The sequence below is a fragment of the Schistocerca americana genome, chromosome 10 (assembly GCF_021461395.2).
Source record: "Schistocerca americana isolate TAMUIC-IGC-003095 chromosome 10, iqSchAmer2.1, whole genome shotgun sequence".
In the NCBI taxonomy this organism is placed as follows: Eukaryota; Metazoa; Arthropoda; class Insecta; order Orthoptera; family Acrididae; genus Schistocerca; species Schistocerca americana.
Genome location: NC_060128.1, coordinates 178,615,299 through 178,676,246, shown reverse-complemented (window position 1 = coordinate 178,676,246; position 60,948 = coordinate 178,615,299). Strand labels below are relative to the sequence as shown.

At 43.1% G+C, this 60,948-nt stretch overlaps 1 protein-coding gene across 1 annotated transcript; it reads left to right on the top strand.

Moving 5' to 3' along the window:
* Positions 1 to 271: 271 nt before the first annotated feature.
* LOC124552363 (piggyBac transposable element-derived protein 4-like) lies at positions 272 to 38,812 on the top strand. The gene is made up of 5 exons (XM_047126629.1): positions 272 to 386; positions 490 to 1,939; positions 36,221 to 36,401; positions 36,544 to 36,733; positions 38,706 to 38,812. Exons 1-5 carry the CDS (start codon positions 272 to 274, stop codon positions 38,810 to 38,812), a joined length of 2,043 nt encoding a protein of 680 aa, XP_046982585.1.
* Positions 38,813 to 60,948: the final 22,136 nt, after the last annotated feature.

Below are 60,948 nucleotides of genomic sequence, written 5' to 3'. Positions count from 1 at the left end.
GCTGATCACTAGTAACACTCTAAGCGCCAAGCCCGTAAAATTTACGGGCCTGGGATCGCGCGAAAATCACCAAGCCCGTAAAATTTACGGGCCGCTACATTTAATTTCATTCAAAACACTGCAACGTTATTTCTACGGGTTTGGCCAGCGCTATACGTTTTTCAGATGTTTATTAACAAAATGCGTCCATAGATGTCACGGCAGCGCTGTAATTCATGTTAAAACTTATCTTTGCGTTCTCAGTCTGTATATCATTCAGTTGTTTGTCATCATGTTTCGGCGCGGTTTATCAGACGCAGAAATTGCGGATTTGATCAATCATAGCGACACTCTGGATAATGTAGAGAGTGATTCAGACGATTCTGAATGCAATGGTGTGTTTGAAGGTACGTATTTCCGAATTTTCCACGTAATTGTGCAGTACGCACATATCTGTTGAACATGTGTAAACGATGTATGTAGTTACACATAATGTGATATTCTTTTTAGAAGACGAGATTGATGACAGTTTGTCTTCAGATGAAGACGAGAATGATGTTGAAGGTGTTGCTTCAAATCCAGCAGCTGTGCCGTATCCGAAAGACAGTGAGTGGACTGCAGTTGACACCTACCGACCTCTGCCTGTCAACACGACACCCAGGCAGATACTAGTGGATATTGATGAGTCGAGTTCTGTACTGGATTGCAGTAAAGTGTTCCTTACTGACAGTGACGTAAATGAACTCAAGAGACAGACAAATTTGTATGCATCACAGACAATACAGAAGAAAAGAAGAGGAAATAATCTGAAGCCCCATTCAGTTTTGAGTTCGTGGAAGCCAGTGACTATAAGTGAGATGAGGCGTTTCTTGGGTATTATTTTCCACATGTGTGTTTCGAAAAAGCCCAAAATTGCGGACCATTGGAGCACTAATCCTGTTCTTAGTTGTAACTTTTGTCCCCATGTCATGAGCCGTTTGCGTTTCACTCAGATATTGTCATGCTTGCATCTTGTTGACAATTCAAATCAGAAAAAACCAGGCGAAGATGGATTTCATCCACTTTACAAAGTTTTGCCATATTATAATAATTTGAAGGAGCGATGTATCCAGGCATATCGTCCCTCAGAAAAAGTGACAATTGATGAAGGAATTTGCCCATTTCGAGGTCGTGTGAGTTTCCGTGTTTACATGCAAAATAAGCCTCATAAGTATGGACTGAAAGTATATGCTGTTGCTGAAGCCAGTAGTGGCTATGTTGTAAATTTTGAAGTTTATGCTGGTAAGCATATTGTTGACAATTCTTCGTCTGCGGTTATTTTGCGATTGTTGTCTGACAGCAGCTTGCTGAACAAAGGCCACACTGTGTATTTAGATCGATTTTATTCCAGTCCAGAGCTATTTCAGCAACTGGCAGAGAAAGGCACTGGAGCTGTTGGTACTGTGAACAAATCCAGGAAAGGATTGCCTAAAGATTTAGTATCTGCTAAGCTGAAAAAGGGCGAAATGTCTTTTCGGCGTAAAGATAATGTATTGGCAATGAAGTGGAAAGATAAGAGAGATGTGTATACATTGTCTACAAGGCATCAAGCAACATTTGGTACGCATACTAAGAGAAATGGGTCTGTAGTATTGAAACCACTTCAGGTACTTGATTACAACCTCAATAAAATTGGAGTGGATATTGGAGACCAACGCCTGCAGTACAATCCGTTCCAGCACAGAACTGTGAAATGGTGGCGAAAATTATATTTCCATTTGCTGCTTATGGGAGTATCAAATGCATTTTGGCTGTACAATGCAGTGCACAGGAAGAAAATTACAATAACAGACTTTATAACAGTGCTTGCAGTTCAGCTTGTTGAAGACGACACACTTGAATTCATTCCAAGAAATGAAGGAACTGTAGGTCGGCTAACAAAGAGACATTTTTTGCAGCACATACCTGCAACTACTAAGAAGTATGCTGCTCGTGTGTGTCACGTGTGCAGTTCCAGGAGCAAGAAACAGAGTGGCAAGGCTTCTCGCAAAGAGACACGATACGAATGTGAACAGTGTGGCGTTGCACTCTGCCTGGAACCTTGCTTTAAAATTTTCCACACTAAAAAACAATATGATTCTGTGTGAAATTTATATGTAATACTGTATACTATCAGAAACATGTAATGTAGTGCCACAATTTTGGTTAAAAATAAATCACAATTGTATTCCCTTATTCGTATGACTTTTTCTAAATTCTTAAAACATCTAAGTGATTTCTATAACTGTACCTTAAAGCTGTGCATTGTAAAGTAGTTTCTTTCACTCAGAATTAAAGTAGAAATGTGCAGCTTCAAGATGGTACCAAATTTGCCACAATCCAAACAGTAGATTTGATGCAGTAATTTTTTTAATATTGGTAAAATTGCCCGGTTTCTAGGGACGGGTGCATAAAATAGGCCTGGTACAGAGAGTGTTTAATTAGTTTCTTTCGGTCCTGCGTCATATGACTACACTAAACCAAGCTGTAACCGCGCGAAGTCCGTGGCTTGCGGACGCGGCACTGACGCCACTGAATAGCTCGCATTACTTGTGACCAGAGACATATCAGTATCATTTCAAAAACCCTTTGGTACTTTTAGCTACATTTCATTCCCAACAATGTATGGTCTGAAACGGATCTAACAGTAAGCTACCCGCTACATAAGTTTTTCACTACAAGATTTGTATATCAAGTGAACAACATTGACAAATAGCATCATTTCACAATGACTGTTAATAAATATGGAAAGATAAATGGTCAATACGAAGCTAAGATGTTACACTACCTCGTGTACAAAAATCAGATTTTTTAGTCGCATACTTTCTTCAAAATCGGTTGGGAAGCGTTACGAAACTAAGAAATCACGCGAAACGAAAAGTAGACTTTCTTTTTTCACGACATAAGTAACGTTTTTGAGGAAAAAATAAGTTCATAAAACTATGTGGCGAAGTCTTATATACAGCTAAGAATTTTTAATTTTTAAAACATGAAAATCGGAGAAGTGGATTTTCCCCCATTTCGCCGTCCCGGCTCGGCGCGGCGCGCAATGTGAATGCACTACACGTCGGCATGAGCTGGCTAGGCACGAGCCGAGCCAGTACGCGTCATCCCGGCCAGGCCGGCAGTGTGAACGCAGCCTTTAGGCTAGGCGCAAATTGAGACGAGTATAGCGCGTGTGGCGCGATGCAGCGCAGCGCGCGTTTTTGTAACATCACAGTTTCAAATGAGACCGCGCAAATTGCGACGCGACGCGACTGGGACGTGACACGCGCCTGCGCCAGGTCGCGCGGCGTTGTGGTTGAGGCAGTTTCCCGCGCCGCACGTCGCACGTGCCTCGCTAGCACCGTGGGAAATTTGAGGCGGGGAGCGAGAAAGTAGCCCGACCATATGCTCACTTCGGCACGGCGCATATGAGCAGTGAGAACACTGCCCATACGATAAATATTGCCTTATACTCTGTACTGAATTTTAATGCCACAACAAGTCAACTCCTGTTAAGTCAGACACTGCTCTGATTGTTAAACGGCGATCTTGTCGAACAAGTTTACCGATTTTTTCAATGTTTGCATCAGTTTTTGCTGACAATGGTCTGCCAGTGCGAGTGTCATCACTGGTGTCTTCGCGGCCATCTTTAAATCGTTTAAACCACTCAAACACTTGTGTTCGCGATAAACAATCATCGCCGTACACTTGTTGTAACATTACAAACGTTTCACTTACAGATTTTCCTAGTTTGAAACAAAATTTGATGTTAACACGCTGTTCTTTCTGTACACTCAACATTTTCCGACGCACAGACAAAACGTCAACTACTTAAAACAGACGCCACGGGCAGACTGAGTGCAGGAGGCAGATGAAACTCGAGCAGTAGGCGGAGCGAGAGTCACGTGACAGGCCACGCGACTTTCAGCCTTATTGCATTCGTTTTATTGTTTCACCAGTACTAATCCGGTTTTTTTCTAGCCACACTTCGTATGTTCAAACCGTGAAGCGACTGATTTCCATGTCTGTGTTGTAGGTTCCGCTAAATACTTTGGTTGCATTTCTTTCCATACAGCGGTAGCTACTTCTTTTACAATATTAGATACAGTTCGATCTCCCAAGAGATAGTTATACGCAATACTTTTGTAGCTGTCACCGGAGGCTAAATATCTGAAACAAAACGAAAGTATATTGTTAATGTGGAACGATAAAAGTAGATTGCAAATATGTCTTTATCCAAACACTATAAGTTAATATTGCTTATCTTTAGTTTATCCATATGGGACAACATTAATGCCTTATTAGATGTTAATTATTGCAGGGAAGAGAGAAAAAATTCGTGGCTGAAGCGAGATGCACGACGACGACGACAGGTGAAATATATGAAAAGCGGAGCTGCTGCTGAGAATATCAAGCCGTGGAGATATCAAAACCAGGTGTCATTTCTTGAACCTTTATGACAGCTGGTCCATGTGATAGTAATCTAGGTGATGACAGTGATCACAGCTCACAAGCTACAACTAAAACATCAGCAAGAAGTGATACACTGGAAACCGAGGAATTAGAAGATAACAACTCACTCGACAATGAGGCGAATGAGCAAAGTCAAGATATTAATAACTACGACAGCAACGAAGTATCTAGTAGGAGCATAGGAACGGAGTGCATAGCACATCACACCGCTACTTCAACTCCAGTTATTCAAAGAAATCAATCAAGGAAAAGAAAACAGGAAGACGTTGTAATTCTGCTAAAACAATCAATGCAACAGCGTGAGGACAGAGCAAGACAAAGAGCAGAAGAAAGAAGAGCGTTGGAGTCACACTGTATCAAAGATGACCCTCTTTACAATTTTTTTTATCTCTATGTATCAGCTGACTAAAAACATGCCTCAAAGTTACCAACACAGAATCAGAGGTCAACTTTTCCAGGCTGTCACTTGCAGAAGAAGAAATAATGAACGTAAGGAGCCAGACACCTTCGATGTCATCTTCTTCAAATAATTCAGCGCCATACAGTACAGCACCTTTTTCTCACTCTTCATCGCCATATATATCGACTGATTCAGACCAACAGACAGCGTCTCACTATTCAGAACAGCAGCAGATGGAAGATTTGAAGGTCGACACAACTGAATCCGGTTTGTCTAATATCACCGATTTTGTTCACCGTTTTCAAGAAATCTGAAGGGACCATCACAATTATGTTTGCTTAAGACTTTAATTCTTTTTTGTATCAGCATTTTGTGTATTTTTCGTTTTCTTTTCTGAGTAGTTTTCGCTGCACCGATCCACATTTTCATTAATGATAAATTAACATTCTTTGTTTATGAACATGTATTATTGCAATAAAACACTAACAAGAGAAATTTGGTAAAACAATTTTAAAAACCCACTCCAGCTAGCAGAACGGTTTTTTTGTCAAGGTGAAATACGCTTAAGACCTAGCTTGTATTACACTAAGTTGCGTGAAAAGTGTACAGGGTGTTGCAATTCGTTGACAAAATTAAGTTATTTCCTGTTGCCCTCGACGAATCTGCTTTGGCAGAATTGCAAAGAAAAAAGGATTTTTAATGCTTCAATATTTAAGAACCACTTATTAGGTTTACATTTTTCTTATTCTGATCCGTAGATATATTCTGTGGCTTCTAGTACATAGTTTGTTGATTTAGATATCACACTGAGTAAGCAGTTGCGAGGAAAGTGCAAGTCCGAAAGAAATTCTCCCATCAATGCGCTCTTTTGCAGTACGCCGACTAAACCATATGAGCAACAGAACTTGATTCAGTACTGATTTGTAGACCTCAAAAAGACTACTAAATAATATACAAAAGCATATGTTTACCTTTTACAACAGTCACACTCGACATTTTTGTGTTACATAATATTGTGCGAGGCACCTTCCTAATACAAAAATGGCCATTGCATTTCAACCGTGAAAGATAAACGTATGCTCTCGACGACTTTTATTTAGACTGTTTGAGTTCTGGTACTATGTACCTTGATGTAGATCATATGCTTTAGGCATAGTATAACTAGAGAGCCTACTGATAGCAAACATTTTTAGTTTATGTGGCCGGTTAAAGGACGGCTGAGCGTAAGCATAGCTAAGATAACTCCCGATTAAACCAAATTTCAAACCAAAAGCACCATTAAAATCAATCCGTTAGTTTCGGCGCTACGATGCCCTCCCTCCTCCCCGCTCTCTCTCTCTCTCTCTCTCTCTCTCTCTCTCTCTCTCTCTCTCTCTCTCACACACACACACACACACACACACACACACACACACACACACACACACACACACACACACACGTAGGAGTCAAACTTATGTAACACCCATCGATTCTGTGTAAGGGAGCTGAAAATAAAATGCCTAGACACAAGGGTGCAACATTTTATAATTCCTTAGATAAAAAATTAATATCAGCGTTCATCACTTACCTCAAAAATACTGCCAGTTTTTGTTCAGTAGCAATCGGCTCCTGTGCATTACACCCATTTGAATCAATAGCGTGCTTTACTATTCCATGTACTTCAGAAAACTGCTTTCTGGTCATTCTGAAGTAATTCGTGAAATCAGTGTCACTCATCTTGGTCGTAGTTTGAAATTGCCCACATGTTTTTCTTTCATACAAAATATATTTATTTGTGGATTTGAATTTTTTATTTATTAATGAATAAAGCAACACTTCCTCTTCAGCGTTAGTATCCGAATCTGATTCGGAACTCAAGTCTAACAATAACATCTCTCTTACTCGCGAAACACACACCGTCAGTCTGACAAGCAGTAGGCCGGTATTCGGAGTCTGGCACGCGCGTGTCACACCGACTAGGGCACACTAGTCACATACGCGTCTCAATATGCGTAGGACCACGCGACACGTGACGAACGCGCGAGCCGCGCGGCAAAATCGTGTCACGTCACACGTGCTATATTCGTCTCAATTTGCACCTAGCCTTAAGGCTAGGCGCGCACTAGCCATTTTCCGTCGCGCGATTTATTTGTCGCAAGAATGAAACACAGTGGCTCGAATAGGAGCGCGCGCACGTGCGACAAAAAAGTAGCGGCGATTTAAAAGACGCAACCGGTCCTATTTCACGCGCAACGCGATTGTCGCAGGTGTGGAATGATTCACAGGCACTGGCATGGGCCCGTGCGCACTAGCGACGCGATTTCTGTCAGTCGCTCTCGCTCAGTGTTGCATACACACAAGTTCAGTGCGCCAGCAGCTAGTCTGATAACGGGAGTTGCGCTACGGATGACACTGTAAGTTGTGTTGTCGATTCAGAAAGACTAGTAGAAAAGCGATCAGCTCTCTACAACAGGAAATTAAAAGAATACAGTGATCGCAATTTGATAGAGAAACTATGGGGAGAATTATGCTGCAGCCTAATTCGGAACTGGACTGAAATGCCTGGACCAGACTAACAAAGGTATTTCATGGTTCACTTATTTCATTCATTCATTCATGTGTACATCACATTTACAACAATTTAACTTTTTTCATATTGCCAAGATACTGATCCTTGTGGAGTCACAAAGTAGTTTGCAAAATAATCCCTGATCTGCATGCCACACGCATCAGCTCGTATTCCTACAGGGTCACAGCCTTGCAGAAGGCATTCCTACGACTCGTCCTCAGTTTGTACACCGTCATTTCGTCTTGCGAAATTATGCAGAATACAACATGCTTTTATGATTATGTCTGAAAAACCAACATCCACAGGTCGATGAAATATTCTCCATTTGTTAGTCAAAATCTCCAAAGTACATTCCACCATTCTACAAGCACGACAATGTCTATAATTAAAAACACGCTGTTTCATTGTCAGGTTTTTCTTCAAGTACGGCCGCAGAATATGTCTGGACAGTGCAAATGCTTAATCTCCTAAAAATTGAAAGGTTGAGGCACTCCTTCCTCGTCGAGTGGTAATTTTTGAGGATTTGGAATGTTTAAGTGATTAGATTTCAGTTTTTGATAGAAGTTGGATTTCTTGAACACATTAGAATCCCCATTGGCTCCGTACGAGTCCACGTCTATCACAGTGAAACAATAGTCAGCATCCACCAAGCCCGAAAGTACTGTCGAAAAATAATTCTTGTAATTATACAACTCTGAGCCACTGTCAGCATGCTTCTTCAGTCTCATGTTTCCCGTCCACAGCACCAATGTAATTTGGAAAGTCAGTTCTGTCTAACAACTGTTTGGCAATAATCTTCCAATGATCTTCAGTTTTTTCCGCCATATGAATAGGCTGTAGACACTGCCACAACTGCTCGCATGTATCCTTCACAATTTCTCTGATTGTAATGGCTCCTAGTGGATATTCGTAGTGTAATGAGCTAAAGCTATTTCCAGTTGCAAGATATCTGGAAGAAATGATATTCAGTAACAGCATTAACATTTATTCTTAGAAGTATTAAGGTAAATACTTACAATAAATTACATACAGTGATAATTTCATTTATGACAGGTAAAGAAATTCAAAGGAAGTGGAAAAATCTGAAGGACAGCTTAGCGAGAGAACAGAAAAAATCTTCGTCTGGCGAGGCTGCAAGAAAACGGAGGAAATACCAATACTTCGATGCAACGTTATTTCTGCTCCCTCAAATGGAAGACAGACCGACCACCAGCAACATCGAAATTATGCCCAGTAGCACAGGAAACAAGGAAGCAGGCCCCCCCCCCCCCCAGTTTGTCTTCACAAAACAACAACGATATACTGCACAGAGCACAAAAGTACGACATCCTACGAAAAGAGAAGCCAAGAAGGTTACGTCCTACGAGGAATCTCTATTACATATATTATAAGACAGACAAAAAGAAGTTAGCGAGGATAAGAACATTACGCGAAAATAGAAACACTGAATGTGATGAGGAATGCCAGATATTATCAGCTTTCACGGATTTTTCCACAGCATCCGAACATTTGTTATAACACCACTCAAGCAACTTATTCCCCAGCATCTTCATTCGTTCAACCGTATTCTTCAAATGTCCTAAATGAAACGGAACCTCCACAAAATTTGTTCGTGTACCACTCTGCTGACAACCGCAACAAGACCACAGAAACCTCTATGCGCAACATGGTTTTGCAGTTTTCTCATTAAACAAGTTCGCCAGTTTCGACTTGCAGTAGTGATTTTCTTGATGCATCTGATCAGTAACGTAAAATGGCAACAACAATTGTTGAATGAAATTATTCTCTTCATGCATCTAATCAATAATGTAAAAGGTCGATAAAAACTGTTGAATGAAATAATGTGTGCTCAACTTAAAGTCACTGATAAGTGCTCCTTAGGTGGTATACACTTCCTCCATGTCTTATCTTCTTTTGTTATATTCGGTCCTACTGTCTGACGCAGTGTGTCAAAACTATTCTTACTCATTCGATAGTATTGAAAGAATTTATTTGGGTGATTTTGTAACTCTTCGTGTAATTTGTAAAACTGCCCTTTCACTGGTCTTTTGACTTACAATCGGATGCAGCCAGTAACGACATTTGCGCTGTTTTCTCACTCTTCTTCGTAGTAAAAGTGCCACCAAACAAGCTGTTTCGATTAAATACACGCTGGTACTGAGAGTAGTTGCGATTTTCCTGCCGCTTTGTGCGCACCACAATGTAGTTCCGCGACAGCGATTGATAAGTCGCGCCGACTGAAAAATCGCCTGTGCGCGCCTTGCCTAAGACCCGCCCTCAGGTCCATCGCACAGCCGGGAAGCCCCGCCTTCAGTACCTATGCAGAAACGGGCACCCCATCCGGCAGCGGCACAGCGCGGTCGCGCAGACCAATCAGCGCAAGCCGCCCCGACCACGCAGGCCCACGCCGCGGACCACTGACTGCAATTGGCGCTGGACGAGACCGGCCGCTGGGCTAGAAAATGGCGAATCACTCTTAACGAAGGGAAAACTCAAGCCATCACGATTACCCACAGATTAGGTAAATGGGCTCCCGCCCGACAGCCGCTCCTACTCAAGCGGAACGGTCAAGAACACCTGTGGCGACGAACAGCCAAATATCTTGGTGTTACCTTGAACACCAGGCACACCTGGAGGGCACACATCGAAGACCTGCACCGTAAAGCCAGTCGTAGGATGCAAATGCTGTATCCTATCCTCAATACCCACAGCACCCTATCAGCCGATATACGAGGGCTGCTTTTTTTCAACCTCCGATCGCCCATCTAAGCAAGTAAGAGGTAGGGAGGGGCCGGACCTCCCCCACAACCTCTGCCGTCTTCAGCTACAGTGTGTCTGTCGTAGCCGAGCTACGTCCCTGTAAACATAGCTGCTACGCTCGATGCTCCCGCCAAATGTGAGTTACGAAGTCTAATCCGTTTTCTGCTAGCAGAAGGATGTAGTGCTGTTGAAATCCATCGCAGAATGAGCAAAGTGTATGGTAACAACGTTATGAGTGATGGTAGTGTTCGGGAATGGTGTCGAAAATTTAAAGGAGGAGGAACAGACGTCCCTGATGAAGGTGGAAAAGGTCGCAACTCTGTCGCCACTGTAGGACGCGTTTAGCGTGTTGATCAGGCAGTGAGATGCAAACGAAGGTTTACAATTAGTGGACTGTCTGATGAATTTCCAGACATTTCAGGGTCTGCTTTGTACACAATTGTGACTCAAGACCTAGGCTATCGGAAATTGTGTGCTCGTTGGATCCCAAAAATGCTGAGTACCGACCGCAAAACGCAAAGGATGGCATCAGCATTATCGCTTCTCACACGTTATGTGAATCAGGGAAACGTTTTTTTGAAGTCGATTGTTACTGGCGATGAAACGTGGGTCCTCTATGACAATCCTCAAACATAGGAACAATCAAAGCAGTGGATACACACAGCTTCCCCAAGCAAGCCAAAAAAGTTTAAACATTCACTGACGAAAAGAAAAACAATGTCTGAAGATGGCCTTGTAAGCCGAAAACCAGTAAACAATAAAAGTAATATTGTAGAACAAAAGCAAAGTGGTGCTTTTCATTTATTAATGGCCACTGTGTTTTGGGACCATAAAGGAGTGCTGCTGGTGGACTTATGGAGCAAGCTACGACGATAACCAAGGAAGTTCATTGTGAAACTTTACATCGTCTCTGCACAGCCATTCAAAACAAACGCGGAGGAATGCTTTCGTCTGGAGGAATGCTTTCGTCTGGCGTTGTTTTGATCCATGACAACGCCCGACCACACAGTGCCAACATGACAAAAGACCTCCTCAAAAAGTTTAAATGGGAAGTTTTTGAACATCCACCGTACAGCCCGGACCTAGCACCAAGTGATTATCACCTGTTCCGAGAACTGAAGTCATGGTTAGGTGGGCAGCACTTCGCTACTAACAAAGAACTTCAGGATGCCGTCAAGACTTATAGTCTGTCTGTAAACTGAAGAGCGAGCAGCGCCTTTGGTGGGGGAAGTGGCCTTTCCCGGAAGAACGCTGCCACTGGCCTACAGGGCCACCCAAAATCAGTTGCCCTGTTACCCGTCTAGCGGTGTAGTTCAGCGTGCAGTGATATACTGATATACGTCGTTTCTGTTTGTGGAATCTTTGTTGCCAGCGTCAGTCAGTTGACTTTGTGTACTCACTGATATACTTCAGTATCCCGAAGTGATGGATAATCGCCCTGCATTGCAAGAAAATGTGCGGAATACAAAGAAGAGGAGGTATTTGCGGAGTAACGAGCGTTCGATCGTCTCTAACGTTATTACAGCGTGTGTTAAGGAGGCAACACAAAAAGAACTGTTGGTTAACATTAACAGCCCCAATCAAAGGGCTGCAGTTTATGCAAACGTCAGCCTCGCCACTATAGGACGCATAAGGAAGGAACGTGAAAACAAGCCGCATGGTTTACTGGAATCGCCGCGAAGGAAAACTGATAATTTAGGGAGGAAACCCATCGTAATAGACAGTTTCACAAAATCAGTCATTCGACAAACGATGGAGGACTTTTACATAAACCAAAAAATAGTGCCGACATTACGGAAATTGCTTAATGCCGTGAAACAAAAAATACATTTTCCTTGGCAGAAAGATGTTTTACACAAGACATTGCGTGAAATGGGATTTACCTGGAAAAGATCTGTAAGTAAACGAAAGATTCTCGTAGAAAGAACGGATATAATTGACTGGCGATGTAAGTATCTGATCCAAGTGAGGAAATTAAGGGAGCTAGGCAGAAAATTCTTTTATATTGATGAAACTTGGGTGGACAATAACATTACTTACAGAAAATGTTGGCAGGGCCCTGGCGTTGAGGGCATTATGGACAATGTTAGCGGAAGCAATAGGATTATAGTGGTGAATATTGGATCAAAAGATGGGTTCTTACCCAACGCACAGTTGGTTTATAAAGCGGGTTGTGCAACAGGAGACTACCATGGGCAAATGAACTACGAAAATTTTTCTAATTGGATATCGAATAAAGTGATTCCGAATCTGCCACCGAACTGTGTTATTGTTATGGACAACGCTTCATATCACAACAAGGAACACAACAAAGCTCCAACTAGGTCCTCGAATAAAAGCGAAATGATTGAATGGTTATTAAAAAATAAGGTGGAAGCTGAGTTGACAATGAGAAAAACAAAATTATTTGATTTAATTAAACAACATAAGCCGGAAGACAAAGTATTTGAAATTAATAAAATACTTGAAGCCCATGGACACACTGTGCTGCGACTTCCACCATACAACTGTGACTTAAATCCAATTGAAATGGCGTGGGCAAAGCTCAAGAATTTCGTCAGAGGAAGAAATATTCTTGGAGATATTTGCATGACGAAGTTGCTGCAGTTGGTGAAAGAAGGTATGTAGACATTTTCTGAGCTTCCATGTTTTATTCCGAACTAAATTTTGCCGTAACCGAAAGAGAGCGTATACAAAAACTTGTCCCAATTGTTACAGGTTTTGAAACGATAAGTCAAGATGACTGGAGTGCATACTGCCTCCATGTGGAGAAACTTGAAAGAGAATATTGGGTTAAGGATGGGGTTATGGAAGACATAATAGACGCTATAGTTATTAATTTAGAAAGTGATGACGACGAGGACGACGACGACAGTAATGATAGTGACAATGTTGATGATGACCTCTAAAATACGATGTATGTAAACAGGCAATGAATATTTTTTTGAAAAATATGTTGTGTGTTCTTTCAAGCCTGACTCTGCTCATACACTATGAAATTTCTTTTGGTAGAAATGTAGTACATGGTAGTAAAAGATTTTCCAAGATAAATACAGTCAAATGTTGTCCAAAGCAATAAATACCATTATCACTTGTTGTACAAAACCAGGAATAACTTGAGAGCTTCATGGTAAAATCAATTAACGTTTCGCTAGCAGAACGTGATTCAATCACGTAATACATTTAATGCCTAGAGAACAGCAGCATTTGAATATACTCTGTCACTAAAACTCTATCTCGGTTACTATTCACATGATTCTAAGGAATATTGCTTAAAACATGTGTGCAATAGCTAATCTAAACACTACTGAAATTTCTTTCGAGACACGTATACCGATTCTGGACTTCTATGTAAAAAGCTTGACATACAAGGTGCGTTCACATATTAATTTTTATTTTTTGGTAAGAACTTTACTTGTTAATCTACAACAATGTTATCCTATTCAAAATATTCCCCAGTACATGCTATACACTTATGCCAGTGCTTTTTCCAATTCCCAAAACACTTTAGGAATTATTTCCTCGGGATAGTTCATAGGCCTTTTGACTGCATTTTTAATCTCACCCATTCTTGTAAAACTGCTGTCCTTTAAGGCCTGCTTTGAAATGTTTATACCACTTGTGTGTTCTGGGTTTACTCATAAGAGACTCACCAAAAGCAATATTTAACATTCCTAAAAATTTGATACACTTTATTCCATTCTTATAACAAAATTTAGTACAGAAGAAGTTATATTGCAATCTTTGGCTTGTTTATAATGTGTAAATCCTGTATTCGTATCTGTGGCTAAGTGTGTTCAGCGATGTTTACGAAAAACAAGATATATGTTTCCAACAGTGCCTCATAAAAGTAATATACATCTAGTGAAAGTTTTAACTTGTGAAATTGTGAAAAACAAGACACAATGGTTTCAAAAATACGTCCTAAAAGAGATATATATACCTGCAGAAAGATTTATCTCCACAGATACTCAACCACCCACACAATGGGTACAAAAAAGCACTAAATGTATATACCATCTGATGATGAGTTGCTAGGCAGCTCGAAACCGGTCATGGTTAAATAAAATACATCTACATAAAAGGCGACTGGTTGCAGTAATTTCTGAAAACCTCTAAAATTTAGTACAGATTCTCTAATCTATTTTTATACAAAACAAATAATAGTTGATGCTACCAAAACACATATAACTTTTTTGACAACTGAGAGCCGGCCGCGGTGGTCTAGCGGTTCTGGCGCTGCAGTTCGGAACCGCGGGACTGCTACGGTCGCAGATTCGAATCCTGCCTCGGGCATGGGTGTGTGTGATGTCCTTAGGTTAGTTAGGTTTAAGTGGTTCTAAGTTCTAGGGGACTTATGACCTAAGATGTTGAGTCCCATAGTGCTCAGAGCCATTTGAACCATTTGACAACTGAGAACTGGGTAAATACCCAATATGCAAAACATTGCACAGATACTTTTCAGACATGTTTACGAAGAGAGTGGCAAAAAAAGCAGTGCAAACCGAACTAATACAAAACACGGAATTATAAATTTCTGCTTACTTTTTAAACACTCTTCGTGTTGCAAGAATTGTTAAGTTCCAATGCAGACCCTTTAAAGAAAACTTCTACATTTTAGTAAGAACAAGCCTTAAATTCTACAGGTTGATTGCACTATATCTGGTTCGTCTTACGAATAGAGGAACATACATTCACATGAAGAGGCATTCGGTTCTATGTTTGTAGTAGAATACTGACTTCCGTTCTTATGTTAATATTATTTACTCTATAATGTTTTGTTTCGAAGAAGCTATCGTCTTTTGTTTTCCTTATACTCTTAATGCATTTGTCTAAAAATAAACACAGCCGGGACGTATCTGTACGCGGCGTCGCCACAGATATGAAGCGCGCACCGCCGCAGGGCCGGTACTACGTTGTGAAACAGCCTGTAGAAGCGCCCTGTGACGTAGCAGGGTAGGCAGAGTGGGGACTCGCTTGCTCGCTCTTCAGTTTACAGACAGACTATACCTGTCCTCACTGGCGGCAACATTCTTCGAGGAAGGCATCGGAAAAATTGTGTCACGGTATGACAAGTGCCTCAATCTTTTTGGCGATTATGTAGAAAAATAAGACTTTAATGTACTTTGGTAATAAAATTATTATTTTCTGTACATTTCTCTTTTATTTACAGCCAATCGGAGGTTGAAAAAAAACAGCCCTCGTAGGAGTAAGAACTTACTGCTCCCTAATTCGATCTCTTATGGAGTATGCTTCTCCTGTCTGGGGCTATGCGGCACACTGGCACATCCGTAAACTCCAGTCAGTTCAGAATCGAGCGCTAAAAAGGGTACTACACCTACCCTTCCACTTCCCAACTGCTGACTTACACGACGCAGCCAGCATACTGACGCTCCACGAGCGTTTCAAACATCTGGCCGAAAGTTTTTATGCGAACACGGCCAGATCAGACAACCAACTTATTAAAAAACCTAGGACAATATGACACCACACGTGACAGACACAAAAGAGCAAAAAGCATCCTTGCAAACTAAGACAGCCAACATGGCCGCACAGCAATAACAAACTCACTGCACCACGTAAGCAAGACATACCACAAAGCGAAGACTGAACACACTGACAAAGAGGAGGAAATGTCTTGAAGGACAACACCCTCCACCACATATGCTCTCCTCGACAGTGAGGAGCAGTAGTCGACTTCCCAGAGCACTCGCTGAGCGGCAGTCGGGCGTTGAGCTTAAGCTGGTATTACACGACTATCCGCCGCGACCGGGAGTAACTATGACTCTCTTAAGGTCGTAGTTACTGGGCAAGTGAAGCGCAATACATGGGCCAAGCCCTCTTCTGCCTCTCCTTGCCTGCGGCTTCCCCCCTTCCCGTGGGCCCGCCGATACGCCAGTCCTTGATAGGACTGGTAAGCAGAGTGGAAGTCCGCACTTGGGGCTTTGGGGGGTTACCAGCCCTCCATCGCATAACCCTTAAAGTTGGGACAACGAGACAAGAAAACACGGGTACCGGGCCTTCCGCTGAAGGTCCCGTCCCAACAGTCCCGACTGCTAGCCTACCAACCGTCTCTGAAGTAGAAGAGGCCGTGGAGCTATGGTTCCACTGCAGCATCTGCAGCCGTGATTTCCGCAGTAAGATCGGGCTCGGGCAACACCGCCGCCGCGCCCATCGGGAAGCGGCGAATGTGGAGATTACAACTGATAGGAAGCGAGCTCGGTGGGCGGAAGAGGAGATGCGGGAGCTCGCCCTGGCGGAGGCTAGGCTTCTCTGTGCCAGTGACACCAAATTCCTTTTTGCAAATCAGGAGCTTCTACCATTGTTTCCGCACCGTACCCTGGATGCCATTAAGTGCAGGAGGAGGACGGCGGCACACAGGGCGATGGTGCGGGAGTACGTGGAGGAGCTGATGCGGGAACAACAGGCGCAGCATGGTCTGCGCCATCCACCCGCCTCGGAGTCGCTGCCGGAGGGGCCACCCTCTCCGCCGCAGCTTGAGCGCCCGCCACCTATATCTGCAGTCGACGAAGCTATATGGAGGCACCTCGCCGGCCTGCCGCGGTCAGCCGCGCGTTTCTCGGCCCTGGACGACCTTGCGTGTTTGGAGCCGGGTACGCCGTCGGCAGTGGTTGCGGCTGGGCTGCCCGAGGCCCTCCGTGCTGTCGGCTCTGAGGAAGCAGGAGTAAGGAAGAAGAAGACGCCGCGCCCGCCATCCAAGCAGCGGCCTGATGGTGGCCCTCCGCTCTCCAAGCGGAAGCGCCGCCGATGGGAGTATGGCAGATGCCAGGACGCCTTCAGGAAGAACCGCGCACGCTGCGTGCGCGGCCTCCTGGACGGCACCCTGCTCCAGCCGCCGTCGAACATCCCTGGGCTGGTGGACTTCTGGCGCAGCCTCTTCACGACGGAGCCACCCTCCACCGCAGGCTCCATTCCCGACCGGCTTCTCCCGCGCTCGGAGTCTGTTGACTTTGAGCGCCTGTGGAGGCCGATCACTGCAGAAGGGGTTGCGGCTGCCTTGCCGCCCAGAGGCTCCGTTGCCGGCCCTGACGGCCTCTCGCCGGTGCAGCTGCGCCGCCTTCCGGCGGAGGTCACCACCAAACTCTTAAACCTTTTCCTGCTTACCCGCAAGCTTCCCCCTTCCCTCCTCCGAGCCAGGACCTCCCTGCTCCCTAAGACAGCCGCCCCAGCATTCCCCGCTGGCTTTCGGCCCATCACCGTCTGCTCGGTGTTAGCCAGAACCTTCCATAAGGTTCTGGCGACTCGCCTTATGCGGATGTGTGCTGTGGACGAACGTCAGCGGGCTTTCATCCCAAGGGATGGGATGCTGGAGAATACTTTCCTCCTCGACCGGGTGCTCGTCGGCGCCGTCCGCCGCTGTCGTTCTGTGTTCATGGCATCTCTCGATGTGTCTAAGGCGTTCGATTCGTTGGACCATGCGCGGCCCTCCGCCCTGTGCTTAAAGCCCATGGTCTGCCGGACGAATTCATCGACTACGTCGAGGGCTGCTATGCGGACAGCACGACGGTAACTGCGGGGGGCGGCGACGAGTCCCCGGCCGTGCGGCCAGCGAGAGGTGTTCGGCAAGGAGATCCTTTGTCCCCTCTCCTTTTTAATTTCGCTGTCGACTGTGTTTTAGAACAGCTGCCCTCACACATTGGTGTCAAGGTGTTGGGCCGCCAGATCAACGCGGCGGCCTTCGCGGACGACATCCTGCTCTTCGCCTCCACGAGGGGGGGCCTGCAGTCCCTCATCAACGCAGCGGTGGCAGCCCTCGACCAACTAGGGCTGCGGGTCAACCCGCGGAAGTGTCTCACCCTCGCACTCGTGGCGTCCGGCCGCGAGAAGAAAATGAAGGTGGATGCTAGCGTCACCTTCACTGCCGGCGACACCACCATGCCGGCGTTGGGAGTGGGTGAGACCTTCCGCTACCTTGGACTGCAGTTCTCCTCCTCGGGGCGGTGTCTCTTCCATCCGAGGCACCACATTGAAGAGCAGCTGTCGATCATCACGCGGGCGCCGCTGAAGCCGCAGCAGCGGCTTTTTGCACTTCGTGAGGTTCTTCTCCCGGGCCTGTACCATGGCCTAGCCCTGAGTCCCACCCGCTTCGGTGCGCTCAAGGCCATGGACAACTGCGTTCGGGCTGCGGTGAGGAGATGGTTCCGCCTCCCAGCAGATACCCCCTTGGGCTACTTTCACGCTCCAATAGCCCATGGGGGCCTCGGAATTCCATCAGCCCGCTGGATGGGGCCAACCCTGAGGCGGGGCAGGCTCCTCACCCTGCTACAGCTCGAGACCTCCACCACCGACGCAGACCTGGGGGAGGCACGACACGAAGTGGCGGCGCTGGAACGACACCTCACGTGGGAGGGCCATCTGCTGCAATCGGCTGCAAAAGTTGGTGACGGGGCAGCCCTTTCGTCGTCAGCCAGAACATCGGGCCAACACAGCTGGGCCGAGGACACCAGTCGCTTCCTGTCTGGCCGTGACTACGTGGCGTGCATCCGCACGCGCATCAACGCATTACCATCCAAAGCGCGCAGGAGTCGCGGCCGGGACAGGGAGAAGATGTGTCGCGCAAGGTGCAACGCCGTCGAGACCGCGAACCACGTCGTCCAGGGCTGCGGGCTCACCAGCCGAGCCCGGGTGCGGCGTCACGACGCGGCAGTGAAATACGTCGCGCGCGGGCTGGCTCAACGAGGGTTCGACTGTCTGTCGAGCCACACCTCCGGACGCCAGAGGGAGTCCGCAAGCCAGACGTCGTAGCGTCAAAGGACGGCGTGGCGCATGCCATCGATGCGCAAATCGTCGGCGACCACCTCGACACAGACTGGTGTCACCGGCAGAAGGCGGCGAAATACGATGTCCCGTCGGTGCGGCGTGCCGTCGGCGCTCTCCGACCCGCAGCCAGCAGCATACAGTTTGAAACAGTGACCCTGAATTGGAGGGGGACTTTGGCACCTACACCAGCCCGCCAGCTCCTACAACTTGGCTTCCGCAGGCGGGAGTTAAGCACCATTAGCACGCGGGTGCTCGGTGGAACATCGTGGATCTTCGGCCTGTTTGAAAACATGACGTCGACAAGGCCGAAGTACAGGGAGGGCGTAGGCTAGTTAGTCGGTAATGCTTAGGTTAGTTTGCCCCGACTCCCGGGGCTTCAATATCGGGAGCAATTCCGCCATTTATTCTAATTCTTGTAATTTTATTGTTTATACTGTGTAATAATATTAAGGTGATAGCGGTTACACAAACATCGGTAACCGGCGCCCCTGTGAGCTCCTCTCGGGGAGCAAGGCGCAATAGCGTAAGAGTGTTTATAACCTGTATTATTCACTGTATTCCTGTGAATAAAGACGGCTTTATGGTCTAGCGCGACTACCATCTAGCGGTAGAACGGGCGAAACTACGGAAAGTAGCAGACACATTATCTGCGCCGGAATAAAGAGCAGTTCTGAATTGCCGTCAATTCGCGCACTAGGCTGCGAAACTTGCGCATGCGCAGACGCGGGTACCGCAGTGCTTTCTGTTTGTTATTTGTTTATGGTTGGGTCTCTAGAGGCAAATTACACTTTTTCGTGTTGCAGATTTTCCGCTTTTTTTTCAGAAAGTAGGTTTTCATAAATGCAGTAAAAAATAGTCAATATTTTTACCAGTATACTTTTATTCTAGCTGTTTGTGATAGCTTATTGTTCTATTTATTGCTTCATATTCTAGATATGAAATGGAACAAACAGGCTTTAAGCATCCTCATTCAGGCGTACAGTGAAGAAAAAGTATGTACAACCCGCAGGACCCGCTATATCATAATAAGGTACGCCGGCATCGTTTATTTCTGCGTGAACAGCCCAAAATAGCAGGAACTGTCAAAGCCGAACGAATGCAGTGGGCCGGCCATGTGGCCCGGATGGAGGATCACAGATGGCCTCGGAAGCTCCTGGATTTCACACCTACAGGAGAGAGACCGCCAGGGAAACCCAAGAAGCGTTGGAGGGATGGACTCCATGAAGATTTAAACCAAGTCTCAACAGATGTGAACGGATGGTGGATAGCAGCAATGGACAGAATACAGTGGAGGAAGAAACTTGTAGATGCGCGCGGTCCACTGGGCCTGATCACGTAGTAGTAGTAATATGCATATTATGTTACACGACGATTCTCGATTCGTATGTCAATGCCTTAGCTTACGAAAGTTCATGTTTGATTTTATTGCATCTCTTGCTTTAATTCAGCATGCCAGGAAAGAGAAACTGGCAGTGATAGCCACTAAAGTTCGCGCAGTTTTGCCCAACGCAATAGATGAGGACTGCAAAACTCGCTTCATGTCAACTGCGGTCGCACTTTTGTGGAGAGCTAACAAAAAAATTAGAGCCAGTGAGCATAGTGGTGCAGGGGCAAGCGAAGTTTACGAGCCTGCTGTGTGGTGGTTCAATGCTTTAAAGTTTTTAAAGGACTATGTGACACCGAGGAAAACAGTGACAAATGTCCCGAGCCGTATGGTAAGTACGAACATTTTGTAGTTTCCAACTCAAATAGTATATATGCTTATATTAGTGAACGGTATTTTGGAAAACAAATCACGCTTTAATACTACCACGTGTATTCGTATTTTTTTAGTGTCATGAGCGGTTCACAATTTGCTATAGACTAATATGGGCCTTTAATATTTCAGATACCACAGTCACTCTCATCAAATCCATGTAGCACGACCACTATCAATCACCCTTGTGTAAGTATTTACCTACATTTAAATAAAAGTTGTAAACAGTAATTGCAACAAGTGAATAACACATCAACTATTTCAGAATACTGAGGTGACCACAGTTACTGAAGAGACCATAGTAAATGAGGGATACAGTGAAGATGGCAACAGCAATGTAAATGCATAAACGGTATTCCATGTATGTCAATGACAGTTCATTAGCCATGAAGCTCTCTTGACCAAAAGAATGTAACATTTTGATTATATTGTTTATATTTGCTCGAACAAAATAGTACTTTCATACAAGTTACTTACATTAATTCTATTTTACACAGAGAACTTTAAACAGGCCACTGTAGTTTGCATAACTACTTTCATGTTAGATGTTGTAATATGTATGTAGCACCATACTGTATGTTTTCTATTTCCAGTACTCCCAAGACATATTTACTGTGGAATGGTCAGAGGGAAGTACACCTGTATCAACACCATCACCACTAAGTGAGCAGCCTTATGCTTCAGCAAGAAAGAGGCGTAGGAGGGACACTGAGGATGAATTAGCCACGTCAACGGTGTCAGTCTTAAAAGAGATTAAAGTTTCAATCAGTGGCAGCAATGAAGATGACAAATTTGGGTAGTATGTTGCTGCTGAACTGAAGAAATTGAAAAAACCAGCAATTAAGGCTGACGTGAAATTGAATGTCATGAAATTTATCATGGATGGCATACGTAAAGAAATCTGTAAATGATTTTAAAGTTAAGACATTGCACTTCATTGATGAGTTATTTTTAAATAAAAGATTGCCTGTTGTACATTATTACTGTTAAAAGTTTTACTTCTTAACAGCTTCCCACTGCCATGAAACATAACCTGTTGTACCAAAGAATTCACAAAATTTTTCGCGCACTTCCCTGGCACACAGCGACGTGCTATTTCCACTCTGCTGGGGTATGCTAGAGAGAGATCTCTCTCCTCGCCAGAAACCATTGTTTATGGTGCACAAGTCTGTTTTCTGTATCAGCAGCTGTCAGATATGGGGTGTCTGCCTCTTCAATCAAGTAGTTGTGCAGTATGCATATAGTCTGAACAATTAATTCCACTTTCTCAACAGGCAGTCGAATTGTACTGAGAAGAACTCTGAAGCGGTTGGCCAGAATTCCGAAAGTGTTTTCCACTACTCGTCTCCCTCTTGACAGTTTTAGTTAAAAACCTGTTTGGACTTCTGGTTCTGGCAGTCTCTATAGGGTTTCATGATATATGGCTCCAGGTGAAAGGCATTATCAGCAAGAATCACATATGGCACTTCAATGTTTGTGCCAGGAAGCGATTTTTACTGTGGTACTTTCAACCAGTTTTCCCGAAGTGCACTGCTGATCAGGCTGTTGGTATACACCCCACCATCACTCACTCTTATATAGCAGTACATAGACTTGCAGTGTGGGAGATAAAAAAACTGCCTACAGATGAGTCTGATGTACTTCATTAACAGAATTTTAAATACATTTCAGATAACATTTCTGATAACTGCCATGTCAAAGATCCTTCAGGTGTCATAAAGTAGTAAGTCATGATTTTTCGTGCATTATTGGCAGAAATTCCCCACGTGCATGTTCACTTCTTGTTATACTTTCTAGTCCAGTTATGGACAGAGTATCCTCTAAGTTGTAGCCTTCGTTTTTAAGAACAAAATTGTGCAAAACACATGCCTTAATGCCAAGAGCAAAATCTGGTTTTAAATTTATAGCACTGTGGAAAATCCTCCATTTATTAGTCAGTATCCCAAATGAACACAACGTACCTCTGGGCTCTTGACAGGCGATAATTGAAGACTCTTTTAGCAACTGTTAATTGGTGTCCAGAGAACGGGCGTAGAAGTTGATGCAGTCAAAACGCTTAATCAACAAAAAAATAAGGTACCTTTGGAGTTACTGTACTACGAAGGCATCTGTCTTCAGGAATTACAAGCTTATTTTCCACCAGTGATTTCAACAAAGAACATTCTTATCTGTAGAATCACCCTCTTTGCCATAACTGCCGATATGTGGGTAGATAAAATTATAGTCTGAGTCTGCCACAGCCATCAGCACTATTGATGAATATCCTCTGTAATTGTAATACATTTAGTTAGATGGATGGACGATACGAACATGCTTTCCATCTACAGCCGCCATGGACTGAGGAAAATTTGCTCTTTGCTCAAATTTTGCAGCAATGTTTTCGAAGTCTTCTTTGGTGGGTAGAGGCATATATTCACAACTTAGACACCAGATAGCTTGACACACACACATCTGACTATTTTACTGATAGTGGAAATGCCAACTCTGTAACTATAGTGAAGATTTGTGAACGTACAGCCACTGGCCAGATAGCTGAAAAGAAAGTTTCAGTATTGTAGAATGTCTGTGTAGCTTTCTGGAAAAGTAAATTGAATGTATCATGTGATGTAACGTAACCAATAAGCAATAAAATGAACTATCCTACATTAGGCCCAATCCATGCACAGTGATCTAAAATCGGAAAGTATTCCTGCATGAACATCACGGATTTTGATTAAATTTTGTATGAACACTGACACATATCCCCAATGATCAATGGCAATGTTTAACGTTAACCAATTAAATACTTCTGGAAATATTTGACCCTATCGTGCACCTTTCAACAGGCCCCTAGTTTTTGACAACGTTGAGATATATCTCTAGCTATATATTTGTGAAAGAAACAAATCTACGACAAATTGTACAGCGTTTTGGCCTTCTCACGTGAAATAACAAAAAAATTGCATGACCAATTTTCATAAAGGCGATTTGAAAAGAAGACTGACGAAAAACTAGTCATTTGAAAGAAGTGTGAGGTCAGGCTTTTCGTATGCCGAGAAGAAATTGCACGATAAACCTTAAACTTCGTGTTTAATAACTGACCACCATACGGTTTTACAATGCAAAATTTCATTCGCCTCCTGCTTTTCAATACTTTTATATTGTGGGCAACACTGGTTTCTAAAAACGTTAATTTCTAGACCACTAGACACTTAAATTTTTCCGGCTTTCATGACGCTTTTATATCAGACAGGTTGAAAACCTTTAAACTTCTTTTTGTAAGGATAGTAGTGTGATGTACCTCTTCAGCTAGCATTTTTGTTTCAGGCAAATTGGTTATGAGGAAGTGGGCGAATATTCACGATTCTTTCCAAAGAAGCGAGAGGGTGTGTAAGTCATCTCTGAAATCTGGGAGTGACAGGCAATCACCCAGAACGTACATATACAGCCAACAGCTTCAATTTTTTGAAGAAAACAACAGAAGCACATCCGACTGCCGACAGTTTCTAGCTGACTGAAAATGCGACCACGGAGAGACCAGTTTCTGATGACACTTTTTCCTTCACTTACGATACTCAGGATCCACAAACTGATTGTAATGAGACCTTCACAGAGTAAGTTAATTAATTCTGACATACCGAAATCACGCAGTAACAAGAGGAGGAAGCTTGACCCTGTAGAGGTATAGCTGATCAATGCACTGAACAGGAAATCCAATCGCCATAAGCCTTTTCTCTGCGGGATAGTTCCAATGCTGGAAACATTTGACGACGATGAGGTAGTAGAGTTTCAATTAAGAGTTATGCAGATTGTTTCTGAAATTAAACAGCGTAAAAAGTCGTTGGATAAAAATAATACTGCCACTCATCCTAGTACATCACGTGAATACACATGTTTACCCCTTTATGGGGTACAACCAATTACAAATGCAGAAGTGAGCAGGCAACGTCCCACAACCGAAACAAGCAGTGGAGCAATTTTCAGGGACATGTTCCAGATCCTCTACGCCATCACAAGCCTCTGAAAATTCATGTGCTGGGTCGTTCAATTTTTAAGCTCTGATTCAATTTTTTGATATGATTACAAAATTGTACATCCTTCAGAATAATAAACTTTTTAAAAATTTAGCTATTGTTCATCCCACTAACCTGATTGTAATTGCCAACATTTTTATAGGCTGGATACATTCTCGGAAGGACGTGTTGCGGCGCTGAATGGAACTCTTCATTCCATCATGTAGACCGTCGAAAGTTCGTAAACTTATCCGAAAATAATTAAAAATCTTATCTTCATCTCCCCTTAATTTCTCAGAAAGAACAAAGAATGCACCCACTTCGTCTCTTCTCACACTGAGTGCATGAACCAAATGCAGCCTCGTCCCCTTCAAACGTCTGTACAAGACAAGCCACGCTAATAACTGGTCGGGCTCCATTTGTCGTCTAAAAGCAACTGCTGGCGGAAGCACGGCGCGGCACGGCATGTCATGCCGTGCTACTCTCGGGTGAGTGTGAAGAGCCGCGGCGGCTCTTGTGTCGGCCCGGCAAGAATGCCGGCTTGTCGGCTGCCGGGTAGAGGTGAAGTAAGCCTTAGGGCGAATACAGACTACTCTGACGTGACGTGGAAACACGTGGGCTCACGTCATAACGCGCGTGATATAAAAACCCAACACAGGGTTTTCTGCGCCTATGTTTATATTGAGCTGACGTGACGTGGGAATGCGTGGGAAGAATGCATTCCTGCTGAAACATTGCACTCAACGTTTGCGTATGAAGTTGGCAGCGTAACAGAGTAACAAGTGAAGAACGATAGGCGCTAGGCGTACAGCGTGGGCGCCAGCCAATCACAGCGCAGTGAGCACTGCTGTTACTCACGCGCTGTGACGTCAAAGTTTCCGCGTTGCCGGCTTTGTTTAGCGAATGTGTGTACAACATGAATTGTATGTTGTTTACCGCGTGTTTTCGTTGTACTGTGGGCACTTATGCAGTTTAGCAGGTACGGAAAAAAATTTATCAATTTTTTCAAAATTTGATCGATTATAGTCAAATTTGATACGCTGATTACGAATACGATATTTATTTTCGCCCCAGTCAATTATTTACATCAAAAAAATTGTTTTAAATTTTTTAAAATTTTTTTATTTTTCAATATTTTGTCGATATAGTGGATTCTGATGGGCTGATTTCGAATATAACATCCATTTTCATTTTGCCTTGACCGTCGGCGATATCTTCTGCCCGATAAGCGCGGCGCTGCCGATGACGCAACATTGCGTAATACACTAACTAATCAGTATTTTCAAATCATAGGCGGCCGCTGCCGCGGCCGCATTCCAAAAAAAAAACTCCCAACCTAACCTCAAGTGGGCGACGCTACAGATCACTTTATTTATGAAAATACAAAGTACAATCACCAACAAGCTTTACATATTCACCCACAAAGCTCTCCAAGCCAGATACATTTGGAATGAAAAATTTTTTCCGTACCTGCTAAACTGCATAAATTGATCTGTAGCGTAGCCCACTTGAGGTTAGGTTGGGAGTTTTTTTTTTTTTGGAATGCGGCCGCGGCAGCGGCCGCCTATGATTTGAAAATACTGATTAGTTAGTGTATTACGCAATGTTGCGTCATCGGCAGCGCCGCGCTTATCGGGCAGAAGATATCGCCGACGGTCAAGGCAAAATGAAAATGGATGTTATATTCGAAATCAGTGCATCAGAATTCACTATATCGACAAAATATTGAAAATAAAAAAATTTAAAAAAAATTTAAAACAATTTTTTTGATGTAAATAATTGACTGGGGCGAAAATAAGTATCGTATTCGTAATCAGCGTATCAAATTTGACTATAATCGATCAAATTTTGAAAAAAATTGATAAATTTTTTAAAAATTTTTTTATTTTTCAATATTTTGTCGATATAGTGAATTCTGATGCGCTGATTTCGAATATAACATCCATTTTCATTTAATGAGTTGATGATGAGAATATGCTGCTCATAATTTTAAACGAAAATAAGTAGAAATAAAAACAAAACGGATTAGTTTACAGCTTCGGGATACGCTAGGCAAAGGTTTAAACTAAAAAAAGGTTTAAACTGAAACAAATACTCTGGTAGTCTGTCGTGTCGAATTCGTTGCTTTGAACACGATTTGCTAGTCGACAATATTCTGAAAGGTTCATCTGAATATGGCAAACAGATTTCCAAATCTTACGGAATTTCGCCTCAAAAATTTATTCGAAATATCGGCCACTAATGGGAAGGCGATTAACTGGGCTCAACAACACGGGTTGTTGAAAAGTGTGATGACTTGTGATGGCAACTGCGTGGGATACAACGAAATGCGATTAGAAAACAATAATTCTATGGATGATGTCATCTGGCGTTGTTCAGCAGGTCGAGTTTGTAGGAAACAAGCATCAATTCGAAAATTTTCATTCTTTTCGGGAAGCCATATTGAAGTTTCCAAGATCTTGCAACTGATGTATCTGTGGGCTTATGATGTACATAAGCAGAACTTTTTACAGAGGGAGTTGGAAACCGGAAGTGCCCATACGATTGTTGATTGGAAACAATTTTGTAGGGACATTTGTCACGAATATTTTTTGCTCAATCCGATCGTTCTGGGAGGCAGAGGTCATATTGTGGAGATCGACGAAAGTTGTTTTGTTCGTCGAAAGTACGAACGTGGTCATCGCGTTAGAGAACAATGGGTTTTTGGTGGTTTCGATGTGGAAACAAAGGAAAGTTTCATGGTGACTGTAGACAGACGCGATGCTGGCACTTTGTTGCCTATTTTGCAACAGTTCGTGCTCCCTGGTACTACTGTTGTCTCGGATTTGTGGGCAGCATACAAGACAGTGGGTAATCTGGGATATCAGCATTTGACTGTAAACCATTCGATTAATTTCGTTGACCCCCTTACTCACGCTACAACCAATCACGTAGAATCTGTTTGGCAGAAAGCCAAGGAAGAAAACAAACGCAGGTTCGGTACCCATCGTACTATGCTAGATAACTATGTGGCAGAATTTTTGTGGCGTCAGCGTTTTCATAACTTGGTTGAGCACGTTCGTTTAGTGTATCCCGAAGCAGCACAGTGATTACGTTTTATTTTTATTTTGCTAAATTTAGTTAAAAGTTTGTTAATTTTGCACTGGCGTTTGATGAGCAAGAGTATTGATTGTGGTTAATTAGTACAAATACGTACCTACCGTTCCGTTAAAATGAACGTATACTGTAATCGACAAAATATTGAAAAATAAAAAAAAATAAAAAATTTTTAAAAAATTTAAAACAATTTTTTTGATGTAAATAATTGACTGGGGCGAAAATAAATATCGTATTCGTAATCAGCGTATCAAATTTGACTATAATCGATCAAATTTTGAGAAAAAAATGAAAAATTTTTTCCGTACCTGCTAAACTGCATAAGTGCCGTACTGTGTGCTATATCGTTGTGACTTTTGTTACGTTGTGAGTTTACATACTCGGAAAATGCCACCGAAAAGACTTCGTTCACCTAGTGAGAATCCTTTGCGTCTAGGGGTGCAGCTAAACAGCCAGGCACTGGAGTTACTACGCAGAACTCTTGAGTTTTACGAGCAGGAGAAAAACTACGTAAGCATTCATGGACAGCCATCAATTCCTGCCGATAAAGTGGTGGAACGTACGCCGAAAACTCTTGGAATTAGTGCAAGAACCGTAGTAAGTGAGTATTACTACAAAACTTGGAAGATACTGAAGTTACCCGTAATGATTCCAAGCTGTCTGGATCAAATAATACATTTTTAACAACCCTAGGAAAGAAGAAAAAGCAGCCTAGTCCTATCACAGATTTAGATTCTTTCCAGACTGATGCAATTCGTAGGCATGTTAATGCTTACTACAGAAGAAAAGAGTATCCGACTGTAGCTAAGTTATTAGTCTCTTTAAAAGAAAGTGAACGCTTCAGGGGTGGTAAAACATCACTAAAAATTGTGCTAAAAAATATGGGTTTCCGTTACATAACACTAGACGGACGCAAAGCACTGTTAGAGAGGGCACATATTGTTACCGCTCGTAGCATTTTCTTGCACAAAATTGTGGGCAGAGACATTCATTCCATAATTTGGCTAGACGAAACGTGGGTTAATGCCGGTGAAGCTGTCAGTAAATACTTGACAGAGAACACATCCAGCAGTAGCGGCCATCAGCCGACGGAAAGAGGAGCTAGATTAATTGTGGTCCATGCAGGCTCCTCCAGTGGTTTTGTCCCTGATGCACTTTTAATTTTTAGATCAAAAAAGACTGGTGATTACCATGAAGATATGGATCACACACGATTTGTTGAGTGGTTCAGGAACCTTTTAAAACAATTTCCTGTCCCTACAACAATTGTAATGAACAATGCTCCATATCATTCGGTGATACAGAACAAAGCCCCAACCACAAATGATCAGAAAGACGTTATGGTGCAGTGGTTACAGGATCGAAATATTGCAGCGGAAGTATGACAAAGGTTTTATTATATTCTCTTGTTAAAGAAAATAAACCTACGACACCTACATATGTAGTAGACAAAATTGCCAAGGAGCAGGGTCATACTGTAATAAGGCTGCCACCACATCAGTGCCATTTCAACCCTATTGAGTTAATATGGAGTGATGTAAAAATGTATGTAAGGAACAACAAGTCCTTTACAATAACAGAGGTGGAAAAGCAGTTGCGGTGAATCTCTTGTGACTGTGGATGCAGCCTCATGGAGAAAGAAATTAGAGCATGTCGAGAAGCTTATACGAGCAGCACAGACAATAGAAGGCATTATCAGTGGCCATGAACAATTAATGATTTGTCTTGCTGATGACGACGATGAAGATGGTTTTGGCGATGAATCAGACAACAGTGACAATGGCGAGCTGGATGGAATTGCGCCATTATCGCTGTAAATTGGTGAGCGAAAAATTACTAATATTGGTTATTTATTGCAATCTCAGTTATTTATTTTGTAAACTACGTACATTATTGATTTTAAAGTATCAGTCGTCAGATGCTTGTTTTTTATATTTCTTTGCTCCGTTATAGAAACGGTGTGCATAGTAATACATGCATTATTATACGGTTGTTTACTTCCTGTCATTGTAGTACAACTAAAAACGATTTTTATATACACTGTAATTGCCCCCAGGGGGTCCACAACTCTTTTGTGGATACGTGCGTAGCGAGCACGGGACCCCGAGCTAATGTGGCCCTCCTTCCTTTCCGGGCTGCATACCTTCCTTTTCCGCATCCTTCCCCATCCCCCATCTTCGTCCCCCCCTCCCCTCACCGCTGGCTCTTTCCTTCCCTTTCTTCCCCTCTGGGCGTACGGTTTGTGCCTACGTCCGGAGACGGACGCTCGTAAATGTTACGTATTCTTCGCCTTCTCTGCTTGTATGTCTTCATCCTTCCTTTGTCCTCTTTTCCTTACCTCTTCTCTTTACCCTTTTCTCCGCTGCGGCGTTTGAGACCTCTCTTCTTTCCTTTCCCTTTCTGTTTTTCCCTTTCTCTTTCTTCTTCCCTGTGTGTGTCTGAAGGCCGAGACAGGTAGGACACGTACGTACCCTCAGGTAACGGCCAGCGCTAGGATTTCACCCGGAACAAGTCCCGCCCACTCACCCCCACCGGAGCAATTTCCGCCCATTCACCACCGGTTCACCCCCGGTTTTCCCAGTCTTTGTTCGTGGACTGGGCATCGTTTCAGTTGACCCATGTGGTTTCCGCGTTCGGCTGCACGTTGCGGTAGAGCATTGTTCTTTTAGCCGATTTTAACACATTTCGCGTGTGAAGTGTTTTGCTGGTTAAAAGTGTTGTATCGTGTATTGCGTGTGAAAAGTGTTAAAAGTGTTTTAATAGTGTTAAAAGTGTTTTGGGTGTGTTTTATTGTCTACCATCTGTGTGTGAACTATTCACGTGTGAAAAGCGTTTCATGTGTTGTAATAGTGTTTAATAATGAGTTCTTTTAAGTGTGAAGTTTGCGGCAACGAGTATAGTTACCGCAAGACTCTGAAGAGGCATATGTCCACAGTCCATCCACAGAAGCTGAGCGAAATGATGCCTCCTGTTACAGATAAGGAACCTTCGTGTACATACCAATGCTACATATGCGACAAGGATTTTACTTGTAAAGGAAGGTGGCCAAGTGGCGGCGGTGTGGCTGCATCCGGACTCGCCTTTTCGAAGCGCGGTCTTGATGTAGTCGTGATGCTGTTGCGAGGTGCCCTCCTTGGGTTGTAGTTACAGGGAGAGTGATGCGCAATACATGGGCCCAGCCCTCTTAGCCTCTCCTCTCCTGCGGTCTTCTCCCCTTCACGTGGGCCCACTGATTTTCGCAGAGTGGAAGAAGGCACCAGGGGCTTGGGGGGGCGGGGCGGGTTACAAGCCCCCCCTCGCATTATCCCTTTTAAGTTGGGGGCAGCACTAAAGATAACACAAGTGGTGGCCCTTCCGCTGAAGGTGCCACCCCAGCTTCCCCAGCACCTAGCCGGCCTACCGGCCGTGCCATAGATTCTGTAACTGTTGCAGCTGTTTACGCCTGCAGTGAGTGTCACCGCAGCTTCACGACCAAGAACGGTCTCGGGGTCCATCGCCGCCGCCAACATCTAGCGGCCGCCAACGCGGAGATCGTCACGGAGAGGCATCGCGCGAGGTGGACGGAGGAAGAAGTCCTGTCACTCACCAAGGCGGAGGCCGAACTGTTCCTCGAGAGGGACGCACGGTTCTTCTTTGTCAACCAAGAGCTGATCAGGATGTTCCCCGACCGAACGCTCGAGGCAATCAAGTGCCAAAGGCGGAAAGCTGCCCACAAGCAGCTTGTCTGCCAATTCATGGAGGCACTTGAGATCGGTCGGGGGGAAGAGCCGGCATCCCGCCGGGGAGCGGCGAGCTCGCTGCCTGATGCGGGCGATGACGCTGTGCCGTCCGCCGACGCAGCTGAGGACTTCGCGGCCGACACTACCGGGCCGCCGCCGCACGGGCCGACTGACGGCGCCATCTGGGAGCATCTGGCGGGGCTACCTGCTTCCGCCCAGCATTTCTCTGCTCTAGATCGAGTCATTGGTCTGGGGCGGGGCACGCCGCCCGATGTCATCCTGGGCATGCTCCCGGATGCCCTTGCGTCGGTCGGGTCCAGAGGGGAGAGAACGAACACCAGGACACAGCGGCCGCGCCAACCATCTAAGCGGCCACCTGCTGCGCCGCCGTTGCAGAAGCGCAAGCGGCGCCGCTGGGAATACGCGAGAACGCAGAATGGCTTCCGAAGATCGCGTGCACGTTGCGTGCGCGGCCTCTTGGATGGCACCCTGCTCCTGCCGCCACCTGCCATCCCTGGTCTGCTGGACTTCTGGGCGGACCTCTTCACCAAGAAGCTTCATTTATGACCGCTTCCTCCCGCACTCTGAGCCTGTCACTCTTGAGTGCCTATGGGGGCCGGTCACACATGAGGAAGTCGCCGCCGCCTTGCCGCCCAGAGGATCAGCAGCCGGGCCAGACGGCCTTACTCCAGCGGAGCTGCGGCGCCTGCCGCACGAAGTCCTTGTGAAAGTGATGAATCGCTTCCTTCTGGCCCGCGCCCTTCCGGAACGCCTGCTTCGCACGCGGACGTCCCTTCTCCCGAAAACGGCTGCACCAACATCCCCCGCTGACTTTCACCCCATTACAGTTTGCTCGGTGCTGGCGCGAACCTTTCACAAGGTTCTCGCGTCGCGCCTGATGCGTGCATGCGCTGTGGACGAACATCAGCGGGCATTCATCCCCCGGGATGGGACGTTGGAAAACACTTTCATCTTAGACACTGCTCTCACCGACGCAGTTCGCTCCTGCCGCTCTGTCTTTGTGGCATCGATCGACGTATCTAAAGCATTCGACTCGGTGGATCATGCTGCCCTTCGCCCCGTGCTGAGGGCGCATGGCCTGCCGGATTGCTTTATCGAATATGTCGAGCGGTGCTACGAGGGCAGCTCGACAGTGATAGTGGACGGCGCCGGCGTGGGCCTGTCTGTGCAGCCATCACGGGGCGTTCGCCAGGGCGATCCCCTCTCCCCCCTCCTGTTCAGCTTTGCGGTGGACTACGTTTTAGGCCAACTGCCCTCCCACATCGGAGCTCGGATACTTGGACGCAGAGTCAACGCTGCGGCCTTTGCAGATGACGTCTTGCTGTTTGCATCGACCCCGAGGGGCTTGCAGTCCCTCATCGATGCAGCTACCGCAGCCCTCGCACATCTGGGGCTGCAGATCAACGCCCGGAAGTGTTTCACCCTCGCCTTAGTCGTGTCAGGGCGCGAGAAGACGGTGAAGGTGGACGGCGATGTCACCTTCAAGGCAGGCAACACCACAATGCCTACCCTGCGTGTGGGTGAAACCTTCCGGTACCTGGGGCTGCAATTCTCCACAGCGGGTCACTGTGTCTTCAATCCACGACGCCACCTGGTGGAGCAGCTTGACGTCATCTCCCGAGCTCCGCTGAAGCCGCAACAGCGCCTCCACGCCCTCACCAACGTACTTCTCCCTGGCCTGTACCATGGGCTGGCCCTCAGCCTCACCCGGGTGGGTGCCTTGAAGTCGGCGGACATCACAGTCAGAGCCGCCGTCAGGAGATGGTTCCGCCTTCCGGCGGACACCCCCCTGGGATACTTCCACGCTCCTGTTGCCCAGGGGGGCCTCGGCATCCCATCTTGCCGTTGGATGGGCCCAACGCTCCGTCGGTCCCGTCTCCTGGCGTTGAAGAAGATAGGGCCAGCCTGCGACGGTGTAGGCCTGGTTGAGGTGCAGCGTGAGATCGAGGTGCTGGAGCGACACTTGACGTGGGAGGGCCACCTCCTCAAGTCGTCAACGCAGGTTGGGGAAATGTGGGCGGCGCGCCTACACATCGCCATTGACGGTGCGGCACTCATCTTCTGCCGCCGTCAAGGGCCAACATCAGTGGGTCGCCGACACCAGTTGCCTGCTATCTGGGCGTGAATACATCGACGCCCTCCGTGCCCGCATTAACGCCTTCCCCACGAAGGCACGGCGCAGTCGCGGGCGGGAGGCGGACATCAGATGCCACGCGGGCTGCCAGGCCGTGGAGACCGCCAACCACGTACTTCAGGCTTGCTTCAGGACGCACGGGTCCCAGGTCAAGCGCCATGACGCGATCGTGCGGTATGTCGCCCGTGGACTCGCGCAGAGGGGCTTCAACATCTCCGTAGAGCCCCACCTCCGAACACCTGAGGGCATTCGCAAGCCTGACGTGGTGGCGGTCAAAGACGGCATCGCCCACGTGATCGACGCCCAGATAGTCGGAGACCATCTCCGGCTCAACTGGTGTCACTCCCAGAAGGCAGCCTACTACGACACGCCGTCCATCCGGCGTGCCATCTCCAACCTGCACCGTGACGTTGAGGAGGTGACTGTGTCCACTGTGACGTTGAGCTGGAGGTGTGTATGGTCTCCAGTGTCGGCGAGGGACCTCGCCGCCATAGGCTTCCGACCCCGAGAACTGGCGGTACTGAGCACCCGTGTACTGCAGAGCTGCTGCAAGAGTTACAGAATCTACGAGCGTATGACGGCTCCTAGGCTGATGGAACGAGTCGGCGTCGGCTACGTTGCTGGATATTCTCTTCGCCTTGACTCCTGGGGCCTATCCACAGGAGGAATAATCCGTCTTTGTTCCTTTGTTCTTTCTTTATTTGTGTTCTTTTCTATGATATGCATAAGTTTGTGTCCGCCCTGTAAGTCCCCACCTCGGTGGTGGACATTGGCGGTGTAACACACCATCTTTACTGTACTAGTATACTTATGTATATTGTATGTTTATTCTCCGGAATAAAGATGGCTAGTAATAGTTTAAAACGCCACCAACAAAATATTCATGGCCAACCGCAACAGCTATCGTTTAAGTGTACGATGTATGCATTTGAAACTGATTCAAAAAAGTGCTGGATGGATCATTTCCGGTCTGCACACGGATTATGTGTGAAACCAGAAGCCCTGGAATTCTCCAGTGAAGAAGAATTTTTAAAATGGAAAGAAGAAATGGAATGTGCTACACATTCCAAATTCATTAAAAGCTGTGGCACTAAATTTTACAACGATGGCCCCACATGTTATTACGTTTGCCATCGCTCGTGTCAGTTTACCTCCAAAGGTGATGGGAGACGACATCTGAAATTGACAGGAAGCAACAAAATTAATGGCAAGTGCCCTGCAGAGATTAAAGTCCAATACAAAGAAGGAAAACGCCACGTTACTTTTGTGTCCACTCACGTTGGTCACGATCTGGACCTAAGTCATCTCAACCTGACGGAAAAAGAACAGATGAAGATAGCTGAAAACATTGCTGCAGGAATCCCATTTCCTACTGTCCTCCAAAAAATTCAAGAAACAGTTCTAATTAGGAGAGAGTGCATCTTACAACGATGCAGGATTTGTATAATATTGCAGCTGCGTATAATCTGTCTTCAAAGTCAGTCAGACATTAAAATGATGCGATCAGCGTTGAAGCTTGGGTGCAAGAAGTGCAGCAAAGTGACAATCCATGTGTACTGTTGTATAAGCCTCAAGAAACAATTAATGATCTGTACCCTGAAATGCAAAGTGAAGACTTTGCATTAATTATAATGAACAACGCACAAGGCGAAATATTAACTAAATATGGAAGTGACTGTATTTGTGTCGGTGTGGAACTCATGGCCTAAATGGCTATGATTTTGAAGTTACAACATTACTTGTACTGGATGATATGAGGCAAGGATTTCCATGTGCTTTCCTCATATCTAACACGAATGACTCCGATGTTTTGAGTATATTTTTCAATTGTGTCAAGTCTCAGGTTGGACAGATTTCCCCAAAAGTATTCATGACGGACCTGGCAGAATCGTATAGTATCACTTGGAACAAAACAATGGGACATCCTGAAATGAGACTTTTCTGTACCTGGCATGTCGATAGAGCCTGGAGGGCCAATATTAAGAGCAAAATTAGAAGTTTGGACAAGAGAAACGAGGTGTACAAACTTGTTAAATCGTTAATGCAGGTAAGAGAAGTTGCTGTGTTTCAAGAATCGTTGGTAAAAGCATTGCAGAAACTCAACAGCGATTCTGAGACTTCAGAATTTGGTCACTATTTCAAGACGTATTATGAAAAAAAAAAGTGAAGTGTTGGGCATATTGTCATAGGATGCGATCCGGACTCAGCACAAACATGCACCTGGAGAGCATGCATAAGACATTGAAATATATACATGCTAATGCAAAGCAGGTAAAACCTTTAGACAAAGGTATATCCGCTTTGATGACGCTTGTAACAGCAAAGCTGTTTGACAGGCTCATTGTCAACGTGAAAGGGAAGCTAACAAGTAAAATGAAAAACATTCGCCGTAAACACAAATTTAGCATTCTGATGAATAAGGACTCAATTAGGAAGGTAGGCAGAGGTTGGGAAGTACCAGCCACAAAATCACGTTTAGTTTACCTTGTAGAAGAAAATAATATCTTCTGTAACTGTAAATTAGTGTGCACTGACTGTAAAGTGTGCATTCATAGGTATTCCTGCACGTGTATTGATTATAGCATTAAGTTAAATATGTGCAAGCATATACATAATGTTTGCGAACGAGACAGTACAGAACAAAATCCTTTTGAAATTTCTGAATTACAAGATGCAGTAGCTACAAATGTTGGAGATATGTCTTGCATTAATGAGAAAGAAGTGATTCTGAAGCAAGTAAGTGGAAATGCTAATTCCTGCACCCCAGAAGCATTGGCAGAAGAGAAGAGAAAAATTATTCCTAGGTTTTTCAGAAATTGTTTCTGGTATGTCAGCTACTGAAGTTCAGCTGGCTAACAAAATGGTGACTTCATTGAAGGTTAATGTAGGTGCTGTTCCCACCAGTAGTGGTATCTCTTTCATTAGCCCACAAAGAAGTCTCAAGAGGAAACTTGTGCCCCAGAGGAGGCTGTTTTCAACAAAGAAGACAAGTTCCTCAAAACGCATATCCATGGCAGTTCCTAATGCAGAAGAAACCAACAACATCCTGAGAACACTTCTGGATGAAGGTCTGTACCATTAATTTGCAACTAGTTGCATTTAATATTAAAATATTTTAAATGTTCATGTGCCCAAATCTGTTGTGATTAGTTCTACATTGGGATGTAGTATGAACATTCTGACATGAAAATCACTTCAAAATTTTATCATTACATAACATGCCTCATACAAATTAAGATAGTGACATAAGTGCCCTATCAATTCCACCTCTTTATACAAACTGATAACCATAATCTAGGTTGTAATACATATGTAGTTACTTCTTCAGGTAGACAATACATGGGTATCACCGAAGGCAATAATCTATTGTGGTAGTGCATATGGTGTTACTTCTTTAGACAGATACGGCTGCTACTTGACATTATTATCATTCGGTACATTTTCTACAGTATGATATAGTATCAATATCTTTCAGATATCTTACCATGTGTGCTTCAGTATTATTATTACTATTTTGTCATACTTCCTCTTTCAGATTTTATTTATAAATTTCATGTTCATGTGATGTGGAGTTTTTTCATGTGTTTTAGTCTGTGACTGAATCACTCTCCCTGAAAAACCTGTGGGTTATGTTTCAGCTCCCACTATGGCTCAGATAGTATTTTTTGTAGTCTAAAAGCATTGAGGAAATTAGTTTTCTGACAACCCCAAAAAATAACACATTAGGTGATGACTGAAATAAAATATGCACAAGATATATTTTTTTTTTTAAATTTAATCAGTGATATTATTTATGGTGTTCATGATTTTGTTTTGGTACTTAGTATCCTGCATTGTTAACTCCACGATGTCGTTTTAATTACTGGTACACATCTTTTTGACACAATTTTTTTTGATCAAATAGTTTATTTCACAAACATTCCACAGCCTTTTTTTGTGGTGAAGTGAACAATTCCTGGGTTAGCACAGTTAAATTATTTTTTATTTGCTGTGGTGTGCTGCTGTATTTCCACTCAGTCATTCTATCAGTATTGCTGGAACCTGCAAATAAGTTTGAACTTAGAGTACACAATGATATGTCATGCTTTGTTCCGTCTGATACCATCCTCTACACAGATGACTCACAAGTAATAGGCTGCTATAACACTGATGAAAATTTAATATGCTGCATTGAGTAAACGCTTGGAGAATAACGTGCTTTCTCTGTATGGCAGATTAAGTATACCATTAGAATTACTGAGTGAAAATACAGTGGCACACACAGCAGTGAGACATGCAACAAGCATCATCTGGTATGTGATGGTAATTCCATGAAGTGGACCACACTGCATGTGATATATCTCCTATTTCACACATCTCCAGTGCAATTTTTCTGTTCTATGTATGGAACATGATTTAAAATCCTGTACCTGTCAGTTCGTATGTGCAACAAACTTTGAGTCAACCAATGCAGCAACAGGTCCAAAATAGCACACCAGGTATTAGATTAATTCTGTGTTACACACAATACTGAAATGCCTTGTGAGACATCTCTATATTCATGTATGCCCAATGTTACTTCCCTGTTCCAATATACAACGCCTGCATTGTGATTTAATGTTTGATTGTTTACTTACAGAGCCTGACACTGAGTGTGATCAGCAAGGTTTTGGTATGCCATGGCAGCAAGAGCTTCCTCACACCACACCACGTATGAGATTAATTCTGCGTTATGCACAATACTGAAATGCCTTGTGAGACATCTCTATTTATGTATGCCCAATGTTACTTCCCTGTTCCAATATACAACACCTGCATTGTGATTTAATGTTTGATTGTATACTTACAGAGCCTGACACTGAGTGTGATCAGCAAGGTTTTGGTATGCCATGGCAGCAAGAGCTTCCTCACACCACACCACGTATGAGATTAATTCTGCGTTATGCACAATACTGAAATGCCTTGTGAGACATCTCTATATTCATGTATGCCCAATGTTACTTCCCTGTTCCAATATACAATGCCTGCATTGTGATTTAATGTTTAATTGTTTACTTACAGAGCCTGACACTGAGTGTGATCAGCAAGGTTTTGGTATGCCATGGCAGCAAGAGCTTCCTCACACCACACCACGTATGAGATTAATTCTGCGTTATGCGCAATACTGAAATGCCTTGTGAGACATCTCTATATTCATGTATGCCCAATGTTACTTCCCTGTTACAATATACAATGCCTGCATTGTGACTTAATGTTGTTTGGAAATGGCACAGACTTCCAGTTCATACCTAACAGCAACCAGTGTGGTCAAGAAGAAACATTCCTAAATTCTTTCATTGCCTGTTACATTAGTGAAACATTGTCATTGTTTAATGTGCAGTGGGTTATTATTAAACCAGATTCTGAACGAGGGCATTAGCACTAATTTGTTGGACAACATGCCAGGGAACAACGTGAAAAAAATGTAGTTAAATCGCTTGACAGAAAGGGGAAATAATTTGTATGGCCAAAAGAGGATGATACAAGTTGACAAGAACCTATCACAGAATATAGGGAAAGATTAAATTTTTCAGTAGCGAAATTATATCTTTCATATTAAATCTGTTATTTTAATGCTCTTCATTTGGTCATAAACATTAAACTGCACAATTATTTTAACATTTCAAGTATATAATCCAGTCTTTCACAATAAGTTATACTAAACATGTTACATCTGCAACATTTCATATACCGAGTTCCACGAGCCCAACACAGAGCCAGTAGTATTATTAAATTCCCTCATTCTATATTAACACTAACTTTTATTTTTTTTTAGGAGAAGATGTGTGTGGAGTGCTTGATAAGATCTTGGTTGTATGTTGTTCATATTGAGGTATCTCCATACAAAACTAAGTAGCATATGGATTTTATTTTCATGTTATTCCTTCACTTTCAATTGTACAAATGTTATGTCTGTAAGGATGGAACTGTCCACAGAGGTTTTAAAAAGTATATAGTATACAACCTATCTCTCCCTCACACCCTATTATCAGCACTTTGCCAGTGAAATTAATTTAAGTTGTAGAATATACAATGATGCAGGTACTCGTTAACATATAACAACAAACAATTAAAAAACAGAAGTGCTTCTTAATTCATATTGTGGCGAAGTATATATGTACAGTTCAAAAGTTTTTGCAGCACATTAAAAACTGATTTCAAGGCACAATTGTGAAATTACAATAGATTTACAATAGATTATGCAAACAGACATAATGTTCAGACTTTTTGGAGTGAATGTTAAATTAATATCTTCTTAGGTGTTAAATTTTGCCAGATAGATAGAAGGCATTTTACAAAAAACGTCCACAAATGGTCTCAGCTGTGCCAGCTACTTCCACAGCAAACATAAGAGAAAACAAGTTAGCAATGAATTCTTTAAATACGAGAACTCAGTATTCACATGAACAGCCTATGAACAAACATGCTTCTATGCGAAAAAAAAGCATCCAAAACTAAAACTGGAAAAACCTACCCTAAAAGAATAAATTGCTTGGAGAAAGTGGAACCACAGTATACTTGACACTTCTGTTTCAGAACTCAGACAATATATGTGAAACAAGCACCAATGTTCACTATACTTCCAAAGGGCATCAAAATTACTTTGCACCGCATGAAGGACGTTTTACATATGTGAAACACTGCAGCATGTATTTCCTCCATAGTTACTCCATGACAAACATATCATCATCATTATTATTATATGTAAAAAAGGTTTGAATGATATTTACGAAATTAAAAAATCTGTTGGTTAAAAACAGACAGGGCAGAGAATAACGACAGATTATTTTCCTGAAACGTTTTCAACTGCATATAGGACACTAATCACACAGAAACAGCCACAATTCTTTATAACCTCGTTTATAATGCGCAGGGATGGCATTGAAAGAATTTACAAGTTAAAATTCACCCATTACCCATACAAATACTAACGAAATATGTCATTTAAGCAAATATCTTACTGCTTTCATTAAGTATATCTACCTTACGGTATTCTTATATTCTTTAATGTTCGTGAGCTACTATGAGGGCCTACATAAACAAAACGACTTTAACTTATATCTGTATAAGTTATTCGACTGCTTCCGTGGTTTTACTACCGACATAACAGATTCAAGACCATTGTTTTCGCATCGTATGTTTGCTCTGCTGTATCCCTCAAATGAACGTATTATAATAAGTGAGTTAATGAAAATTTGTCATATTGCCCTTAAATAACATCACGTTATTTTTTGTTTTCTCTTGCTGGCGATGCTTTCAATTCTCTATAAATATTTTTATTTCTTTATTAATACACATTCATATTATATTACTATCCAGAAAAACTTAAATTTCTTATCATTACTGAATTTCATCGCAGTTAGACTGAGACAATAGCAACTTCGCTGTAGCTTCCAGTTCGCGGAACTGGCGGCTGTTTAGGTGAGGGCCTTACACTACGGATAGGCATGGAGGGGGGTGAATGGGCGGGACTTGTTCCGGGTGAAATCCTAGCGCTAAGGGCACGTCCCAGGGAGGGGTGATTACCCGAGCTGATACCTTCCAAAAGTGCCGATTGGTCCCTCCGTCCATTTGTCGGGAGGTGTGACCTGAGGTGTGAACAATCATCTAAGGCGGGAGTGCCCTCAGAGAGGGCCCCCACAAGGGAGGAGCGCGCCATCGGAGACGCTGGTAATCATGGGGGATTCTTCCGCAATGGTTTCCTCATCTTCCACTATGTCTGCTCACAAGCGTAAGTTCACTGAGTCTCAGCCACAGACAGTTCTTCCATCGTTGCCACAGTTCCTTGTTGTTTCTTGGTCTGACGAAGGTCACGACTTCTCCACGGTCAACCCTTTCATTATTCAGAAAGGTGTTGACAAAATTGCAGGTCCTGTAAAGTCTTGTTCCAGATTACGGAATGGCACCTTGTTGTTAGAAACAGTCAGTGCCCTCCAGGCACAAAAATTGCTGCGTACTTCACTGCTCCACACCTTCCCTGTCCGGGTTGAAGTGCACCGCACTTTAAATTCCTCACGTGGAGTCGTTTATACAATCGCTTGCATTTACGAGACGGGACGGAAAACTGTATCGTCTGTTGTGTGTATAGAGGCTGCTGTTGCAACATCGCTATTACAGTATAGCCAACCTAACCAGACAAAAAGCGTACTGTCAAGTGCAATGTTTTGCCGGCGCGGGTATAAAGTTCTAGATTTTCGTCAGCCGTGGGAAGGCGTCAGAAGTGTGAAGTGGTTTCTCCTCTACAGTTTGCAGTTATTACGAGGGTTGCCCAGTAAATAATGCCCCATATTTTTTTTCTCCGAAATAAAAAATATTAGAAATGTGACACTTTAGGTGTGAGTTATTTGAAGTTTCCTCCGACAGAGAGCGGTGGTGTAGGAATGTTCTAAAATGGCGTCTGCAGGTGACATCCGTCATAAACAACGTGCAGTGATTGAATTTCTCGTAGCAGAGGAAGAAACCGTGGGCAATATTCATAAACGCTTGTGCAAAGTCTACGGAACATCTGCAGTCGATAGGAGTACTGTTGGTCGCTGGGCACAGAGGGTGAAAGCATCAGAGGGCGGTGCTGCGGAGCTCCGAGATTTGCCGCGGTCGGGAAGGCCTCCCACGGCTGTCACGCCTGACATGTTGCAGCGGGCTGATGTTCTCATTCGACGGGATCGACACATTACGACTCGACAATTGGCACTGGAGTTGTCAGTAAGCAAAGGAAGTGTGGATGTGATTATCAATCAGCTTGGATACTCAAAAGTGTGTGCAAGATGGGTTCCTCGGTGTCTTACTGTCGATCACAAATCCCAAAGAAAAGACATTTCTTTCGATTTGTTGCGACGCTTTCACGTTGACGGGGAGGCCTTTTTGTCACGGATTGTGACAGGTGATGAAACTTGGGTGCATCATTTTGAGCCCGAAACAAAAAGACAATCGATGGAATGGCGTCATGCTTATTCTCCACAGAAGAAAAAAATTCAAAACAGTTCCTTCAGCCGGTTTGCGAGGGCGTAATTCTCATTGATGTGATGCCAAAAGGCAGTACCATTAATTCAGAGGCTTATGTCAAAACATTAGACAAACTTAAGCAGCGCTTCCGGCGCCTTGGGCGTCATGTTAACCCACAGGATGTTTTGATTCAGCATGATAACGCTCGTCCTCACACAAGTTTGAGGACTTGTGAACACATCGCGAAACTGGGTTGGATAGTGTTACCCCATCCACCCTACAGCCCCGATTTGGCTCCTTCAGACTTTCACTTGTTTGGGCCAATGAAGAATTTCATTCGTGGAAGACGTTTTGCCGATGACGAAGAAGTGATTCACGAAGTGACAACCTGGCTCCGTAGGCAGAGTACAGATTTTTACCGGCAGGGAATACACGTTCTTGTGTCTCGCTGGAAAAAGGCCGTCGAACTTGAAGGAGATTAAGTGGAAAAATAAAGCAAGTAGACAAAACATCAGTCTTTCACATATGTAAATTTGATTGTTGTGGAATAAATACTTCTGGAGAAAAAAAATATGGGGCATTATTTACTGGGCAACCCTCGTATTTGAAGATTGAGACGTTCGGTCAAATCCGATGCCGTATGACCCTACAAACCGGGAATATTGTAACCAGCATTCAAGGAAAGAGGCTTGGGACGAAATAGGAGAAAAACTCGGCAGTACAGGCTAGTGAAAACAGTTACTTTTCCATATTTTTATTAGTTTTTCTTTTTTACAATTTATAATAGTTCAATAGGTGTTATATTTTATATTGATAGGAAAAAGTATCAATCCATAACACGTAAAACCAGATATGAATATAACATATCTATTATATAAATTGGATTATATGAAATGTAATTAAAAATAACACCCAATTGAACTTAAAACGGTCGGTTATAACGAATGCGTGTATTAACACATTCCGGTCGTTGCCCGTAGAAACTACGAGCGCGCATTTATTGCCGTAACAGTCTGCGCTCGGAGATTCTCCGAGCGCCGCCTTCTCGATTATTATTTCAGGTTGCGGCGCATTATACAGGGTGGCGCAGATGGATCGGGTGGTTTTGAAGTGGACTGTACGTCTGGAGGGGGGGAGCCAGGTGTTCGGCGACTTCGTCTTGTGGTGGGGGGGGACGGGAAGTTTCAGTTGCAGGCTGGCAGTCAGTCGCGATGGCTACGTGGTCCGTTGAGCATCGTGTTTTCGCAGTGGAAGAGTTCATACGCAATAACGAGTCAATTGTTGCTGTGACGCGTGCCTTTCGCCGGCGTTTCAACATCCCACCTCGCGGTAGTGTTCCTAAGCGAGATACGATATTGAGTTGGGTGCATAATTTCCGCACTACTGGTTCATGTGCTCCAAAATGGACGCCTAGACCGCCAACAATAACAACGCCTGAGAACGTGGAGCGTGTGAGACGCGATGTCACTGCGAGCCCACGTCGATCAACGAGACGTCGTGCTCAAGCTCTTGGAATGTCACGTCGGAGCCTTCAAAGGATTCTTAACGAAGAACTGAAATTCCACCCCTATAAAATCCTGTTGGTACAGAAAATTCTCCCAACAGACCATCTTCAAAAGCTTCAGTTTAGCCAACAGATGTTGGAGTTATTGGAAGATGTAAACCTGATTATCATGATGTCTGACGAGGCTCACTTTCACATTAACGGATACGTAAACAAGCAAAATTGCCGTTACTGGGCCGACACTAACCCAAGAGATCTACACCAACGGCCTCTCCATAGTGACAAAGTGACGGTTTGGTGTGGGGTTTCTAAGGTAGGGATAATTGGTCCTTACTTTTTTGAAAATGAAAGGGAGCAGGCGGTTACTGTTAATTCGCAGCGTTATGTGAACATGATTGAAGATTTTCTTCTCCCACAACTTGAAGAGAACAATTACGACATGGGCAATATGTGGTTCCAACAAGACGGGGCAACTGCACATACCGCTAGGATATCAATGCAAGCTGTACGCGCTCTGTTCCCTGGCCGTTTGATTTCCCGTAATGGAGATGTCCATTGGCCCCCTCGCTCGCCGGACCTCACGGTATGTGACTTTTTCTTATGGGGCTATTTAAAAGCAAGGGTCTACATGAACAAACCCCGGACCATTCAGGAGTTGAAGGCAGCAATTCACACCGAAATCACATCAATTCCTGGTGATGTGCTTGAGCGGGCAATGCGGAACGTTAAGGACCGACTCCAAGAATGCGTCGCTCGAGAAGGAGGGCATTTGATGGATGTAATTTTTAAAAACTAGCATTACTATTTTTTTGTTAATAAACTTCCATTGTAACTACATGTTTTGCACTTTATTTCAATCCAATACCTTTACAATTGACAGTTTGACAAGTATTTTAAAACCACCCGATCCATCTGCGCCACCCTGTATCCGTGCAGTGACATCTGGAGTTGAGTGTTTCGGTCTTGTAGTACATCGGACGACCGCTAGATGGTGTTCCTGCATCCTCTAAGCGCTATGTCACTCAAAAAAGGCGCCAAAACAATTCCCGCGCATTCACTCTTGCAGTGTGCTTATGTAGTTGTCTTTATCGCAAACGTTTGTCGTAAAATGGGGGACAGTTTGACTGAAGAGGAAATTCTGAGGCTGCTGGAAGAATCTGGATCTGAAATTGACGATGATGGATTTCAAACTGAAAATAGTTCTTCTGAAATAGATGGTAATTATAATGGTCAGTCATTGTGTTTACGAATCACAATTATAATCTCGGCAGTTTCACTGACTTGTGTCATTTATTTCTAAGGTAACAACGAGTGGTCCGAAAATGAAAATGAGCCATCAGACGTATTAGAGGAGTGTGAAGCTCCCATTCAAAAAGGCAGAGGCAGAATACAACAACAGCAGTCCCAAAACAACGTTGTTGAATGGGTAAATGACGATGTCCTACAACAATTACCGCTCTTTGAAGGCGTAAGTAATGTCTTGGCACCTTTGAGCGCCGAAAGCACTGAATTTGACTGTTGGAGCGTCTTTATTGACGCAAATGTCATCAAAAATATAAAGACAGAAACAAACCGCTACGCTGCAGCAACAATTTACAAATTGCGGATGCAAAATAAAATAACTTCCAGGTCGCTTTGGGCCAATTGGTCTGCTGTGAAGCTACATGAGATGTATCAGTTTTTTGCTATAATTATTCACATGTGTCTTGTACACAAACCAAATATTACGGACTATTGGAGCAATGACCTAATGCTAGATTCCTCCTTACCTGCAAAAATCATGAAAAGAGACAGATTTAGGTCAATTTACTTTATGCTTCATGTAAATAACAACGACAATTATGTACGAAGGGGTCAACCAAACCATGATCCTATACACAAAATCCGACCTTTTTTTGATAACTTTGTACTGAAAAAGCAAGAACAGTTTTTCTCCTGGCGAGAATCTCACAGTTGATGAAGGTTTATGTCCATTCAGAGGGAGAATTCGATTTCGAGTATATATCAAGAACAAACCGAGCAGGTATGGTATAAAATTTTTCATTCTAAGTTATTCAGCAACAGGATATGTTTTGAACTGTGAAGTGTACACTGGTGCAGGTGAAAAAGACAACAGTGCAGATTCAGTGGTGCTACGTTTGTGCAACAGTTATCTACGTAAGGGTCATACATTGTACATGGACCGCTTTTATACTTCTGTAAAATTATTTGAAAAGTTGTTTGATGAGGGCACATCTGCTGCTGGCACAGTAATGAGAAACAGAAGAGGCCTACCATAGGAATTCAAACAGAATAAACTAAGAAGAGGTGAAATCGTATTCAAGAGAAAAAATTCCGTGCTAGCACTTCACTGGAAAGATACTAGGGATGTGTTTGCCCTTTCTACCAAACATAGAATGACAAGTAGTGTTACTAAGACAAAATCCAAGGCTGGAATGGTAGAAAAACTGAAGCCTGATCTCATACTTGATTATAATAAAAATGAAACTGGTGTTGATCATGGAGATCAGCTGGTGACCTATTATTTTCAACGACGAACAATGAAATGGTGGAAAAAGGTATTTTTTCATGTATTTATGATGTGCGTGGTCAATTCTTACATTCTGTACAAGAAACTTCGGCCTGTCTCTCACAAACGAACCAGCTTGTTTACTTTTATGGTGAACCTGGGAAAACAAATACTGGAGAAATCCGGCGAAGTTTTCAACGAAAATGAAAAGCAGGGTTCAGCAGCAAACAGGCTAACAGCAAGGCATTTCCCCACTCACGTCCCATCGACAACAAGCAAGAAATATGCATCAAGATATTGCATTGTTTGCTCTGAGAAGGGCGCACGTAGTACTGGCAAACGAGTGAGAAGGGAGACGAGATGGTGGTGTGAAGAATGTAATGTAGGATTGTCTCTACCTGACTGTTTCAAGCAATATCACACAAAGACAAATTTTACTCAATGAAAAGAGTTGTAAAAATTCAATGAAATAATTTTGTACATTTATTTTATAATAAATTCTGATTTCTTGCAATTTCAAACTTTTTTTCTACCTCTGAATCATCTAATTTTCAAAATATAATAATTCTGTAAATATATGATATCTTACAAAAAACTTTAAACAAATGTTTAAATATAGGATGATAACACACACATCAGTTAAAAGGTTTTGCTTTCCTTCATTACCTTTTGGTCAGGAGCCATGTAAAAAAGGCGCAAAAGTCTACGACTTCTGAGGGATTGCAGTAGTATCTGTGGCCCGACTGCAATGTGTTAAGTAAATAATACTGGACGTGCCATTGAGCAACTCTACCGTTTCGAATGGATTGCCGTTGCCAAGGACAACTTGCTGAACCATAATCAGAAACGAAGTACTTTTTGAACTTATCTCTGGTGATGGCCGCTTCTCTCACGAAATTTCTACGAACGAGTTCGAGGTTGGCTACACCATGAATGTGTTCACTTTCCATTCTGATTTGTTCCTCGAAAGGGGAAATATTTGTTGATGTATTCCGAAGCATGTCGTGTAGACAGGTGGAAGCTAAAACTATTAGATCGGCAGTTTCTGGTTTAGTTTCAATAGGCTTTAGAAACATTCTCCAGCGCCCGGCTAGAATTCCGAACGCATTTTCTACAGTCCGTCGAGCTCTTCAATGACGGTAGTTGTATACCTTCTCTTCGTCACTTGTAGTGACTGCTTTGCTGTATGGACGCATCAAATAGGTTTTAAGAGGGAAGGCTTCATCTTCAATAATTACATAAGGAATCTCCATTGCTGGTAGTAGCTCTTTGTCTTTCGAAACGGCGTATTTGTTGCTTTCAAATCTTTTTCCCATCTCAGATCGCTCAAAAGTTCCTCCATCGCTACTTTTGCCGTAAGCGTCAACGTCAACAAGCGTGAAGGTGTAATTTGCATCTACCAAAGCCAATAAAACAATGGACTGTATTCCTTTGTAGTTATAGTACAATGAACCAGCACCAGCTGGACATCGTGCTTGCCGTCCAAAGCTCCTATGCAGTGTGGATAATTCCACTTATCATAATACTTGGCTATCTGTTCATCTTTGTTTGGTTCTGGCATGTAAATCGGTCGTAGAGTTTTCCAAATTACCTCACAACACTCTTTAATTATTTGTCCAGTAGTTGAAAATCCAATCCGAAACGAAAAAAAAATGTTCTGTAAGAATTGCCAGATGCCAAGTACCCGTGAACGGTGAAAAAAAGCCCACTTATTGAATTATTAATCTTCACGTTGTCCTTTGACAACTAAGCGACCTTTGTCTTTGAGCGCCAAAGGAGAATAAATGAATAACTAATAGATAACTATGGTGCGTTTAAAATTACTTGTGACTTTTGACAGTTCGGTACGGAGCGAGTGGAGTATTGTTGCCACGCGTTGTGCCAGCAGGCAGCGATATCGCCACGCCTGAAAGGAACCGGCCGCCAGGTAAACATTCTTTAGCGGTAGAGAAACGACAATAATGAACAGAGAACGTTCTTGGGCGGCAAAGAAACAATTGTGGTAGTGTTTACCTACGGCCAAGCGACAGGAATGCCTTACAGGTCGACACCGGTGGCGGCTCGGAGGGAAAGCCTGGCTCGCCATTGGTGCTGCCTGGATAAAGGAGTCACGTCACGTCACCTCCGGCAAGCCAAACGTCAAAATTCGCAACTAATTTTAAACGCGCTATAAAGACTAGCCTAGAATTCTAAACTAATTTCTCTGTTCTAGGTAATGGATGTAATGACAACTGGAATAAACTGCGGGATGCGTACATCCAGGCTAAACACCGTAGAGCCACAAAATCAGGTCAGGCAGCAAAGAGTTTGAGCAAATGGAAATTTGAAGATGAAATGGCTTTTATGAATCCAACTCTCGTAACAAGGAAAACGCGAGCAAATGCGGAAGACAGCTCCAATAATGAAGATTATGATGGAACACTAGAAGAAACTGGCTTATGTCCGATTGATGAAACAGGCTCACAAGTGGCCTCGTCAGAAAGCTCCCAAGTCCAGTCCACCAAGAAACGATCTACTAAAAAGTGTAGTCCCTACAATGGCGGAGGCCATCGACAATCCCACTGCTAATGTATCAGATTCTCCAACAACTTTTACTCAACCTACAGCGAAGCCCGTAAGGCCTTTTGTTGGAAAAAAACTTCTGTCGTCATCCGTACAAGAAACGGTTAAAATAATGAAAGACAACCAACGCTTGCGCTCCCAAGTACTTCTTCAAAGTGCACACGCTACACCAAGTGACAACGTGGACGACGAATGCGAACTTTTTTTCCTCAGCATGGCGAAAAATGTGAAAAAATTGCGTCCTGATGGGCAAATTAGAGTGAAGATGGACGTGAGCAACATTGTTTTGGGGGCAGCGTCGCAAGCAGCACGTGGGAGCTCATTTCAGGTGAACCCTGGTTACCACAATACTCTTAATACAAATCCATCATCATTCTATCCAGCGCCGGCTTTAGGGTGGGGCGACTCGGGCGGTCGCCCAGGGCGCCGGGGCCGAAGGGGCGCCACGTACTAAACGCATGTAAAAAAAAAATTACAATTTACAATCACCCATTTCGCGAAACTAAAATATTATCAGTCTCATTAAACATACGTCGCTAATCTCACGAATGCGCGATGAATTCGGGGTAGCAGAAGAGAAATCATGCTGAATGCAATCTTCGTATTGTCTGCAACCATCCATGTTTGACGCGGGCTAGCACGGGCTCTACCAAAGCGCCTCTCTTATTTGTTTCAAGAACTGCAACAAGGAAGAGCCCATGCAGCCGCACCATCTCTCGTTTACAACAGAAACTACCGGTCGCTCCAAATAAAAGAAAATACAGACTGTGAAATATATATTACATTATGATTTAATTAATACGAATTTATTTATATCGAATATCTGTGACTTAATGACTCATGTACATTAATTAATAGATCATGCAATGCGTGCACTGCATTCATAGAGAATTTTCCCCTAACTTACTGAAATAATACAGCGCCACACAATGTTTGTTAGACTGCATATGATGGCAGCGCTACGATTTGCACCCGCATGTCAGTAATTCTCAGTAAGAGTCGGGGGCAGCTGTCATGTTTTCGTGGCTGAATAATTGTGAGTGAAACGAGTGTCGTGACTGTGTCAACACTTTAATTTTCTGGTAGGTGCGAAAAACATTTTTATCTTTCAGTTCAGGTTTTTTTCTAGTTACGTCTACTGATAGGTGAATTTCTTTATTTGTTATAGATCGAATATTCTGGTCGCGAAATAGAGCAGTGTCCAAGCAATAATTTGTCAAATTATTAAATCATGCCAGAAGAGAAGGAAATGATTTTAAAAAAGCTTTCTGGATCAGAAAATCGGAAAAGAAACGCTGAAAAAGAAAAAGTTCCTGAAGAAACTAAAAAGCACATTAATATTCATAAGTACCTTAAAGGAAATTCTAATGCAAATACTTCAGATATTGAATCAAAAGTCCATGTATCAGCAAATATTTCTTCAGACTGAACAATTATACACAAAAAATATACAATCACCTATTGAAGGTGATCAAATTGACCAGCGCAGTACATCTTTGCATGAATCCTCTGATATTTCTCCAAGTCAAAATCAACACGACATCTGTGGTCGATGAAAGTATCAACGTTCTTGCAATAAAAGAATACAATGTTTCTGATGTAGGTACGTGGCCAAAAGTACTTAATGCTAGAGATATAGATCGCATTATAATATGTGCACCCTCACAAGTATGTCTAAATAACTTTCCAAAAGATGAAAATGGGCGTCATTTCTCTTCAACTCATTACACAAGAAAACTATCAAACGAAGAAACTATCAGACGACGGTGGCTAGTTTATTCTGTATCAAACGACAGTGTCTTTTGCTTTTGTTGTCGACTGTTTGATTTCAAGTCAACTACTAATTTGACCACCACTGTGGGTTTCAGAAATTGGAAACATTTAAGTGAAGCTCTGAAACTACATGAAAATAGTCCTAACCACAAAAAAGCATTTACTCAATGGACTGAAGCTGAAATCAGGTTTAAAGCTGGATTAACTATTGACAAGGAAGAACAAAAGGTAATTTCTGAAGAAAGTTTACGATGGAGCAATGTGCTTCAAAGATTGATGCACATTACTTTGTATTTGGCTGAAAATAGTATGGCATTCAGAGGGTTATCAGATAAATTATTTACCCCAAATAATGGAAAATTCTTAGGTCTTGTACAGTTATTGGCAAAGTTTGATCCAATCATGGAAGAGCACGTCAGACTGGCATTGAATGGTGATTTGGCTGACCATTATTGCGGCAAAAATATACAAAATGAATTAATAGAACTCATGGCATCACACGTTATGTCTACAATCGTATCCCGCATAAAGGGTTCAAAGTATTATGCAATCATAGCTGACTGTACTCCAGATATAAGCCACAACGAACAACTTTCGATAACTTTAAGATGCACCGACATAACAGAGGATGGCGTAAGTGTAAAAGAACATTTCATCTCATTTCTACGAATAGATGATACAACCGGTGAAGGCCTCACAGAAAGCATTTTAAAAACATTGAGTGATCTTGACCTTAACATTAATGACTGCATAGGACAGTGCTACGATAACGGCGCGAACATGTAGGGGAAATAAAGGCGTCCAGAACAGAATTAAGAAATTAAATCCACTAGCTTTTTTTTGTGCCATGTGGATGCCATAGTTATAATTTGGTATTGTGTGATGCGGCAAAATCATCAGTAAAATCCGTGACACTGTTCGGAATGTTACAAAAAATGTTTAATCTATTTGCTGGATCGGTAAATAGATGGAAAATTTTGACCGACCATTTGAAGATATACACCCTGAAAAATGTAAGTGACACACGCTGGGAAGCTCGAATTGATAGCGCCAAAGCGGTTCGTTATCAATTATGCGAAATGCATGACGCTTTGGTTTCCTTGGCCGATGCTACTGAACAAAGCGATGCTGCGGTGTCACACGAAGCGACAACACTAGGACAATTAAAAGACTTCAGCTTCATTGTTTCTCTCGTGACATGGTATGACGTTCTGTTTCAAATTAACGTTGTGAGTAAAGCAAGTCAGTCACCCACAATCAACTTTGTCGAGTTTATGGGAATCCTTGACAAATGTTGCTCTTATTTGGAAACATATAGACAAACAGGTTTCGAACAAGCTATTGTAACAGCAACTGAACTGGCTTCGGATCTTGATACGCAGCCATTATTTAAACCACAAATGCGATTAAGACGTATTAAACGCAGGCCGGGTGAAGAGGCTGTTGATGATCAAATAACTGACCCAAAAAAGAAGTTTAAAGCAGAGTTTTTCAATGCACTGTTGGACACCGTGCACATATCCATGAAAGAAAGATTTGAGCAGATGCAAGAATTTTCTGCGACGTGGAGTTTCTTGTTTGACATTAAAAAAATCAAAATAAAGAAGAACTAATACAATGCTGTTCTAAATTACAAGAAAAGTTAACTGTCAATATGAAGTCAGATATTGATGGAAATTTGCTGTGCGACGAAATTTTAGGCCTGCAACACTATCTCGAAGACAGCCAGGCAACGCCTATTGAAGCCTTAAACTTCATAAAAAAGCATAATCTTCAAGAGTTATATCCCAACATCTGGATAACGTTACGTATTTTGCTAACAATACCAGTGACTGTCGCAAGCGGCGAACGCAGTTTTTCCAAACTGAAGTTGATAAAAACGTACTTGCGGTCTACAATGTCTCAAACAAGACTAACCAGTTTGGCCTCACTGTCCATTGAAAATGAAGTTGCAGAAAACCTGGACTTTTTTAATCTGATCAGAGACTTTGCCGACAGAAAAGCGAGAAAAGTAAAATTTTAGTCGTTTATAATTGTTTTTCATTAGGCGTAATATGTTTTGTGTTCAGATGACTGACAGAAAATATAGGTTTATGGCTTACAGTTATATTAAATTCAATAAAAATATGGTACCCAATTTAAAATTAGTGTTTTTTCGTTATACATATTACCTCCTATATATAAAAATCAATTGTTGTGTGTTAGTGTCACCAAAACAAAGAAATGGCTTGACCAATTTGAATAATTTTTGTTTTGTTTTGTTCGCTTTAGTACAGGGGTGCTTCAGAAAAGAAAAGAAATATTTGGGATATACGAGCCTGTTTCAACCACATTTTACGCATCTTTTCTTTGTTTGGAACACGCAAAAACAATTTTCTGGAGTTGTTGTAGATGTACAGTGCAGTACTACGCAATATTTTTAGACAATTTCCCAAAACGTGAATGCCCAAACAATATATGAGGCACTGAGAGCACAAGCGGACTAACCCACACTTTTTGTGAATTTGAGGTATTGACATGTTGTGATAACAGTATACGAGTATTATGCAATGCATGTTGATCTGTTTGTTTATCTGAAGGTTTGTCTAATGTAGCAACGTAAACATTGCTGTTGCACTCAACCGCCGATAGATACCGTTGAGAGCAGGAGTGGACTATGCGTCATAGTCCATTTGTGCTCTATGCTCTCCGTCCACTGCCATTGCGCGTGACGCCGGCGAACGAAAGACTTGTGTATTTAGTGTGGAACAACGTATTGGACCAGTGACCACGTGGACGTGTATTTCAGTTGATCAGCATGGCAGCCCCTGCGAAAAGCGTGGAGGAGCAATTGGAAGGTTAGTTTGTATTGTGTTCCATTCCTTTTTTGCGGATAACATTGTCGATTGTACACTAACGCGTTCATATGCAAACACGTCTAGATGTACCGTATCTCGAATGGTGACTTTGTTCAGAAAATGCAGGTTGTTTTCCATACGAAAACAGAATGACATACAAACAATACTTTATGTATTGCTATTTTGTGTAATCAAGTAACGATCACATGTAATGTTATGTGTACAACAATGTTTTACCGCCCGCCGAGTTGTGTTGAGCAATTGCTTCGCCTGTGGATACCAATGCACACGTTGACCATTACTGTAGTGTAGTTAATATTACATTGAGGGATGGATATTGTTATTACAGAGATGTTTGCGTCCGATGGGGAAGTGCCGGGAGACGCGAGAGCGAGCACGGCTGCAGCAACAACTGTTCCAGAGGACGTGCCAGAGACGAACGACGATGCCGTGGTACGGAGCCGAGGAAAGAAGCGCCTTAGAAACGAAGATAAATGGCTTCGTAACGTTAGGAAAGAACGGAGAGCTCTAGGTCAAGAGTATGTAAACCGTAAGGGTAACCTTGTACCTCGAAAGGAATTGCGGAAAATCAGCGAGTGTACGTGCCGGTATGAGTGCCACAAACACATCAACGAAGAACAGCAGGAACAAGTGTTCAATGAGTTTTATAATTTAGGCAGCCACGATCTGCAGTCGGCTTTCCTGTTTACCATGATTAAAGTCGTTGATAAAGCACGGTCTTACGTAGGTCAGCAACATTCACGTAGGGAGAAGACGAGATTGTATTACTTGCTCAATTCAAATGGGTCTGAAACGAGGGTGTGCAAAAGATTCTTTCAGAATACTTTAGCCGTATCTGCTGGAAGAATCGATAGGGTACTCAAGAATAAAGGGGAAAAAGCCACCCCTCCTCGTGATGGTAGAGGTAAAGGTGAACCTGGTAATAAAACACCTCGCCACAAAGTTGATGTAGTAAAACGTTTCATAGAAAAATTCCCGGCGTATGAAAGCCATTATGCGTATCATAAAAATAACGGTAGAAAGTATTTAGGACCAGATTTAAATTTATCAGTCATGTATTCACTGTACTGTGCAGAGGAGCAAATGCCCGTTTCTCATTTTATTTTCCGCAAAATTTTTTACGAAAACTTCAATTTGTCATTTCATCCACCAGTGTCCGATTCTTGTCGAACATGTGATGCTTTGCAGGTAAAAATAACAGCTGCCGATAATGATAAGGAGAGGACGGAGTTAATTGCAGAACGTGAATTCCATCAGCAAAAAGCCGAGTATGCACGGGCAGGTTTACATAGTGATACATTGCTTAGCAAATCAGATGGTAACGTTACAGTGATAACATTTGATTTGATGAAAACTTTGCCTACACCGATCATCTCAACTGGAGTTTGCTATTACAAACGTCAGTTGTGGACATATTGCTTTGGCATCCACAATATGCACAATGATGATGTATACATGTTTCTGTGGCATGAATCCATTGCGTCGAGAGGGCCACAAGAAATTGGTTCTTGTTTGCTGTACTTCATACGCAATTTTGCCAGGACTGAAAAACTAATTATGTACTCTGATCAGTGCGGAGGCCAGAATAGAAACATAAAGGTTGCTGTACTGTGCCAATACATTGTCAACAGCTCAGAGTTCTCTGTGAAGGAAATAGACCATAAATTTTTAGTTAGCGGACACTCGTACCTGCCCTGTGATCAGGATTTTGGCTTAGTTCAGAAACGAAAAAAGTATTTTCCTAATATTTACCGTCCTAAACACTGGAATGATGTGGTAGTGAGTGCCAGAAAAAGGAATCCATTCAAGGTAATTAATATGAATGCGGAATGTTTCTTTTCAACAAAACAACTCGAAAGAAACATCACGAATCGAAAAATGTCTTCTGGCAATTGTAAAGTACAATGGTTGAACATACAGTGGCTGCGGTATGAAGCAACCAACAGATTCAAAATATTGTATAAATACTCGAACCAAAACCAAGAGCCATTTCAGGAAATTGATGTGGCCAAACGAACATCCACATGCATCAGCAATCTCGAACTGCTTTATCCTAATGGAAATGTAATTACAGAGGCAAAAAAGAAGGATCTGCTAAGTTTGCTTCCGTATGTACCTCCACTTCATCATGATTTCTACAAAACTTTACAAACGTCATCAAATGCTGTAGAAACATTGCCTGTGGATGATTTTGAAATGTAACACAATGCGTAACATTACAGAAACCAATGTAAAATGGTACATGTAATGTGTACAATGTATACTAGTAATGAATACTATTGTCACATGCATCAGCGTACTAACGGACCTGTCATTGAGAATGTTCAACTACTTGGAGCGAAAATGGACTAAGCCACAACAAAACTGCTAATATTCTACTATATAGTACTTTTGTAATTTATCTATGTCAAAATATTGTTCAATAAAACCACAGTTACATCATATGCATGTTACAAGGCTGCAATGTATCACAAACATACATTATTTGTGGGCCCGTATTATGAGACCTGTTTCCTCCATATTGACTTCTCCGGGGTTAGTCCGCTTGTGCTCTCAGTGCCTCATATCACTGCTATACTGACTGTTACGGCAGCGACAGCAGCATGCTGGACTGACGCCACAGGCTACACAAGACTCACATGGAGCGTCTTAGCGGGCTTTCAGATTATTTGGATTTCATTTCCATTTAAAAAAATAAAATACTCAAATTTACGATGGAAAAAACCATGTTATGATCATAAGATGACGCCATTAACCACTTAAGACGATTTCTAGAAAACAGTCAAATACCGTGTTGCAAAGCACTGCCAGGTTCGCTATTTATACAATAAAGGGCGCCAACTGGACGACTCGCCCGGGGCACCTGGATGGCTAAGGCCGGCCCTGATTCTATCAATCCTCCTCAACACCATCTCCTCAACGATCTGAACACAGCTTGGACTGCTCAACGGACTCAACGTTGTCCTACACTTGGCAGGAGAAACAGCAAGACAGCTTTTCTAATTTGTAATTACCTTTCTGATGTATAATAAAACGCACTTTGGAAAAGAAAATCAATAAAAATTCCAAAATGTCTGATTTTTTTCCCTCCCAGATATACAAGGTGATTCAAAAATGCATGTAAATATTTTAAGGGTGTATTTGTGAGGTAAATATAAGACAAAAATGTTCTATAAATGTTTTTCCATAAACGTTTAATTCCAGAGTTATCGTTAAATACGAAAGTCATGTCCGTATCAAAACGACGGCAGTGCAAGCAGCAGGATGCCATATTCTGGTACGTAATTCACATACGTATCTCCCAACAGTTGATTCGAAACTGCATGAATAGTGTTTGTTTTTGTTTGCACGTGATGTTTACTCCTACTGTACGGAAGATGGCGCTGATGTTGTTGGTAACGGAAAAGTACGTCCTGTCGTTCATTCATCGTCGGAAGGCTAAAGGTTTCGTGCACATGATGTACTCAAACAGTGAGTATGCTGATATGCACCTTGTGTATGGTGCAGCAGATGGAAATGCACTTGCAGCAAGACGAAGGTACAGTGAGCTGTTTCCAGGAAGACGGTTACCAAGTCATCAGACGTTTGTATCTGTGGACAGACGTATGCGGGAGTACGGCATTCGTCCTGGGCCACATTCAGGTCGACCACTTGAGCATGCAGTGAACGTCGAGGAACATGTTTTGGACCTGGTAGACCAAGATCCATCTATCAGTACGAGACAAATTAGTGCAGCTGTACGACTTCCACAATCTACTGTATGGCGGCTGCTTCGGAGACAACAGTTGCATCCATTTCACCTGCAAAAAGTGCACGAATTGACACCTGAAGACTATCCTCGCCGTCAGCAATTCTGCCAGTGGTTACAAGAGCGTCATTTGAATGATCCAATGTTCATTCGGCGGATATTATTCACAGATGAGGCCATGTTTACTCGTGCGGGTGTAATCAATTCGTATAATATGCACCAGTGGGCTGTCGAGAATCCTGGCGCGAGAATTGTGCGTGGATATCAACATCAATTCTCCATAAACATTTGGTGTGGTATTGTGGGGAATTACTTACTCGGACCTCATGTTCTGCCTCCAAGGCTGAATGGGCACGCGTACTGCGAATTTTTGGAGGGAGAATTGCCTGGATTGTTACAGGATGTCCCTCTTGCAACACGAGCCACCATGTGGTTTATGCACGATGGTGCTCCCGCCCATTACAGCCGCAACGTAAGGGCGTACCTCAATTCTGCGTATCCACATCGATGGATAGGTCGCGGAGGACCAATTGCTTGGCCAGCCAGATCACCTGACCTGAACCCTTTAGACTTTTATTTATGGGGCCGACTAAAGACATTGGTGTATTCTTCTGCAGTACCGAACAGAGAAGTGCTACAACAAAGAATTGAAGGTGGTTGTGAAATTATTCGTGGAGAGTTGAACGGACTGTGTAATGTGCAGAGATCATTGATGCGACGAGCACGGGTCTGTCTGCAAGTTCAGGGACAGCATTTTGAACATGCATTGCATTAAGATTTGTGCAAATACAGTACAGTACAGTACAGTCTGTAAAATGCTTCAATTTTCCTTAGTTATTGTGCATTGCTGTAGTTCAATCAACAGGACCTAAATTAATACAGTGTTCGCGAGGAATTGTTTCAGTTTGTTACGTCACGTTTATTTATCAGTTTGCGTTGTTAGTCCAAATGCACTGTAATTAAACTGTGAACTCTGGGAATTAAATACCTTACGTTGTATTGAATGTATTATCCTGTTTTGTTCATAACTCTGTAATAAGCCAAGTATGGAAAAAATTGTATAGAACATTTTTGTCTTATATTTACCTCACAAATACACCCTTGAAATATTTACATGCATTTTTGAATCACCCTGTATAATACAATAAAGTATTAGCACTTACCTCAAGCAAACTGCAAGTTGTATCTCCGCCGGAATGCTTTCCCTGAGTTGAGTGCAGCATTTTTCTATTATCGGACCAACCAAGCTCAGGAGGTGGTAGAATTCAGTTTTTGTCATTCTGTAATACCACTTAAACCGCTCTTCATCTTCTATTAGTAGAGGCATTAAATTTTGGAACTTCCCGAATTCGTCTCGCCCCATATTGATAGGATGCACCCATTCTCTAGACGAGCAAATGGATGCAATACACAGAGCAGCCATTTCTTCTTCTTCCAGCATGTCAAAAACACGCAGTACATTCATGGTTGCAGGTTCAAAACAAACTGCCGGAAAATACAATGCAGACGAAGTAGTAGTTTCATGCAGCTATACGTCAGGCCAATGTGAACACAGTTTCATGTATGACGTGATCCCACGCTGCCTGACGTGACATGAGAACACGTCACGTCACGTCACAGTAGTCTGTGTTCACCTTTAGTCTCCATCAGTCTGTGACGCGAAGCCATAGGCCCCGCTTGTACGGGAGAAAAACCAGGGGTGTTTTTCGGATGCGCCTTTATTAACCGCTTAACATAAAATCCCGAATATACTCTTTTTTTTAATTCTGACGAAATAATAAAACGCCAAGTATACTCGGGCTTATCATTTCAGACTCTCACACGTTTTAAAAGGCCGAATTTACTCGTTCTATCTCGTGTTTTGGCAGTTCCTTGATATTTTCGGTAGATGTCACTGTGGTGTGTTACTGTGAAGTGTATATTTCTGGTAAGAGATGTCTGAATCAGGCAGTTGTACTAGCGGTCATTCTACAATCTGTTCTTGCAGTTTGCCTGTTATTTCCTCACGTTTTATGAAAATGGAGAGTGAAGATGAGTTTGATATTGAATTTAGTGGGTCAGAGTTCTGAAGATAGCTATGAAGAGAGTTTGCAAGGAGGAAGTGATGAATCAGTTTCTTCTGAGTGTGACATCGCGAGTGCCAGAGTGTGGTACGAGATAGATCCATCTAAGCCACTGCCACCTGCTCCACCACGTTTCCTTCTACAGGTAAACCTCTAACTGTGAACCCTGTATTGAAGATGTCTTGCATTATTTTAGACAGTTCATTGATGACGGATACATGCCAATTTTGGTTACCGAGACCAACAAATATGCAACACAAACGTCCCGACATGGAAGCCAACAACAATTGATGAGATGAACATATTTGTTGCTGTAATATTGTTACAAAGCATTGTGAAAAACCCACATATCAAATGTACTGGACAAAAAGAGCTACATTAGCCACACCAATTTTTAAGAGAGGTTCTACCATTCAAGAGGTTTGTCAGTTAGAAGAAGAACTTACATTTCTCAGACAATGCAACCTATAATGCAGGAAGCCATCCACAACCCAAACTGAATAAAGGATGGCCTACTGTGAGCTACCTGTTGGCTAAATTTAGAAACAGCTGTGTTCCAGAAAGAGATGTCACCGTAGATGAAAGCCTGTTGTTATATAAAGGGCGACTGGGGTGGATCCAGTATTTGCCGCTCAAGAGAGCTAGGTTTGGCATAAAAACATTCATGTTGTGAGAGTCACAGACTGGATATGTTTTGTCCCTAATTATTTACCTTGGCAAGGGCACTACATTTGAGGAAGATTACAAGGACCTACCAACGTCATCACAAATTGCAATGACACTAATGCAACCATTGCTAAATATGGGATACAGCTTGACTCTAGATAATTATTATAGTTCTCCCCAGCTTGCTGACCTGCTAACAAAAAGAACAGATATGTATGGCACCGTGCGTCCTACAAGAAAAGAAATGCCGTTTTCTTTCCGGGTCAAGAAACTGAAGAACGGGGAGGTTGTAGAATTCCAGCGAGGTAAACTGACTGCACTGAAATGGAAAGGTAAGAGACGTCTGCATGCTGTGCACTATCCACAATGCAGAAATACAAACACGGAAAGTTAAGAAACAAATATATTGCCAAATCAGTGGCTGCATTTGCTTATAATGACAATGGGGGTGTGGATAAAGTTGATCAGCACATCACAAACAATCCATTGCCACGCAAGAAGGCTAAAAAGTATTACAAGAAGATATTTTTTCATCTATTGGAATTAGCAGAATGGAATGCCTTTGTCCTATATAAAAAAACATGGGGGAAAGCTCACTTCGCGTGGCTGTCGCTGAACAGCTCATTGCTAAACATCAGG

Bases quoted from the DNA above. Each gene is read 5' to 3' on its own strand.
- LOC124552363 (XM_047126629.1), top strand. From the start codon at position 272: ATGTTTCGGCGCGGTTTATCAGACGCAGAAATTGCGGATTTGATCAAT. The intron at 1,940-36,220 runs GTATGCTGCTCG...GTGCATTCATAG, and splicing joins ATACCTGCAACTACTAAGAA to GTATTCCTGCACGTGTATTG. The intron at 36,734-38,705 runs GTCTGTACCATT...GTTTACTTACAG, and splicing joins GAGAACACTTCTGGATGAAG to AGCCTGACACTGAGTGTGAT.